The following is a 71,599-nucleotide window of genomic DNA, read 5'->3' on the forward strand; positions in this document are numbered from 1 at the left end:
GTTTCACGGAAAAGCAATGACTTGTAAATATTTATGTAGAAATAATTACTAGCGGTAGTTAAAAAATAAATCAACGGAAGATATCTTCATCATCAACCACAATCATTGCCTAATCATTTTCGTTATCATAATAATGTTTCTTATTAATTCATTTTTGTAAGCGATATAAGCGATTATTTTTAGAATAATATTTCAAATTTGTGATTTTTGGGGAAATAAACACAACCTATATATCCAGATAATTCATATTGATATATCCAACATTAACAGCTCCAGTGACGACAACAGGATGATCAGCCAATAAATATAGGTCTGCAGGGCACAAATGAGAAAAGAAAATAGCAATAATACAATGAAAGATGTCAAGTTTTGAAGCTTCGCATCAGAGACACGCACAAGACCATGACACCAACATTTACACGTATCCCATCTGATGTCTCGTGGGGAGAAGCTCGATCATTTTTGGGATCATTTTCGTGTACGCGTGGATGAGAGAGAGTAAGTTGAGAGAAGAGAGGAGGGTTGGATAGTGAGTTAACATGGAGATTAATCGCTGTCTCTAAGATGATTAAATACAATTTGACACATGGTATTTACCAATAAATTTAGCCCTTGAAGGAAATTAGATGTGGATTTACAAAAAGTGGAAGGAAAAATAACTTCCACCATATTTCTCTTTCCATCAACTACTATGACCCTGAAAGGAAATTAGACGTGAATTTGCAAAAAAAAAAATGGACGGAAAGAAACTTCCAATTCAGTGACTATTAACGGTTGGATTACTACATTACGAATATCAAATTATACATGTTATAAAGTTGTTTTATGGTGTTTTGGATGGATTTCCTCAAATTACTGGTGAATTTTTTATCTGGTGGTGATTAATATTACCGGATAAAGTTACTCCACACTTAAAGAAAATTCCAATTCGTTTTTCAAATCCGTGTTAGGACAAGGGTCCAGCTGACCTAGCATTGACCCAATTTTTGGAGTATTGGCCAAGTGCTTTATGAGAAAGAGAAGAAATTAGTCTAGCGTTTTGTCGGGTAAAGAGAAATCGAGTTACTGGGCCGACTCGCTTTTCCATCATCTTCACATTGCTTTTGCATTAGGGGTAAAGAGAAATCGAGTTACTGGGCCGACTCTCTTTTTCATCATCTTCACACTGCTTTTGCATTAAAGAAGCATAAGTTAAGTCGAGGTCTTGGCACTTACTCTCTATAATGAACATCCTTGTCAGAAAGGTAAAGCATTTCCCAGCTTTTATAGCAGGTGGCCAAGACGACTTGGGAGAAATTTGGGTCAAAGCTATAATGGACGTCCCTATCCAAAAGGTAAAGCATTTCACAACTTTTATTGCAAGTGACCAAAATGACTTGCTCAAATTATACGAGAGTCCCTACATGATGAAGCAGGCGTTCAAACATTCAACAAAATATAGGTTTGGTGAAAAAAATTAGAACATGATATAATGAATCCAACTGTATGTTCAACTTATGGATTTACAGGTTTTGGGTATTCTATGTGATTGATTTGTTCATTCTATTTCGATGTATTTGATTAAAAATTTAATGAAGTTATACAACATCTTTGGTTGGTAATTTTTATAGATCAAGCAATTATGCTAACAAGTAATGGGTTGCCGAGCAAAGTTGCAAACTCCCAAAATAACTATTCAAGCAGTAATAATTTGGAAGGTTAATTTTACTTACGAATCACTGTTAAACCGAAATCACGGCAAAGAATCCAATTGTATTTTGCAGACTTCACTAATTATTTCCTTGAGCCATAGAGGTGACACTAATCGAGACCCCATTTGAACATCCAGAGCAATGCCCATACGAAATGATCAAGACCTTAAGGAGAAAGCCATCATATCGTGCAACCCAATGGTTTTGCTTCTGTCTTGGCATGACGGTTAAAAATATTTTTATCTAATACTAGTAAAGTATCCGGGTGTTTAAGACTATGTTTTTTATAAACTATTAATCAATTTTGCATTCATCGATATTTCTAGTAATTATAAGTTATACCGAATGTAGGTCTGTATTGTCTCGATCGCTTTATCAAATTGATCAAAATTGCCTTATTTTTCGTTCAATGAGTCCAAACAAATACCGATTTATTTGATATTTCTTGGCAAAACAACACTTGCACCAAAAATTAACGACATCAAACCTTAGCTATTTCTCTCTCTTTTTGCGAAGTAATTCCTGGGCACCTTTTTTCCGTTGATTGGCTAATAATAATTTTTTCTCATTTTATAATCTCGATCTTTCTCTTTTGGAGAAGTTGTGGGTCAAGTTGACGACGATAATCACGTGTTTCGTGGAATTGGCCCCCGGCAGACTTGACTTTGCCCATGGTTGTTATGTGGAGTTGGTACAATCGTGGTAATCATGGAAACGTATTACCCACATATCATGAGCAAGTATTTTGTGAACGCAATACATATGTTAAATTGTATCTGGGCCATCCGATCTCATGGAATGCATTATCTTTAGCAGTCCAGATTCAATTTATATATATATACACACACACACTAAACTCATATAATAGTGTCTCATAATCCACAAAATATTACCAATAAAAAGTGGACTTGGGAGGTGTCCATATTGGGGGGAAGTGGAAACTGACGGGGTGCTTGGAAGAAAGACGCCTCGCTCAAGATTAAATCCACCTTATGTCGTGACACGATGTTTAAAAAGATTTTCATCAAATACTAACAAGTATTCGAGCGTTGCCCAAATTTAAGACTATATTCTTTTATATTAGTCTATACAATGATAATTAATTTATTTTGGGTTTATTCATGCTATAATTAATTATGAGATTTACCGAACGTTGATCTGCATTGTCTTGATCGCTTTATCAAATTCATGGAAATTGTCTTTTTTTTTCCCTTCAATAAGTCCAAGTAAGTACCCATTTATTCGATAGTTCTTAGAAAAATAACACTTGCTGAAAATTAACAACATCATCTATCTCGACTTTTTTTTTTCTTTTTGTGACGCGATATTAGGGCACATGTTTTTCTTTTATAGCTTTGATGAAATCAAATGGTAACTTTTTATCTTTTTTGATTTGCTAACAATCATTTTTATCATTTTGTAATATTCATTTTATAATCTTATCTTTCTCTTTTGGAGAAGTTCCGGGTCAAGTCACCGGCGATAATCACGTGTTCCGGGGAATTGGCCCTAGCAGACTCGACTTTGCCCACGGTTGTTTCGTGGAGTTGGCCCAACCGTGATGACCACTCAAAGGGGAAAGACTCTGCACATATAAATGAAGGAGATGACCCTCGTAAGTTTGCACAAGGTGAAGCAGAAGAAACAGATAAACGCACAAAACACCATATAGATAAACATGAAGTTTCTTTTACTGTGTACGTGGACTTGGGTGTTGCTGGTATCGATGGGGAGTGGAAGAAGCATGGGGTGCTTGGAAGAAGAGAGGAATGCACTGCTTGACATTGACGCCGCCCTCTCCCCCCCCAATGGGTCTTCTATTCTCTCGTGGCGCAACAACGATAGTGACTGTTGTCGCTGGAAAAGCGTGGAGTGCGATAACACCACTTTGCGAGTGACTGGACTATATCTGGGCGGATCACGCCGTTGGAAATGGAGAGTGTCGTACTGGGAACAGTCCGAAAGTAATTGGGAAGGGTCGAGCCAGAAAGAATGGTCTACCCGGTCCGAAAGTTATTGGGAAGGGTTGGGCCGGAAAAGAGAAGGGTCTCGTGGTTTGGTTATTGATGCCTCTTTATTCCTTCCTCTGGAGGAACTTCAAGTGTTGGATTTAAGTCAGCATTCTCTCTTAGGTGAATCTCTCTCTCTCACAGTAATTTGTTTGTTTTTTCCTTTTCTCTAAATATGTTCAAAATAATCGTTTACTCACCGTGTTTGAACTCTCAGGTGAATCTCTCTCTCTCTGTTATTTGTTTCATTTTTCTTCTTTCAATTATGTTTCTAAGTAATAGTTTGCTTTTGGACAACGAAAAAATGTCAGACTATGGTGCTATAAACTATAAAAGTGAATTAAGTGAATTAATGACAAACACATGATTGCACAAATGATGCAATTCTTAAAATAGTTGATTGCACATATCATGAATTAATTACGAGACTCATTTCCATGGCGATGATAAGTACGAAGAACGAAATTAGAATTAGCTCTATAAGCAATTATTTATCAAATTCCGACTTTTCTTTATCAAAAAAGGGGTGGACTTGCTAGAATTTTTCACTCCAACAATTTTGCACTTGTTTGGAAGTGGACCAAAATCTACTTAATATTGAGGAGCTTGTGACTTTCTCTCACGATTCAAAATAAGAAAAAGAAAATCAAGTTTATCATTCTACATATTAATAATTACATTTTTGTAAAGGTTTTGAGTGTTTTACGATAAATAAAAGTCAAATTACGAGTGCCATAAGGTTTGCAAAAAATAAAAAATCACGAAAAGTAGATTGGCAGAGGGGATTAATTTAGAGGGATGAGAAAGGATCTTAAAGGGAGTGTAATGGTAGGACAGAGGGAAAGAAACGGACCGGAAAAAAAAAGATTAGATCATATCAAGTGGAATTGTATGTGTAGCTATGTGTTTTTTAAATCCCCCATATAAAGGGATTTGGAGGGATTGAGGGGACTAATACTTTTATCAAACAATTGTTTTTTCTTTCTCACATTTACCTTTGATGTATTACAAATACATCAAATTATATATACATAAAAGTACAGTGACAATCATCATTTATTTTATTCTCTCTCCTGATCATTCCTTTCTCTAGTATCCAAATAATATTATAGCTTATTTCCTTTATTTCCTTTTTCTTCTTTTCTCTTATAATTATTTGCATTTCTTATTTTCTACTTTGGTTACATCTTCCGACATCTATATTTATCTGGATGCATGGTTCCAAAATCCCAAGCCGCTCTAACCACGCATCCAGACATGCAAGAAAATCAGAATACCCTTCAATGCTTTCCAAGTCAACCTTTAGTCTATTTAGATAGGGAAACTCACACATAAGGCGATTGATTAGATTTATGATCAATACATATACTTAAGAAGAGAAGCAAGAAATTTCATTATAAATCAAGTAATATAATTGAGATGAGATTAAAAGGATAGTGTTTTTTCTGCTCCCTTTTTTGCTAATACACTCCTTATAATGGTGGATGGATCATATTATCCTTGATGGATCCAACTTGTTTACAGATTATATACACACATAAATGATTAAAGTGGGGCCCAATTTTTCCACGCTCTCTGTGTCTCAGATTCTCTCTCTCATTCTTTTCACTTCGTTGCGCTTCTCTTGAATGTATCCAAATTTGAGAAGAAGAAAATAGAATCGAAGCATAATCGAAGCATAGGGGATGAAGTACTCCCAAATGAGTAAACAAGCACTCTCTCCCCAATCAGCTTTTCAAATTTTCATCACCACTAGGCGATGTGTCGTCATCGCCACCTACCGTTGCTTGCCCGCCTAACTTGGTTGATGAAGCCCTGCCTCTGTTCGAGCCACACGATGTCGGCGACCTAGCACTTGGCCTCTAAGCTCGACAAGGCCACCCCAGAGCCCTCCTTGCACCCAACCCCCACCTCTCTCTTCCACTTTCCCGTCATTATGGCAACTCCCCCGCCAGGGTTCAACGGTTGCTGTCGACCTAAAAACCTCAATTGCGGCTGTTGCTGGCCCCTTTTGACCTCAGATCAAGTCGAGCCTTAGATCTCAGATCTAGAGCTCGGTTGACCTCAGATCTAGAATGTGAGGCTCGATTGTGCCGCGATGGCTCTAGCGGAAGTCGGAGGCGAGGGTGTTGACCTAGAGTAGAGGTCTCTATCACCGTCCGCATCTGCCATTAATTCTTTCTAATCTACTCTGGAATTCATTGATGTCTTCGGAGAGCTCCCCAATCTCTTTATCCGTTCTCAAGATGGAGTTGTTATCATCTTGCAGCCAATTTCTGGGTCATCTTGTCCTCCGTCACCTGGATGATCCTTTCATCTTTAGATGCCACCGCAAGAGAATTGATCCACGGGATGTCGCCGGAAAGCTTCTTCCCAAACTCCGAGAACGCCTTGTCCAGGAATGGCAAATTCAAGACAGCTTCCACCGGCATTGTTTTGTCAGGCTAGCACCTTTATGGTTTCTTTTTTTTTGGGTCAAACCTTTATGGTTTCCACCACCCGCCTCTTGTGCACTTCCTCGAGCTCCGCTTTCTCTTTGTCGTCCATTGCATCGACCATACATCCTAAGTTCTTGACATGCTGCTTCGCCATCTCTTCGGCTTCAGAATGTCCTCTTTTTCCCCATCTTGCTTCGCTTATGTCGAGTATACTACTTCAATTTCTCTTACTTTTCCAGCATTATTGTTGGTGGTGACGTTATAACGCAAAAGACTCACCCTGAACAGACTCCCTCCGTCCCTCCCTTCTCCCCACCCCCTCTATGTATGTATCTTCTACCATCACACGAGCTCTGCGACCCTTAAGCTGCCGTCGCCCGCCCGACTCTCTCTCTCTCTCTCTCTCTCTCTCTCTCTCTCTCTCTCTCTCTCTCCGGGCGTGTGGCCAAATGGGGCCATGAAGAAAGCCGCAACCCCAAATCTGGGGTTGCTCGAGGCTGGGCCGCTGTTTTGCATGAGGTAGTGACCTCGCGCAAGCAAGCCCAATGTCTGCCATATTTTAACAAATTTTCACCTAGGCTCAATGTCTGCCATATTACAATCGCTTTGCTATTACCTAGACTTTTCGCTAATACCTGAAAAATTTTCTGCTACTCTCCCACATTCTTTATGGGCTCCTTGACCGCTACCGATGTCTTCCAAGTATAAGCTGCACTTGATTTTCTCCATTACCAGGAAGCTTATCAGAACATCAATTCTACTTGCACTTTTATCTATTCTACAAGAATTTCCATATTCAATCTCATCTATCACAGATAAAGCAAAAGCAATATTCATCCACACTTGTCAAAAGATTGAACTCATATCTAGCGGCAACTACATCAATTGTGTAACGACCCGGTCCGACGAGGGCGGGGAGTGGTCGCCGGGGCCAGAGGGCCTGGACAAGGAGCGGCTCCTGGCAGGCTTCTAGGATGGCAAGAGGGGCATGTCTCTTGTCCCACATCGCCTAGGGGGGGGAGTCCTGGGCTAGTTTATAAGGGCTTGGGAAGCCTTAACTTGCAAGAGGCCTTTTCTGGGGGTAGTATGGGCTGCCCTCGGAGGAACAAAACCGTGAGGACTTAGTGTCCAAAGCGGACAATATCTTGCGAGTGGGATCCAGGTCGTTACAAATGGTATCAGAGCCGACTCCCGACCGCGTGTGGGGCCACAGCGGGGACGTTGTGCCCAAAGGGGGGAGAATGTAATGACCCGGTCCGACGAGGGCGGGGAGTGGTCGCCGGGGCCAGAGGGCCTGGACAAGGAGCGTCTCCTGGCAGGCTTCTAGGATGGCAAGGGGGGCATGTCTCTTGTCCCACATCGCCTAGGGGGGGAGTCCTAGGCTAGTTTATAAGGGCTTGGGAAGCCTTAACTTGCAAGAGGCCTTTTCTGGGGGTAGTATGGGCTGCCCTCGGAGGAACAAAACCGTGAGGACTTAGTGTCCAAAGCGGACAATATCTTGCGAGTGGGACCCAGGTCGTTACAAATTGGCTCCGTAGGTTCTACCTCAATGGAAGCACCATTTAAGTCGATTATTGCACCAACACCTGCTATCTCAAGAGTTCTCGATGCAACTCCATTTTGAGCTTTACTGTCCATGTTCATATATGCATTACATATATGCATTACCAATAAAGCTCCTCATCACAAGCATATAGTTATTCTCAAAAAATTGAAGATGGTTGGAAATTTGATATCTGTAGATAATTTATTAACTATTGGGTATGCATGGATCTTTCCATAATCAGATTTAAATGAAACTCTACACCTGAAGCGATTGAAGAGGCTATATCTATCTTCTAATTATTTGGAACGAGTCCCCTCATGGGACAAGCAAACTTCAGTGGAGGCCCAAAATTTGTCTTCCATCCAGCTTGAAGGTACTTGTAAGATATAAAACCATGCCTTGATATTATATGGTTCAATTTTGAAAACCTTATGTCAATCACAAGTGTCAATCACAGGTGTGAATCTGGAGGTGCTGGATCTTTCGAATAACAAATTAGCCAATGATTCCCTTGCGGACATTACAAGGATGACATCTCTTAAGGCCTTATACATCAATGGTTGTGGATTGAATGCTTCAAAGTTTTTGGAAGGTAATTCTCTGAAAATGCTTTCAGTTATCACCTCTTCAAAATAAGATAAGGTGAGATAGTCTTGAACATAAAAGGCATGACTGCACTATATTCGATGTCCTCCAGAGATCATATTTTGGCCGCACAAATTCTTTAAATTACTAAGCGCCATGGACTTATATTTAGATAAGTGCTAATCACAAAAGCACATATAGCTGTTTGACCTATGCTTGAAGTTGGAAGGATTTAGTTAAATGCCTATGAAAGCCATAAGTAAATGTATGTCATGATTGTGGCATCCTTAAAAGTTGGATCAGTTTCAATTTAGTCCCTGCTCTTTGAAGATTGAAGTTTAGTCCCCATGCTTTTACTTTTACATAACTTTTTTTCTCGATCAATCTGAACAATAGTGTGATGCCATAACAGATACAAGGAGTTATTGCTAAAAAGATACAAATAGTCCAAAATAACAATATACTGTACGAGTTCAAAATTTGTCCAAGAATTACAATTATATGTAAAAGTTAATCTGGAATCAAAATCAAACAATATCTTAAGTTTACGGATTAGATTCAAATGGTGGTCAAACTTCTGCATGTGTCATTAGTAGAATTCATGCATTTCACAAATCTTTGATTTTTCATTTGTTGTAAAATTTTGTTTGATTGTCTTGATAGGAAAATATCCAAAATTAATTTTTTTTCCTTTAAAATATCCACTTAGAACGAATAATTTATGAAATTATTCTTTTAGTATGACAATTTTCATCTTTTACCCAGTTATGATTTTATATTTCTTCCTATTGAACTTGTCTCAAATTCCCGATTAGTATATTACACTGATATCAAGTTTTGCAATGGATTTTCCATGCGTCTCATTCATATATTAAAAGCATATATGCAAATCCAGTTTCTTCAACATTATCACTACCATCACTATGTATACGATTCATCAATAGTAGTGCCACATTTGTCTTGATATGTTTAGTATATTTTAGCTAGGGGAAACGATTGTCCTATTTAATGGTCGGGTTTGACTTACTACGTATATTACTTGTTTTGACATAGAGTGATCCTTGAATCCATCATCTGGTGCATCTAACCATTCTCTTAAATGCATGCAAAATATGATAACCAGAGATTATTTCGTAAATGGCTACTAGCTCCTCGTGGGAGTTTAATAGGGTTAGGCGGGAACAGAAGTGCCTTTCTCAAAACTCAAAAGAATAACTAATTGGTACATGAATACTACAACGTAAAAAAATTAAAGACACCATTTTCTTTTGAAAAAATGTTTTTAAATTATGTTTTTCCATGTATTGCTACCAATAAATGTCATATTTTCTCAATATTTGTTTAAATCAACTAAAAGTGCTATGTTTCTGGAAGAAGATGATGTAGGTATGATTTCTTAAATTATGCCAATCGGAGTAGATGTGAAATAAAAGAGGAGCTCACGTTTACTAAATTCTAATATTTATTTATTTAGTAAAATATCATAAATCAGGAGTTGAAAGACTCAGGAGTTGAAAGACTGATGAGGGGAAGAAAATGTTTCATAAGTTGTGGAAATATAGCAAAAAATTAAATTTCAAAAGACTTTTCCATTGATAATACTAAGCCGAGAACAAAGTTAATTAAATTCTATGGCATTTTTTCAGTATTTGTGAATTTTGCTTCCAATATTTTGGCTCAAGTTCTGTCTTCCAATCTATTGGATGCATCGATCAATAGACAAATAGAAAAACAAAAGCAAACTTAGTGATCTATGCAAAATCGTATCAAAGAAAGGAGGATGAAGATAAAAAGGAAAGCTGGGAACACAGCCCTTTCCTCTGAGGGACCAAAATGCCGTTTTCCTTTAACGGACTCAATTTACTGTATCTCCTTGCACCATTAAAGTTCTTCATTCGAAAAGAATGGACAAGATTTATGTTGAAAATATACACAATAATGTTGATGTCTGATTCTAGTATGCATCCCTTTCATTTGATGAAACGAGTACATTTTGTTTAGTTTAAACAAATTCAGCCATTTATCCATGAAAATACCTGCACCCTATACAAAAAGCTTCCATCTTCAACCTTTATATTACTTAATTAAATTAAAGTATGAGCTAGAGAGCATAACTCTTTATCAATTATTTAAAATTTTATTTGAATTGTGAGATAAAATGAAAAAGTTGTAGCACAACAAACTAATGCTCATGAACTATGTCATTATCAATATATTTGAAATTGTTTGATACCAAATTAAGTGAAAATTTTAAATTAGCTAAAAATTAAACACGATATTCCACAATAAGATTTAAATTTTAAAATATTTTATTCAGATATGTGTGTGTGTGCGGGTGTGTGTGTGTGTCTGTGTGTCTGTATACACACACACACATACACATGCACATATGCAAGTTTATATTACTATTAATTTTCCACACGCACATATGAATATTAACAAATAAAAAATCAACTGTTGCCAAATTAATTGAAAAGACTACCTATTATTATAAAAGGTCTATAGAATGAAAATGATATACGTTGTGAGGGTTTTATTACCCGTTTAGCCAAATATCATAAATGAATTACAGTAAGTGCATGATTATCGATGACTCTTTTGGTTAGAACATTACACCCGGTAAAAACAAACACTTGTATTTGGTATTATTCCTATAACCTTAAGTGGATAAGAACAAACCAAGTTGAATTAAGTATGGATACCGGTTTGATAAAGCACTTTTTCTATATTCAATAAATAAATGATATTAAAAGATCCATAAAATATAACCTGACTTTATAGCCCATATATAACAAACAAATGATTTAAAATGATCTAAATAAGATTGATAACACATATTTCAGATACAGATGAAATCATCAAATTAATAATGAACTATCTATTAATACAAACAGTTTATTGAAGAAAAAGTTGATTTCAAAGGGCTCTATTTAACATGATAGTGCATGTATATGAATTATGAAATATAGAGGATAATTACAAAAAATTGTATAACATGATACCTTTAATTGTGAAAGAGTTGAATAATATATAGATAGGTTATTACCACCAAAAACCCCCAAACTAGTACGCTCGTGCCACATTTTACCCCAAATTAATTTTTTTGTCACAAAACCTCGTAAACTAGTATAGTGCCACATTTACCCCAAACTAGTATACTCGCTTAACTTTTATCCTAAACTAATTTTTATGTCACAAAAATCTCTAAACTAATATCTCAGTGCCACGTTCACCCCAAACTAGGGCACTGTACCACATTTAGCCCTAAAAAATTCTGGTTTTAACACAATTTAAGGTAAATGTAGCATGGGTATAATTGTGACGGGAGTGTACCGGTTTTGGATTTTTTATGACACAAAAATTAGTTTTGCTTAAATGTGACACGGGTGTACCAAATTACGATTTTTGGTGGTATTACCGTATATAGATAGCCTCTTTCTATCCTCCATCCTCGACATTAACTATGATCTCGAGTGTAAGCACAATTTAGTGATGATCCTCATAGTTACAATGTCCACTTTAACAGGCTTATGCAGATTGAGGAACCTTGAAGAGTTAGATATTAGTCGTAATGGATTTTGGGGTCCTCTTCCTTCATGCTTGTGCAATATGACCTCGCTCCGTGTGCTTGATGTTCACAATAACAATTTTAGTGAGGCCATTCCATCATCTCTCTTCTATAATCTCAAGTCACTTGAATATATTGAGCTCTCTGGAAATGCTTTTGAAGGCTTACTTTTTCTTGCTTCCCTGGCTAATAATTCTAACCTTGAGGTATTCCGCCTCATCGACAACCATAAACGACTGGAAGTAAATACAGAGGAGCCCACTTGGTTTCCTTCATTTCAACTGAAGATGTTTGGTTTATCAAACTGTGTGATCAACAAAGACGCAAATGGCCTAATTCCCAGCTTTCTGAAAGAACAGCATGACCTGAGAGGTGTTCAACTCAACCACAATGGAATGACAGGAAATTTTCCAAATTGGCTATTGGACAACAATGTATTTCTAAAACAGTTCGAACTCACAGGCAATAATTTGTCAGGTCCATTTCATTTGCCTTCCAATTTGAATCTTCTCAGCATGTGGTGGTTCGATGTGTCTGCTAATATTATTGAAGGAGAGCTTCCATCTCGAATTGGTTCTATCCTCCCGGATTTGAGATATTTGAACCTATCAAACAACTTATTGCAAGGTAGAATCCCTCCCTCAATTGGCAATATGAAAAAACTGGATGCATTGGATTTGTCGAATAATGGCTTCACAGGAGAAATACCAAAGACACTGGCTAAAGGTTGTGCATTACTTTCTACATTGAAACTGTCCAACAACAATTTGCAAGGCCAAATGCTACCAAGGTATACTAACTTGACAAACTTGAGATATTTGCATCTGGATAATAATCTTTTCACAGGAGACATATCGCCTGATATATTAAATAGCTCCTCCTTGATCATTTTGGATGCAAGTCATAATTTCCTATCCGGAACACTTCCCAATTGGATTGGAGATATTAGTAGTCATGCGCTTATCTTGTCGAGTAATTTATTCGAAGGTCCTTTACCATTGAGCTTTTGCAAGTTACTGTATTTCGATTATTTGGACCTTTCAAGTAACAACCTTGGGCCAAATATACCCCCTTGTGTCAATTTTACACTTACTTTGAGGTTCTTGCATTTAACTAATGACACGCTTGCTGGGCAGTTTCCTAAGTTTCTTTCTAGAGCTTCAAATATGGTCACATTGGATCTTAGACACAATGCATTGTCAGGTGAGATCCCTAGCTGGATCGGTTCGCTTCACAAGTTGAAGGTTCTTCTATTGCAAGGAAACAATTTTGAAGGTTCAATCCCTTTGGATCTATGTCTATTGAAAAACATGAGCATATTAGATCTCTCCAATAATAATCTTTCTGGAAATATTCATTCTTGTTTGAACGATTTGACGTTCGGAAGCTTTGGGAATCCTATGTCCAGATCTTCTTACATGGTAAGCTGGGAAGAGGCATGGGAATCACACTACAAGGTCGATTACCGTTTATTGTATCTTCGAAAAGAAGATGACACATATACTTATACGAATGGATTAGAAGAAGTGAACTTCATGACAAAGAGAAGGTTGGAATCTTATATGGGCAATATTCTAAAACTCATGTCGGGAATGGATCTCTCGCAGAACAATTTGACGGGGTATATTCCTCCAGAAGTCGGCTACTTGAGTGAACTTCTCTCATTGAACCTGTCACACAATCATTTGACGGGACCGATCCCGGAAAAATTTTCCAATTTGAAGAATGTAGAGAGCTTGGACCTCTCCTACAACAACTTAACTGGTCCCATCCCTCCACAACTAATAGAGCTTTACGCGCTGTCAGATTTTAGTGTGGCTCACAATAACTTATCAGGCAAGACACCAGATCAAAAAAATCAATTTGGAACTTTTCGGGAAGCAAGTTATGAAGGTAATCCTCTTCTTTGTGGACCACCATTAACAAGTTGTCATGGCTCAAATCAGAAACGGGAGACACTGCCATCTTTTAATTATACCAGAGAGGACGATTCCTGGAGAGAAGCCTTCTTGTGGAGTTTTGCAGGATCATATGTAGTGGCGTTCTTTGGGGTGATTCTTTTTCTCCATCTAAACTCGCACTATTGGTACGTGCTATTCGGGCTCGTTCGTAAGTTTATCCCATCATTTTCCCAGTAGATAATGTTCTTCTAAGCATTTTGTGATGAAATAATACGATGAACGGTGGAGAACTTTTGTTTAATAGGATTGTAAGCATTTTGAGTCTCGATTATGCATTTTGAATGCTTGACTCCTATAGTGTTTGTATTGTATTCCTTGTCATGCTAATTTGAATATTAGGAGATTTGATCTGGTTGAGAATTCAGAAACGACAGTTTATTTACAACCAAAATCAATCCAGCATTCATAAATTTTTGTAAATGTTACGCCAAATGTGAATCATCTGATGGCTGCAACCGGCAACACCAAACCAACCAGGTTTTACTGTTTCAAGAATCCTACTAACATAAAGTATTGGGCACTGCAAATTTCTCCAATTTGAGGATAAAGGCATGGATTGTAGCTAGGATGACAGCAATATCCCAATTGCTGAACCACTGGTCTTCAACTTGAGCCCCACCTTTGTGATTTACTTGATGAAGAACTTGTCGCAATCCTCCCTCATGGCTCCCTTGAGGGGAGCGGGTTTAGTGATATGTCCAACGGGAACGAGCAGTCCCTCTATTCGAGGTGCTTGCTCTCGTTCAACGAGACTGCGTTTGATTGTCTAGATTTTTAATTAGTGTAGGACTAAATAAGACAGGATATGAAATTCAAGGAATTTGTTATATCCTATCTACTATTTAGTGAATTACTGTAATAAAGTTGGGTATTTTCATATCTTACGATGTACGTATTTTCAATGAATGTCATATCGGTATAAATGAACCTAAAAATTGCACAAACGGAGATAATAAAAATCTCTCATGACACTCTTATCCATTTAATTTTTATTTGCTTCTTTTTTATTATTTTTCCCTCTCTTTTATAATTCTTTCCTTTTTTATTTCTTTTTTCCCCTTCCATCATTTTCTAATAAATTTTTATTAAATAGTAAACTACACTAATATACCTAAAATATATAATAAATATAAATACTAAATGTATTTATTTATATAGATATGAAATTTTTATTAAACAAGATAGGACTGGATAAGATAGGATAAGAAATCTTGGGATTTGTTCATATCCTATCCACTGTTTGGTGGACTACGGATTTAAAGTCGGATAGGATAATTTTTTTTTTTTGCTATTCACGGGTCCGGAGGAGTCGGTGAAGGAAAAAAAGCCAAGAAATTTTTTTGGTGAAAGCGCACAAGGTGTGGGGATGAAGGTGATGGCGAGTGGAGCGTACGGTTTCTGAAAAAATAGGCATTAGAAATCCTATCCAGGTCTATCTCACTTCCTTCGGATTTTTTTATCCGGGCTATATCCGGTTTATATCCGACCTTATCCTATCCTGGACCACAACCAAATACAGGATAGGATAAAACATATCATATCCTGGCTTTTATCCGGTCGACCAAACGCAGCCTAAGAGTTCTCCAAAATCTTACGGTGCATGACGTTGGATGATTCAGTTTTGATTAAACGATGAGATCTTATCTAATTTGGAGTCCTCACTAGCCTATTTGAGCCAAATAGGAAAAAAGCTAGAAAAATCCAAGTTCGGTGACTTGATTATACTAACATTTAATTAGCGTTATTTTGGTACCTAACTCATTTTAATGCAAAAAACGTGAATTACGCGGTCTTTTCGTTTTAAGTCGCTAGGTATGTTCTATTTAAATGTCTTATGATGGTTATTGGCGAAAGCATTTTTCAATCAATCATACGAGTCAATAATCATAACAAACCAATCATAATAAAAGACACATGCCAAACGAGATAAAGCACAAAAGAATAGATTATGAAAGCAAAATGCGAAAAAACATACATGGACTTGTTATGAGCCCGGGGTTAAAAATTCCGCTAGCTAAACTTAAAACCTTATATTACTCAAACACATAAAGAACGACAAAATATAAAGCACAGTAAATGAACATGATATGCGTCGAGCAAATAATATAAATAACTTTGTCATTTGAGCTCCGGGATATGAACCCGTGAGCAAGTTCCGAAGTCCGAGTCAAAATCTTATTGTAGCTAAAGAAAAACTACCTTATAAAAGATAATCACCAAGCGAAACTCAAAAACGAAAATACAGAAGGCATGCTGCATGATTTTCGGAACAACGAACCAGAAAAGCCAAATCCGATTATAAGTGTACCTTTTATGCGTCCACCACCAAAAAACAGTAGAGAACTCAAACGAAGCTGGTTAATTAACGATATATCATCTTACAGAACTAACGAACCAGAAAATCCAAATCCAAACTCTCTTGAATGCTCCGATTCGCATTCACCTTCTCTCCCTTGCGAAACAAATCCGGTGTACATGAATTCGAGGCGAGAGGCGAGATGTCAACATGTACAGGAGCAAGCAGATGTTCAAAGCTTGACGCCAATATAGAGAATGACCGAGATTGGACTGGCCTCATGCGTGATGGTTCTCGACCAGCAAGCAACAAATCGGGAATCATATCTTAGGATCGATGCGTCAAATAATAACCATGAAAATCGCACTAGAATACTCTCAGATTGACTGATAACAGAAGCAAATCAATACTGGAAGTCAGTTGGGCAAAACATCGAACACCTGATGAACATGAAATTCGAAGTGCTCGGGACAGAACATTCAACAAACCATCGGTGAGGAGTATAAAGCGAGGTGTTCATTTAAACATTATCAGAGACAAAATCGACGAATCGGAGGACAGGCAATAAACGATCATGCAGTGAAACATGCTCAGCTGAAGCCAAAACAGAGCATAGAAGAGGGATACGTTGCCAGAGCCGTCTCTGGTCGAGATTGATGATCGCCTGAAGGAAAGAGATCGGAATGGACAGTAACGCCGGGACCTAGAACCGTCAGAGGGAGGAATAGACCTAGATTGAATACTTCGGCAGCAGCGATGATTTTGAAAAAGGAGCGAACGGAGCCTCTTCACGGCGGCGAAACTGGTGGCGATCAGGCGGCTACCGGTGGTTGTGAGTGACGCTACCGGGAAGGAATGAAGATGCAGAATCTTTTGGAAACCGATTCTGCGAGAGAGAATTTTAACTTTTTATTATATATTTCTTCTGAAAGGAAATAATTTTTTTTTGAAGGTTATATGCCTCCGCAAATATGTCAACTCCAAGATATGACCATACTGGATCTCTCGAATAATTATTTTTTTGGAGAAATTTCATCTTATTTGGAAGAGCTTGACATTCGGAAGTTATGAGATGCTGGGGAGGCGGTCCCATGATGAGAGCCAAACCCCAGATACAATTTCTTTAAATTGGTCAGGTGCGAGACATCCGGAAACGTGTCCTTTTGCAACTTAGACAGCCCTAATTCGATAAGACTTTCAGGAAGCCTTGATATTGAGCATATTTTCGCTGACGTCAACCTCAAGATCCTCAAGCGGTTGCAATTGCCGATGTTCACATGGACTTCACAAGAGCTTGTACATGCGGCAACTACTTCTTCGAGCGTGTCCATCGTCCAGAGGACATCGGGTATTTTGCTCATCGTACCCATATCCACTTTTTTCAAATTTCCCAACTTTCCAATTGAATTAGGTAATTCTTTGATCGCCCTGCTAGATATATCCAACTTGACCAGTGATGTCAAACCTTCGAATGAATCCGGAAGCCTCTCCAACCTATCGCACGATGCTAGAGATAAGTATTCCAGGCTTTCAAGATGTCTACCCAGGTCGTCTGGAAGCCTTTGAAGATTCGGACAATGCCCTAGGTCTAAGGAAACTAGGCGATTCAACCGACAAATCGACCCATCGATTTCAACTAATCTTCGACAGTAACGTAGGCTCAAACGTTCTAAATTCGCAAGAGCAGAGAAATTGGGGGTTCTCTCCAAATTATCGCAACCTGATAGATTTAGAATTTTCAAATTCCTCATCACCTGAAAAGGAAAAATCATGCAAAGATTACTTTCAAGTTTAATAAAAAGAAATAACAAGCGTTGTCTAGCATATAACATACCTCCATGGAGCTCCACCCCTTCTAATCATGCGTAATTTCGCTATAGGATAGATCAAGAATGACCACATCCTCCATAGAGAAATGTGTAATATTAAAATTTGTGGGAATATTATGCCAGGAGAGCCATCGTAATTTTGTAAGGAGAGATGAATTCTCTAGAAAATCATGAGTTTGAAGAACATTTGATGACAATTCGAGCCAAAGAAGCCTCTCGTCTGCAAGGAACATTTGATTTGATTGTCCCGTAGAGCCTTCATAGGTCAAATGTTCCTGCCCCCCACCGTCAAACCGGTTACGTAGCCCTGAAGGATCAATCTTAAGAGCTTCTTTTGCACGAAAATTGTTCTTGGAACCTTTCACTTCAAGGAACCTCAGATTTGATAGGTTCTCAAAGCCCTCATAGGTAATAGGATACCGCGGCTGATGCTGTAAGTTGAGACGCAGAACTTCCGCTTCTTTTGGTCCCTGCCCGAAGGAAAAGTTTAAAAACAAGAAAGTGGGAATCGCATTTACTCAAGTCCACTATTGGAAGAGGTTGAGCGATGTACTATTATTCCTCTAATCTTAAAAGAGCAAAAATATAGGTTGAGGAAGTCATGGACTCATAATGGTGCCAGACAACGCAAAAAGTAACTTTTGACAACAAAAAGAAATGCATAAATACTGGGAATATATATTGAGGGGGATTTTACCTTATATTTAGTCAGCAAATCCAATCCTTGCTTAGGATCCCACGCCCTAGTTTGCTTCTCTATTTTCTCTTCACTTTTGTCTAAAACCATTTTTCTTCCAAGGTTTCTGAGCTGATCATGCATCCACACTTCGTTATCCTCATTAATCTTTATCAAACACATGTTCCGCAAAACTTTCAAGTTTACTTCCGTTGGATATTCATGTTCATTCCAGAAATGAACTAGAATATCTGTGTCATATCCACTGAAAAAACAAGCTATATCGAGAAATATATCCTTTTGTTTTGGACTTAATCGATCATAACTTATTTTCAACTTACCCATAAGCTCATCATTGGGAACACTTTCTAGCATCTTCAACGTGCCATCCCACTCTTTCTTATCAATTCCAAATAAAAGTCCACCAACGACCTCAAGAGCGAGCGGAAGACCTCCAGCAATTTCTATTGCCCTTTCTGAAAACTTGATATCTTTGTTTAAAGGTGAATCTCTTCTGAAGGCATGTTTGCTAAAAAGTTGAAGAGATTGATCCCCATCCATGTATGGAAGGTCATACCTCCAGTCCACTTCCGAAAAATTGAGAACGCCTTCCATTCTGGTAGTAATAATAATTTTGCTCCCTCTGCCTAACCAATCACGGTCACTTGCAAGTGCAAGTGCATTAATATGATCCGTTTGCTCCACATCATCGAGGAGGAGGAGGACTCTTTCCTGAGACAACTTCTGTCTAATCATTTGAGCTCCTTTTTTGTCGTCTCTTATATCGTATTCCGTTTTGACGATGTCAGAGATGAGCTGCTTCTGCAAGCATTGAATGCCATTATTTTTTGATGTTTCTTGAATATTGCCAAGAAAGCAACACTTCTCAAAGTCGCACAATAACTTATTGAAGATGATTTTCGCAACAGTCGTCTTTCCGATGCCACTCATCCCGTAAATTCCTATAATCCTCGTTTCACTTGTCCCGACATCTATATTTTTCATGATTTCATCCACACGGTTGTCAACAGGGACGAAGTAGTCTGATACTTCCAGAGAAGCGTTTTCCAACTCCTTGCAAATCTCCCGCGTGAATTTTTTCACGAACTCACCTTCTCGCCTAGTGCATGTTGGTCGTGGGAAAGTACAATGAGTTAGAAAACTGAGTTGAAACAAACTATGTTCTCACAAGACCACATTGAAAACTACAGACCTATTCTATACGTGTTCTTCAACGATTTATTCCAATTAGAGGAAGTAGCAGTGGAACGTAGGTTTAATGAATGACCTGAACTAACGAAAAAATGTTGCTGGGAATGAAATGAAAAAAAATTGGGATTGTGCCATCATCTAGTGTGATTTTGCGGTATAACTTCAATTGCATACAATTCGATTTCCACAAGACTAACGCAAATCTAGAAAAGAAACCAATTCAAATGCATCGAGTTTAATGATACAAGGCACAAGAGACGGAATGCTAAAAGCAGTCACCTGTTGACCACGTTTTGTAGGCTGTGTCCGTTTATATCCGCCACTGCTTTGAGAGCATCCCTCCACCCTCCGATGGTCTTTTGGTCAAATCGCTGCTTTTTTTCGTGTTCAAGAAAGGCCTCTTTATAATCCCCTCTTTGGTGCCTAACGTCTGCAGGCTCCACATGATAAAAAATAGGGATGATCTTTTGTCCCCGATTCTTCTTGCCCTCAACCATCTTGGCTACCTCCTTGAGACACCATGGGCTAGAGGCATAATTTTTGGAGAAGATAGGTATTAAAATCTTCGACTGCTCAATTGCTTGGAGAAGATTTAAGGCAAACTCTTCCCCTTTGCGGAGACATTCATCGTCCTTAAATGTGTGGACTTTTGCTTGCAAAAGTTCCTGGTAAAGGTGGTCGGTAAAATTGTCTCGAGTATCTAGTCCTCTGAAGCTCAAGAATACTTCATGGTCAATTTTTGACGGAGTATCCATTTCAGGTACTCCAGTTGAAGTGTGACTATCGGGATCGCCACTTGCAATTCCATCGTTTGCAGCTGCATCCCTATTTGCTCCTGATGAAGAAGCCATTTCACGTACTCCTGATGAAGTGTGAGTACCAGAATCCCCTCCTGCTGTTCCATGGCTTGCAGGTGCATCCATAGCTGGTCCTGATGAAGTAGCCATTTCTGGTACTCCTGTTGAAGTGCGAGTACCAGGATCGCCTCTTGTTGTTCCATCGTTTGTAGCTGCATCCTTATTCGCTCCTGATGGAGTAGCCACTTCAGCTACTCCGGTTGAAGTGTGAGCAGAAGAAGCGCATCCTGCTGTTCCATCGTTTGCAGCTGCATCCATAGCTGGTCCTGATGAAGTAGCCATTTCAGGAACTACTGTTGAAGGGCGAGTTCCAGAATGGCCTCTTGCTGTTCCATCGTTTGCAGCCGCATCCATATTTGCTTCTGATGAAGAAGCCATTTCACGTACTTCCGATGAAGTGTGAGTACCAGAATTGCCTCCTGCAGTTCCATGGCTTGCAGCTGCATCCATAGCTGGTCCTGATGAAGTATCCATTTCAGGAACTACTGTTGAAGTGCGAGTTCCAGAATGGCCTCTTGCTGTTCCATCGTTTGCAGTCGCATCCGTATTTGCTCCTGATGAAGAAGCCATTTCACGTACTGCCGATGAAGTGTGAGTACCAGAATTGCCTCCTGCAGTTCCATGGCTTGCAGCTGCATCCATAGCTGGTCCTGATGAAGTATCCATTTCAGGTACTCCTGTTGAAGTGCGAGTACCAGAATCGCCTCCTGTTGTTCCGTTGCTTGCAGCTGCATCCTTATTTGCTCCTGATGGAGTAGGCACTTCAGGTACTCCTGTTGAAGTGTGAGTAGAAGAAGCGCCTCCTGCTGTTCCATCGTTTGCAGCTGCATTGTCATTTGCCTCCCGTCCATTGATCTCCCTTGATCTTCTTCTCTTCAAGAAAAAATGGAATAGCACAGCAGCAAGAGCAGTGGTAGCAAGAGATGGAACAAGTTTGGGAGCCATGATTACAAGTGTATGAGCACGAGAATTACAAATGGAGATGATCTCTGTGGGTTATTAAACGTACAAGACAGGATTTGGCTAAATTTGCAGAGAGTGGAGGGCCAGTTTGCTAGAATTGGTCAACAAGATTGATCTAGTATAGCCTGTCAAAGTTGAAAAAGGCAGTGTTTTTAACACCAACAGTGGCCCCTGCCCACTCAAATTCTTCTCTTGTATCTCCACCAGTAATAACCCAATCGGCAAAAAAAGATAAATACAATTGCGGGGTAAATAAACTAGTGGAATTCAGAAAAGATGGGAGCAATTGACTACTTTCGGGTAAAAAAAATCATCAGTTAAATTTTCTGACAACACCACGTCGCTATGAATGTCCACGCGCTTGCCCGCAACGCGCCTTTTGCTTGTACATAATTGTAATGTCACTTTCGGGGTTGGGGTGTCGAGTCGGGGCCATTTTGGGGAAAATAGCCCCTTGTCTGGTCATATGAGTTGTTGTTCATCAATTCGATGTCTATTTTGCTGCTGTCGAATTACTCCAATGCCTCCATAGTAGGAAGATCTTTTTGTTTTAATTAATGTCAAGTTGGTCGAGCGTGTAATTTATAATTTATGACATAAATTTTGATTGATGACATGTGATGTAATCGTAATTTATTATAAAAAAATAAGGCTAGTAGCGGTTTGCTTTATTCTTCCTTTGCCTTTTTTCGAGAAACTCTTTTGCCTCATCAAAATATTAGAATAGGTCTATATCTACATCATCAGGAACTTCTTAAAAAGATGGCCAGCAACCGTTGCCGGTGTTTTCATGATAGTAATTTACTCAAGGCATAGTTAAAAATTTCAAAGGAGTTGGTACTTCATTGGAACGTGGGTAAATACTTTATAGCATTCAAATTATTAGAATGCTGGTAAATTACTGATAGTGGTAATAATCAACTTATTACATTGGCACAATTCGAGAGGAGTTGCTAATTTACTATTTCATTAAATGTTGCTAAATTTTGAACAAAAATGGTGATAGTGCCTCTTCGCTTATTAATCATTTCTATTTTTGGGAAGTATCACGGTCAATCCAATAACGGCGATTTTTATTCCTGATAATGGTGGTAAATTATTTAGTGAATTGCTATTTCATTGGACTTTGATAAGTTCTTAATATTGCTAGTAATTTACTTATGGTAATGATAAAATTTCACGGGGGTTGGTAATCTACTACTTCATCGGAATGTAGACAAAATTCTAAAAGTTTCAGTAATGCATCATGGGAATTTTTCCCACTTTTTTAGTGTGTAGAATTTGGCCCTACTCAGAGCATGGGTTTCACCGCTTCAAATTTTATACAAGAAACAATTTACAAGGATCTTGAATAAATCACCACTTAGTAAAATTGGAAATTGCAAACCTATGTGAAATGAGTTTCCTACTTACTAAATAATCCAATTCAGTTATGAGATGAATTAGCCTTTGTATCGAGTGTTGATAAAATTAAGATCAAACTGTGCTGAGTCTTACTTCAATAGAAAAAACCGAAGGCACTCTCTATAGATAATTAAACTTAGAAGGCAGAATTGGCTAAGCATGTGGAGAATCGTGGGCCAGTTTGCTACGATTCATTGCAACATCACTCCAGCCTATGAAAGTTAACAAGTGCACTTTCTTTAGCACCTAAAGCATAAAATAAGAATTGTCACTAAAATAATAAGGTTGGATTCTGCCAAATTATTAAACGCTTAATGCATAACATAAAGTTCATCATGGATTCCAAGATGCTTCCTTAAATGATGGAGAGCGAGTGCTTACAAAATAAACGTGCGCATCTTCTTCTTCTTCTTCTTTTTTAACAAGATTGAAAAGAGTATCCACATATTGCTAGCTATTAAGATAAAAAGTGTCATCAAGTAAAATCTGTTATGTGAAACGGTGAAAGTATGTTATTTTACAAGTGCTCACAATGTCAACGCGCACATCACAGGCTTGATGACTAGAAGCACAAAAACATTTCTTGGAGACCTGAACCGCCATTCCCGGCGAAACTCTTGCTTTTAGCGTGCTTCTGGGTTGTCGGCAAGACTTTAGTCAAAGGAAGCCCCGCAAGGGAAAAAGAAAACAGGAGGATGCATTTCGGTGCCAAGAAAACATTCATGATTGCTCCTTTCGGATTAGCCCCTTCTTTTTCCAAACTCTTTTCATAGTTGAATTCTTTAAAAATCCTCGTTGAGATTTTAATATAACTGTTACTATTTTCACTTTTATTTTGGGTTACAATCACCCTAGAAAAAAAAAGGCCTGATACCGATAAACCTCACATTTTAGCTAATATCTCGATTTTACCTTTTATCTCGTAAAAATCCTCTAACTTTAAGTCTAGCCCTAATTTCATCATGAACTTCTTTTTATCTCATAACAAAAATAAAGATCGCAAAAATTTACTGAATGTTTAGTATAGCTAGCTAGTATTAGTTGTCCCATAAAAATCAAAATAAAAACAAAAACTAATGATCGCAAAAAATTTCGTTAGATCTGGAGGAGCAAAAATGTTCCCCTTATGAAAATCATAAATCCATAGATCTTTCAAGACGATCCGAGTTTGACGAGAAAATTTTTGCGTTAAAGTTATTAATCAGGATGACTTGATGAAAAGACCTTCGTCAAGGATCAAATTCTTTGAGTTGAGACAAATAAAAGATCAAATTTATCTTCCAATTACTTTAGCTTTGATCGTACTTCACTTAACTTTTGTTTTAGTAATTGAAAGTCTGAAAATCTCGTTGCAGATTTTTGAAATCATACGTCTTCCATTTGAATTGAAATTGAGCTTCCTTCGTTAGCTAATGGCTAGTTAGTAGCACGATCTGGTTCACAACTTCCACATACATCTTCAATTATGTTGGCGCATATAGTGGCCAAAACAAAAACAATGCTTTCCGTCTTTGCCTGTTAGACAAATAGATAACATTTAGGACGTCAATAGAACTTCTTTCAACCATAGAAGTTTTAGAATTCTAATTCCACAGCATTTGCCAATGCTTCTTCCCTATCTGTATAATACCGATAATCACCTAATTAGTCTTTTAGATTACTATCATTCTAAAAACTACTTTTATTTCAAATATATTGTGTTTATCTCTACATTTTGAATTCAATAATTTTAAGTTTTACTTGTATTATCTATATTTTATAGGATGAGTGTGGCAATAGTAACTAGTAAGGGTGTTCATACTAGGGAAGTCTCGTCCCTTCAAAGAAAAAGCTGTGCTCGGAGCTATATTGGTATGGGGCAGAAAGGGAAAAAAAAATCTTGCTAATGTTGATAAGAAGAGCTCATTGTTTTAAGGATGACAAGTCTTTCTTTAATGGCTTGATTTATTGAATTAATCCAGCTAGCAACCAGAACCGCACCCAATAATTCAAACTTATAAAGCTAAGATATAATTAGTCCTTATCTTTTGTCAGAGAGTGGTTGGAGGTCTTTGTCAGTTTAATTATTGATGTCTTTGAATCTGTCGAAGTCTGTTGTCTTATGTACTTCCTAACGCCTTTATAAAGGCCGTGTATCATTCAGTTTGAAATAAGAGGGAAGTTCAGAAAAATCTCTCTATCGTTCATCTTTTCTCTTCCAAACCATTTTTATCTTCACAAGACTAATATATCATCCTCTAAGAAAAGCAGCTCGATAGGTAAAAAAATACTGAACCCTCATGGTAATTTATTTGTTTCTATATTCCGAACTAAATCTCTGGGTAGCTTGGAGGCTAAAAAGCAATCCCTTTTAGGGCTTGAACAAGAGGTTCGTCCACCATGGGATAGCATACCTGCTCTCCAAATTGACCTGGTCCTCACTGGTTCCGAACATAGCCACACATAATATATCATATTAAAATTTTTGGTGGTATTAATCCTTTCATAACTCTATATATTCACTTGCTAAATGTTAAATTAAGATTGGGTCATTTAGCATACTGATTAAAATTACTCGTTAATAAGCTGGATTCCTTTGTCAAACTTCAAATAATGGAGAGCGCACACGTCTTTTTAAATAAATCTGGAAAAAAAAAAATCCATCACTATTAGCATAAAACCATTTCTTGGGAGGTCAACCATCATTCACGGCGAAACTGACCCCAAGGATTCGAGGGAAAAATCTCGTCGAAAGTAAAGTGATAATGGAAAAGGTCTATAGCAATAAAGCAAAGAAAAAAAAAGACGGGATCCCGCCAATGTGGAAAAGTAGAGCCACCAATGCTTTAGCGTACACGTTTTGTGCTGTCCACGAGATTTTTAGTCAAAAGATAATAAATAAATAAATAAATAAAAAGCATGAGGATACATTTTTTTTTTTTTGGATCATATGAGGATACATTTCGGTGGCAAGAAAAAAAGTTCCTTATCTGCTCCTTCCTAGAAATTTCTAAAGTTACTGTCACTATCTTCACTTTTTTATCCTAACTACAGTCACCCAGCGGAAAGAAAAAAAGAAAAGTTGGCCCTAGGCCAGTGCCCAGGCATTGGCTCAACTCCTTATTGCTAATAGGCCTAGTCTGATACGACCCGTCACGGGCTCGAGCCCAAGAGGGCCGGTCTGTGCTTGGTCTGGGCCGGCATAGCCCAATTACCATTCTTAGGGTAGGGATTTGTCGATGTGCATGTTAAGGAGAAGGAAAATTCTGAAGTTCAAGTCTGTTGCAAACTTTGTTCGAAGCCAAAGAATGCAATGCATGAGTATAATGAGTCGAATTCAGATTTTGAGGGAAGAACAAAACTTCAATGTGCAATTGCTGGTGTAGTATAAATGCTAATAACGGTCTTGATAACGAATCGATAATATGTGATGTGATGTAAGACATCGAAGAAAAGAAAAAGATTTCCTAAAATTTGGAGTAGAATTAAGAATGTCATTATTGATTTTGTTTCTTTGGCAAGAGAAGAATGTTAGTTCACCGTTGTCATGAATGCAATATCTCCGAATGCCAAAAACTTCTCTTTTTGTTTAAGTATTTATTATCAGAAATAGAGAAAAATAACCGAGCTTATAGTTTTAAATTGACTGATCAGACTTATTGTTCCTCAAAGCTTATAAAGTATTATTTCTCTTTCATAAAAAAGAGTTCTTTTTGTTCCCCTCCATGTTTCTCTCTAGTCAATGCTTTCGTGTGTACTAAAAATAAGGTTCCTTTCTAGTAATACAAGCAAAAAGCGTACCCGTGCTGCGTGTATAAGAAAAAAAAATATTATTTACAAGATTTGGGACAATTCCCTCATTACGAAAATATTTGAACTACTAAATCAGTCGAAAGATATTGTTCGTAATAGTATGAAGAAAATTGCATACATGTGAATGTGGAAAGATAAAACTTTTAGAGGATTTTAATTGTTTTGCAAAGATTATTTATAATTATAAGATAGAAAAGATTCAACTTTAAAATTGAAATGCATTGACTTGAATTTCTATAAAATTATTAATTGAAAATATTTAATGGAAAAGAAGGATTGTGTTTCCGAAAGAGTATGGAAACTAATCTTGAATGAGCTAATTAAAGAGTTTCAATTATCATCAACTGATATAAGTTTTTCTCAAAACCATACAAGGCATACAAATATTATGTTTTAGAACCAAGGTGCTAGGTCTACTTGCAAGTAATATGCCGAAAAAATAAATTTAAAAAGAAAAAAAAATACTATGTTTATTGCGGTTGGTTTACCAAAAAGGTGGTGCTATTTTTGCATCTTCTTCGATTTAAAACGCCCTTTTTTTGTTAACTCACCAAAATGTCCTTCATCGTTTTATCCGCACTCGCGTATATCTTCTTCCTATTTTTGTCTTTAAATCAAGGAGAATATTATAGCTTCACGGGCGTTGACATGGCACTCCGAGCATCATAGCGATGACGACCCCAATCACAAACAATCCTCACTCGTGAACTCCCATGATGGTGTAACTCCCTATATATGCTAAACCCAAATACGTCGACCACATGACCCGACTCAAGGGTTGCTTAGATTTGGTAGAGTCACAGTGTAATTTTCAGACACTCCGCATTCCGGGGCTAAAAACACAACCTAAAAAAGGGGATTGAAAATGTAGTACGTGGATCATGAAAAACTTTCGCAGGACACGAGATTAACTCTAGTACCTCCAAGCCACCATGAATTACTCGTCGTATTTGCACTTGCTCTCCTAAGTGGCATTATGTGGTTCCTCGTCTTGCTGATATCACAGAAATCATTGACATTTACGTAATTTTCACGGCATTTGAACTTATCATGATCGATATTAGTATCGAGAATAGTTTTGGAATCACCAAAATTCCGTAATCACGGCCACCAAACATGATGACCTCCACTGCGAGTAGTTTTCTTTCATTTACACTTCTTCCAATTTTTATTTAGGTTCAGTTAGTTGGACAGAATAGCAGAAACCACAATGGTAGCAATTGTGCCCGCACAGGGCAAACTCAAGTGGTCAATCATTTTGAACTAGTACAGTACAAGTTGTCAATCTCAGCAGAAACTGTTGAAATATATACGCGAAAATAGCCCGGATTACAAATATATTAATGCGAAAATACCAAAAAATAAAACAAGAAATAATAAAGATACTAGAGATTTACATGGTTTGGTCCGAATATATATTTCAACAATTGGTATCATAACTTGGGGTCAGATTCTTTCTGGATTTTGATTTGAGGCTTTTGCTTGTTTGATTATTGTTTGGAACGAAAGTAGAGATTGAGAAGTGTAATGCGAGGAATAACTTTGGGTTATGGAGCGTAAAAATACGTGCGCGTATGACAACCCAAGGATTGGCTAAGCTTGTGCATACAAAAGTTGTGGGCCGTGTGGCTTCAAAATCTGTATATCCGATCCGCTAGGCTGCACAAAATGACCTTATCACATGGTCTCCAGATTCGGCACAACTGGACCAACAACCATGGGCTGAGGTTGCTCAACCGAAGGCGGAAAGACATTTGATTAAGGCAACGGTTGATTTTGTTGTCTATTTTGTGGCATAATGTTACCACCCTGACCCATTGGTGCCATCATCGTCGAGATTTGAGGTTGAACTTCAGTAACTAGCACTACCCCAAACGTTGCAATATCCCAAATGGTGGTGAAGGTGCATCGATTTGCATCTAAGCTGAAGAGCTCGACGCATCTAAATACCTCTTTGAGATCTCATGTATTATATTGGTTACTGAGGTCTTGATCACATCTACTACCTATTTCATCATATTATCACCAAGCGAAACTCAAAAACGAAAATACAGAAGGCATGCTGCATGATTTTCGGAACAACGAACCAGAAAAGCCAAATCCGATTATAAGTGTACCTTTTATGCGTCCACCACCAAAAAACAGTAGAGAACTCAAACGAAGCTAGTTAATTAATGATATATCATCTTTCAGAACAACGAACCAGAAAATCCAAATCCAAACTCTCTTGAATGCTCCGATTCGCATTCACCTTCTCTCCCTTGCGAAACAAATCCGGTGTACATGAATTCGAGGCGAGAGGCAAGATGTCAACATGTACAGGAGCAAGCAGATGTTCAAAGCTTGACGCCAATATAGAGAATGACCGAGATTGGACTGGCCTCATGCGTGATGGTTCTCGACCAGTAAGCAAGAAATCAGGAATCATCTATTAGGATCGAAAAAGGAGCGAACGGAGCCTCTTCACGGTGGCGTAACTGGTGGCGATCAGGCGGCTACCGGTGGTTGTGAGTGACGCTACCGAGAGGGAATGAAGATGGAGAATCATCCGGAAACCGATTCTGCGAGAGAGAATTTTCTACCCCGAGCTCCCCTTGTGCCTGTGCTCTGTCCTTTGCGTACGTGCTCTCTGTGATGACTGCGTGCGTCTGGTGGCCGGCGATGGACGATCGGCGGTGGCTACCGGTGGCCTGAGGGCGATGGGGAGGGAAGCGCCACGAGAAGCTGCATAACCCCGAGAGAATTGGAGTGACTTAATGGGCCTCTGATGGGCTTGGTATGGCCTGGGCTGCTCTTATGGATCAGGTCTGGGCTACGAGATTTACACAAGGCCCTTTCAATTATGACAGAATTGGAGCTTTTTTTGATTATTTTATTTATTTATTATTTAATTGTTATTTAATTTATTTATTATATATTTCTTCTGAAAGGAAATAATTTTTTTTTGAAGGTTCAATCCGTCCACAAATATGTCACCTCCAGATATGACCACAGTGGATCTCTAGTATAATTATCTTTCTAGAAAAATTTCATCTTGTTTGAAAGAATTTAATAGTCATAAGTCATAGGATACCTAGAAGCATATTTGATACTGCATTTTGAGATAGAAGAAGATTGGCTGCCATACTTGTATAGGAGCAAATTCACCGCGACACTTGAATATGGCGATGGTGTTCAAGTTGCTTGGATGGATGAACCCGAAGACATGAAGTTCATCTCATATATGAATTGGTACTTGGAAGAGATATTGTTGAGCAATATGTGAGTACTAGTTTATATTTTATATCAAATAACCATTTGAATGATTATATAATAAAATAAAGTTTTGCGGAGCTTTGATTTTTTATATTCTTTTAATGGGGAAAATTACCAATTAAATTAATTGCAATCGTGTCAATTCGATCGTAAATATTTTTTTTGCCAATTCAGTTCTAAACTTTTTGTATTTGCATCAATTTAATCCATTCGGCCAATTTTGACCGATCGGCGCTGACATGGATGCCGGCCAATACTGACGTGGCAATGTTTTTAAATATATATATTTCCTTTTTTTTCTTTTCTCTTTCTTTGTTTTTCCTTTACTTCCTCCCCTGGCTGGTCAGGCCTAGGGCCGACTCCAGTGACAGCGAGCCTTGCCATGGCTGGGCGAGCACGACCTTGACAGTGGCCAGCGAGGACGAGCTCGCCAGCCCTAGCTTCTGGCTGGTTCGGCGATCGGCCAAGGGAAGAAGGAAAGGAAAAAAAAATAAAGAGAAAGAAAAAAAGGAAAAAAAAAACAAAAAATAAAAGATTCGAAAAAAATATTTAAAAAATTGTCACGTCAGTGTTGGCCGAATGATTGGTGCCGGCCGGTGTCCACGTCAGCTCTGGCCAGCCAAAATTGGCCGGATGGACTGAATTAGCACAAGGTTTAGGATTGAATTGGCACAATTGCAATATATTTAGAATTGTTTTGGTAATTCTCCCTCTTTTAATGCTTGTTAGCATGATTATGTACATAAGATATAAACATAAATTTTAAAAAATAAGTTTTAAGATTAATATGGTGTGTAGGATATGATGATTAACTACTGTAACTAAACTCTGCAGCATGACTTTTCTCTTTTCATGCTGTTCGTGGACTTTGGACATTCCTTGCATTCACCCCACCGTTTTATTTACTTTGGACAATATTATCTTAATCACTTACACTACAGTTTTGGCCATTAATGACCATTATAATTTGAAAGCTAAATTCTATATCAAAATATCAAATTACATTTTTCCTGCAATAATATACAATTAATTGACCTATTTAATGCAGAAAAAGAAGTCAACGTGGTCTAAGACTGCCGAGGACCTTCCATCTTCAATTCAGTCCCCTCGTTTACAATTTTACATGGTATTTTGTCTTTTCTTTTCTTTTTTTCCTTTTACGCGATTATTTTCCCTGTACAATGACTTTTGATTTTCTGAATAATAGTGACAATTCATCGACTACCATATAACACACTTTCGTGCTTTAATAAAATAAAATCATAAGGCACCTATATATTCAGGTGGATACGCACCTATGCTTCTATATATTAGTTGAGTGCTGCCTTTCCTTCTTCTATTACGCTATTATATAGCTCATAATTTCTAAAATAACGTGATGGTCAATTTTACGAAAACTCGCTTTGACTTTTGTCATTCTCTTTATCAATAATAACTTATAAAATTGCCAAACTGCTAATTGAGTTCTCAAGTCTATACGTAATGAGTCTACACATAACAAATCTTAAATCTCTCGTCAATTAAAAACACAAAGTTTCCAATTTTATACCCTCAAACCGCCTCAAAAGAAATTTTAGAAAATATAAAGATAAATAAATTATATAACTCGAAAAACAGTTGGTACTGTATACTAATTGTAATAATCTTTAAAAAATTATTAACCCATTGATACTGATAAATGTACAATCCATGAAATTGAGAGAACATGATTGTTACTCGGACTTAGCCTTTAGTAAAATAAACCACATAAAAAGGGTAAAGGTCCTCAATGGCCAAAAAGAGAAAAACATCAATGTTTTTTTTTTTTTCACAAAGAATCAATGATTTGTAAACATTTTTCTAAAAATAGTTATTTGTATTGGTTAGAATTTTCATCATCAACAATAATCTTTGTCCGAATGTTTTTGTTAATGATAAAGTATTTCTCATTAATTAATTTTTGCAAGCGATAGAAGTGAATGTTTTTAGAGAAATATTTCAAATTAGTGATTTATGAAATATGTGCATATAAAAATTAAAGGTTTTTACCAAATTGGTGATTTTTTGCGGAGGGTTTTTCCTTTCATCACCCTTTTCGAATGATAATACCATATAGCAATTCTAGTACTTTTCCAGGATTTCTCAAGGGAAATAATTAGAAAAGATGGTTGTATGGTTTTAAGAAAGAAGTATAAAAAGTAAGTGAAAAAAGACTGAAAAATATAGTGCAACCTTTCTGGAGAAGTTATTCCCGAATAGATACGTTCTCAAAAGACATTGAAAATTCGGATTAAAAAAAATAATTTTTTTTATAATTCCGAATTTCATACTTCCGAAAATTACAACCTTCAAGGAGAAAAAGCTTTGTCTGAATAGACACAAAAAAATTCATTATGATCTGCAAATGCGCAAAGTGCTAAATGTGCCTAATAATTGCGCACCCGCATATGGATATTATGAGGTCTAGCCCACAGCCCATCGTCTTCATTTGAACAAGTTATAAGACATCCACACTTATATAGTGACTCATACACTTTCAACTTTCCTATGTGGCCCAAGGAAAAGCACTATTTTGTTTGTTACAACATATTCAACTGAATTTTCCCCCAAGTGAGAGACAAAATAGAATTCAGCAGGGACTAAAACAAGAAAGCAGACAAAGAAAACTCGCATGTGAGTGATTTTGTTCGATTGGATGGACGGCTTAACTTAGGCACCCACAAGAGAGATAAGTCGATGGCCTTTTGGAATTTAACGCTCTCCCTTGTCCCCTTATAGTCGGCCAAGGTACAAAAGAATCTAATGGAAATCCATTCTTTTCAAACTTAGAATTATTCTTGGATTTACCGGCTAAGCAATGTCTTCGTGATTTTGAGTACAGTGAGATATAAAGATGCTGCTCTGCAGGCCGAATGAGTTCAATTATTTAGCATTGTCCGCAAGGCACAATATTAGAGCAAACTCTGTCGAGTCTTGTTATAAGAGAAACTTAACGAATAACCACCCTTAGAATAGCAAGTCCAAATTAATGGGGGTTTAAGCCTTAATGTAAAATACATAGATGTTTAAATATACAGCAAATGGGCCTAAAGAGTGCTCTCAAAACAGCCAAAAACCCAGGAAAGAAGTGGGTTCTTCATTGATTATAATGAGATTATATTTGTAGTCTCCATAACTCCAGCCAAGCTCTTTCTTGTCAGTTACCTTTCATATTCACATAATGAGACGATCGGATGAAATAAAAAAAGACTCTCTTAAAGACTAGTCATAATGAAATCTCTATTACATTCCCTAATGCGGAAATTTAAGAGAAAATTAACTAATTGACATAAAGAATAACAACAACAACAAGAAAAGTGGAAAAGTACCAAAAAATTCATAAACCTATTGCATTGGTATCAATTAAGTCATAAACTTTTCAATTGGACCAATTTAGTCCTAAACATTTTTGCATTGGTACCAATTCAGTCCATCCGACCAATTTAGGCTGAAAATTACTGACGTGGACTCCGGCGGTCCTACGTGGTACGATCGGCGCTAACATGGGCAAAATTTATATTTTTTAAATATTTTTTCAGAATTTTTTTTTATTTTTTCTCTTTTCTTTTCTTTCTTTTTTTGCACACTGTTGGCCGGCCGACCATTGCCGGCCATGGGTGAGCGCATCGGGCCCTCGTCCAGATCCAAGCGAGGGTTGAAGTCGGCAAGGGCGGCGACGCCCTCGCCCAGACCAGGCGAGGGCATCGCGGGCCTCGCCCACCACGAGTGAGGGCCGTCAAGCCCTTGCCGGCCATGGGAGAGAGCTGCCGCGCCCTCGCTAGACCAGGTGAGGGCATGACGGCCCTCGTCCGCCACGAGTGAGGGCCGCCACTCCCTCGCCTGGTCTTGGCAAGGGCATCACCGCCCTCGCTGGCCAACAGGCGAGGGTTTCGGCCTTTGCCCAGACCAACCTGTGGCCGGCGATGGTTGGCCGGCGACCTTGCCGACTGGTCACTAGCCAACGGTGTGCAGAAAAAGAAAAAAGAAAGAAAAGAAAAGAGAATAAAAGAAAAATAAAAAAAATTATGAAAAAATATTAAAAAATTATAAATTTTGTCAACGTCAGCGCCGATCGTGCCACGTAGGACCGCCGGTGTTCACGTTAGCAATTTCCGGCCTCAATTTGTCAGATGGACTGAATTGGTACCAATGCGAAAATGTTTAGAACTAAATTGATCCAATTGAAAGATTTAAGACTGAATTGATACAAATGCAATAGGTTTATGACTTTTTTGGTACTTTTCCCACAAGAAAAGAGAGCTGGAAGTAAATTCACAGCCTCCATCTTTCAGCCAAATCAAAAAGTCCCAACACCAAACCCAACTTCTCGATTTTGATCATTCAGAAAGGAAGAAAGGACTTACGATTCTTGTAATAATCGATAGTGCTTCAATCAAACACGGGAAGCAGTGAAAGCACTCGAAGGCAGAGAATCAGAATGGGATAGTAATAATATCGTTTCTCTTTTTTCTCTGAAAATTGGAGGAAATACATGGAATTACGTTTGTAGCCCGGAAAGAGCTTTATCGGTTCCTTTGTACCTTAAAAAACGAACCGACCTAGAAGTAACATTAGGTCTTTTTTTTTTTATAACCGAGGTATTCGCGCGGCCGGCGAGCTAGGGCTCAAACCAGCGGTGATGCCCGACTAGTCCTCGGGGGGGGGGGCTAGCGCAGCATCCCACCGCCACGACCCCCCACTTAAATCACCGATGGGCGAGTTTTGAACCCATGACCTCTCGTGAAAGGAACTGAGCGCAAATCAACGCGGCCACCGATGGGTGGGTGAAGTAACATTAGGTCTTTCATCTTCAATTTAGCTAAAAAAGTTCTCTTGACGATAGAGCTTGATGAAGCTTTCGCGGCCACGGTCACAAGCTCGATGAAACTTTCATGGCCATCTCATGAAGCTCGATTGGCTATGGCTGTGAGCTTGAACTACCCCTAGAAGCCGAAGTGCTCTATGAATCTAAAGTGGCCATGGCCGCAAGCTCGTCGAAACTCGAATGGCTGGGGGAAATTATCAAAAAAGTCATAAACCTATTATACTTGTGCCAATTTAGTCCTAAAAATTTGGACGATCTGCCAATTTGGTCCTTTCGACTAATTTTGATCGGAAATCACTGATGTGTATGCCGGGCGTCCTATGTGGCATAGTCGGTATTGACTTAGACAAATTTTTAAAAAAAATTCTGAATTTTTATATAATATTTTATTTTTTCTTCTTTTTTTTCTTCTTCTTTCTTTCTTTTCCTTTTTTTTTCTTTTAAGCCTGGCAAAGGCCGGCCGACCCTCACCCATATCTAGTGCTAGGACCCTCGCCCGTGACTGGCGAGGGCTTTGTGGACCTCACCCAATGGCTGGCGAGGGTCAGCTGGCCCTCGTGTGTGATTGCGTGGCACTGCCGGTGTCCACGTTAGCGATTCTGGTCAATTTGGTTGAAAGGACTAAATTAGCAAATCGTTAAAAGGTTTATGACTTAATTGGCATAAATACAATAAGTTTAAAACTTTTTTGGTAATTTTTCCCGAATGGCCATGGCTGCAAGCTTGAAGAAGCCTAGAAGCTGAAGCGGCAATGGTTTGCAAGCTCAACGAAACTCAAGCAGCCATGGCCCAAAGCTTGAAGAAGCCTGGAAGTTGGTAGTCATGGCCGAGCTTAACAAAACTCGAGCGGCAAGGCTTTGCCCTTTTTTTTTTATACTTGAATTTTGACTTTTTTATTTTTTTAATTCTTATCCTTTTTCCTTTTATCCTTTTTTTTAAATCTCTTAATCCTTTTTTCTTTTTAATTTGTAAGTTTTTCTGATGAGGAGCTTGGTAGATGCCATATCGGCGCCACATGTCTTAAGAAATTAATAGGAAAAAAGTCACGTCCGCATTTTCCATTACTTAAATTGGATGGAGTTAAGTAAGGGCTTTAATTGCACCAACATAACAAATTTTAAAAATTGATCGCATTTTTTGAAAGTTTAGGAACATAAATGGACTTTTGTGATAAGTGTAAGATTTCTATTGCACATTTCCAATAAATTTTTTGCACATGGACCTGGATCATATAGAATCATTGCCTTATGACTAATAGATCAGATGAGTCTACATAGGATCCACACAATATATTGGATTGCATACATTGAGCGTATGTGGTCCGGGACATTTATTGAACATTGAATTTCCACGAAGAAGTTGATTGGTTTTATGTCACAGTGATTGAATCAGCTGTGGTGTCTGCCTTCTTCTCTATCAGTATCATGTCTTTAATTCTCAACTAACTTGAAATGGTTTGCATACTTTTCCTTGGAAAATTTATAGGTCATGACAAGCTTTAACGACCGCGTGAGAGGATAAGACGTGCCGCATCTTCGACTTGAAGAGGCCCCCAGCGGAAAATTAAGTGTCCTCCATTAGTACTGAACAAATGCATGTGGACTTGGGTGGCGTTGATGTTGGAGGGAAGGGGAAGCTGAAGTGGAAGTTGTTTAAATCTGCCTTAAACAACCCAAATGGGTCTACCTCTGTTCTGGCATGGCGGTTAAAAAGATTCTTATAACACTAACAAGATATCCGTCAATCGCACGAGATGCAGGCTATAAGTTTTATATCATTCTAAATAGTGATAATTGAACGTAGTTGTCTTATTGTTTCTTCAACGAGTCAAACAAATACCAATTATGTGATATTTATTGGCAAAACAACACCTATACAACATCAAATCTTAGTTATTTATCTCATTTGTTTAATGAAAAACGATACTTGAAGAAAGTATTTTTCATTTATAACTTTGGTAAGTCATTGGTAACTTTTTTTTTTGGTTGAATTGCTAGTAATAATAGAGAAGAATATTAAAAGTGCAAAAACTTGTATACGGCGCTCACTTTAGCACTAAAAGTTTTCGCTGGATCACTTAAGTGCCAAATCGGAGAAAAAATGATACTTAAGTGCCAACAGCGAGAAATTCCTGCCAAATTAATACGTGGTTTTTATAATTAAAATTTAAATCTGAGTTGGGTTTTTTTTTTTAAATTAGTCTATGTGGCATTTCCATGTGTATATTTCAATTTTTAAAATATTTTTTTTTCTTTTTCTCTTTTCTTTCTTCTTCTTCTACCTTTGGCTGGTGACCGGACACAGGCCATGGCCGACCGCCTGGCCTCGCCCAGATGAGGCTGCCGTTGCCTGCCACAGGCGAGGCCCGGCCGACCCTCGCCTAGGCGAGGGCGGGCGAGCCCCTGCGAGGGTCGGCCTTGCCTCGCCAAATCTAGGCTGGGCGAGGCCGGCCCTCGCCTAGGCCACGGCGGCCTCGCTGGGCGTCGACTTCCCTCGGGCGATGCCCTGCGAGATAACCGTGGCCTGGGCGAGGGCCAATCTCGCCGAATATGGCGAGGGGAGCCCTCGTCGGGGCTCACCCTTACCCAGGCGAGGCAAGGCCTCGCCTGTGGCGAGCAATGGCGGCCTCATCCAGGCAAGGCCAGGTGGCCGGCGAGACTCGCCGCCCAGGTAAGGCCGGCCCTCGCCTATGGCTTTCAAGGGTAGCCTCGCCCAGGGAGAGGGTCGCCTCGCCCAGATCTGCCGAGGCCATCCCTCGCTAGCAGCGAGCGAGACCGGCCTCAACCATGGCCGGCGAGGGGCGACCTCACCTGTTGCCGGCAAGGGTGGCCCTAGCTACATCGGGCGAGGGCGACCCTCGCCCAGCCCTTCCCGGGCTTCGCCGGTGGGCGGCCCAGCCACTGACCACCGGCAAAACAAAGAGAAGATCAGAAAAGGAAAAAAAGAAAAGAAAGGAAAAAAGAAAGAAAAGGAAAAAAAAAGAAAGGAAAGGAAAAAAGAAAAAAAAATTAAATTAATCTGAAATAGGGTGAATAGGCTAAACTACGCCGTTTTGAAGTGTACATGCTGACTAAACCTCCGACGAGCCACATCAGCTTCAAAAATTAATAAAAAAATGCAATGTCAGATTTCCGGCCAAACTGATCGGAGTTGGCACTTAAGTTATCGTTTTTCAAAAAATTTGGCACTTAAGTGATCCGGCGGAAACTTTTGGCATTAAAGTGAGCGTTGTACACAAGTTTGGACACTTCTATTATTCTTCCCCCATTTTTCTATCAATTTGTAATATTCATCTTTCTCTTTAGGAGAAGTTCTAGGTCAAGTCAATGGTGATAATTACGTGTTCTGTGGAATTGGCCCCAGCTGACTTGACTTTGCCCCTGGCTGTTTCGTGGAGTTGGCCCAACTGTGATAATCAATGAAAAGGACAATTCTTGGAGAGCGGCAGAAGGAAATCGACTCGAGGAGCAGTTAGGAGATGATGCTCCAAATTCCTAACATGATAACGACCATGAGAAGATTGCTCGAAGAATAGTAAAATGATATGGCTAATTACATCGTGAGCCACATATCAAATGTGATCAAACCAATAGTCATCAATACTATGGATGACGCTTTGTTGAGGCTAGGATCATCAAATCAACTACCAACATTCCAAGTCAATTCAGCGCTATCAAGGTATGTTCCTAGTTCTTCTGCTTTTAATAATGGAAACAATGTTCGTAAAAATAATCTAGTTGGTAATAACAAATCGACAAACCTAATTGGTCGATAGGCCGGTCAAATGTCAGAAGTTGTAAATGTTACCACCAAATGCCAACATCCCTGTCATGCCTAACATACTGATTAATCCCAATGTGGATAATCATGTTAGACCACCGTCTTCGCCTAGGAGGCAAGATGGTCAACCTTATCGACAATGGATTGAGCATGCGGCCAATGTGGTATTGCAACACTTAGGAGACAATAGAGGGGACTGTTAGCCCCATTTATAGGAAATCACATCCGGATTGGGTCGATGGTATACCCTATCCTAGAAGATTTAAGACTACTGAGTTTGTTGTCTTTACTAGCAAAGATGAATAATCGACCATCGAACATGTTAGTGGATTTATAGCCTAATGCGGAGAAGCAAGAACGAATGAATTTTTAAGACTTAGGTTATTTCCTTTGTGACATTCTGAAATTTTACTCACTTGGGATTTATGAAATGGATGATTTTATGAACGTACTTGTAGTTAGATCTCGCCCGGAACTGATCATTCCTGGGATACTAACCGTTAGGGAAAGGCTAATTGGGGATTTGAATTCGCGAGACCAAAGAAACTCGATCGTGAATTGACTTTCGACTATAGAATTGTCGAGGTGACATTTTGAACCAATGTAGGCCGATCCAAGGATAGTTAGGGATCAATTCGCCGCTGTCATATTAGTGGATCGCGGGTGATTCCGCTTGACCACGAGATGAACTGACGAAAGACCCTAAACCTATACCAAATGATCGCGCCCGTCGGAACTAGCGATCGATCCTCGCGATTAAGTGACGACCGAGGTCGTTGCGATCCGAGTGAACTTGAACGTGGCTTGATTCAGTATCGGTCATGGGTTGAATATGCGAATTTTCCCCAAAAGCCACCCGTTAGTCTGAGATACGCTTAAGTTACGTTATTTAAAATTTAGTCATTAATTAGAAACCAAGTTGGGCATTGGAAATTTAGAAAGTCACGACAGAACATTTGGACGACGTTGTTATTAGCATGATCAGCCTTAGAATAGTCCGAATCCTTCAGAAAAATTGAATTTTGGCGAGAAATGGAAAATGACCGTTTTACCCTTGAAACTTTGTTAAGGCCAAGTGTAAATGGGGAAGGGCAATTTGGTCATTTCACCCTCACTTTAGAAATGATAATTTTTGGACAATTTTGCCCTTGGACTTTTTGTGAAATTCCCATTTTACCCTTGGATATTTTGGAAACGATTCGATCTCGGCCATTGATCTCAAAATAAGAATGAATCGTGGCCGTCGATTGAAAAGTAGAGAGAGGGGCAAGATGGTCATTTTGCCAAAAGGGGGACAATTATTGGAGTATATAAACCATTTTCTCTCTCTCCCCCTCTCATTTCTCCCCCCTCTCACGGCTCACTCTCTCTCTCCCCTCCCCCACCGGCCGATCGTCCCCTCTCTCCTTGGCCGTACCGCCGCCGTCCCCGGCCATCGTCCGCCCATCCGGTCACCGAGCCGTGCCCTCACCACCCTCACACCACCGCCGTCTCTCTCTCTCTCTCTCTCTCTCTCTCTCTCTCTCTCTCTCTCTCTCTCTCTCTCTCTCTCTCTCGACGATCTCTCTCTCCCTCCTGTGGCCATGACTAGCCGGCCAAGCAAGCCACCGCCGCCGTCGCCCGATTGCCGCCGTTCAGCCAGACCACCGTAGCCGCCGCGTTCCAGCCGCCTTGTCGCCGTTGGATAGGTTGTGCTTGCTTGGAAATTTCAAGTAAGTTACAATCTAAACCCTATTTAGGATATCGGGTATTAACGGACTCATTTAGACACGGTTTAGTTGGTTTTAGGGGCTGATTTGGATGAGGGGCCTTAGGGATGAAATTGTGGTATTTTGGTGGAAAATTAGAGGCCAAATAAGGGCTGTGATTGATTAGTTTGAATGCTGAAAAATTCTGTTTGGCGCGTGGAATGGATAATTTGATTCGGCAATTAATTGCGTGAAATTGCCGTGTAATGCCGTGATTGTTGTGCTATGGTTTTTGTGGTGAAAAATGGCGTGCTATATGATGGTTGTATGTATGTATGTGGGTTGAATTGTGACGGTCGGATTTGATGCATTTGAGTGCGTTTGATTGATGCCGAGTATGTGCAAGTGTGAGATTTGAGGCGTGCGATGTGCGTGTGATCACTAAAAAGCCCTGAGGCGTGTTTACGCGGGGTACAGATAAAATACGGCGTGTTGGTATGTTCATGTGATCACTAAATCCCTGAGGCGTGTTTACGCGGGGAATTGAACCGGCTTGAGGCGTGTTTACGCGGGTCGTGATACGAATGTGGGGCCTGAGGTGTGTTTACGCGGGCCGTGGAAAGAGATTGAAAGTGAAAAGTGTGACGTGGCAAGTGAGAATGTGATCGGGCCTGAGGCGTGTTTACGCGGGTCGCGATAGGAATGTGTGATGTGGCAAGTGGAAAGTGTGATCGGGCCTTAGGCGTGTTTACGCGGGTCGCGATAGGAATGTGTGATGTGGCAAGTGGAAAGTGAGATCGGGCCTGAGGCGTGTTTACGCGGGTCGCGATAGGAATGTGGGGCCTGATGCGTGTTTACGCGGGCCGAGGAAAGAGGTGGAAAATGAAAATAGTGTGTTAGTGCATGAATGAGTGTGAAATGTGGGGTTCGGAATTGTTGTGTGTACGACATGTGCTTTTGGGCATGAGAATGGCTTGGAATGTGCATGTGGTTTGAAGTTCGTGTATTTGATACTAATGTGCAGGTCGAGCCCAGGTAAGTCCATTTGTATGTGATATGTATGTATTAAGTGATCATGTGTTTGGACCTGTCTGGAGATACGTCGTAGCTTAAGTGGGGTTTAGGCTGTCAACTTATTGAGAGTTGTCTCATGGTTGTTTAACCAAATTATTTCAGAACCCCGCCCTGAGTCATGAATCTACCACCGCCGCTGCCGCAGCGTTTTGGTATACCAATACACACCGAGCATTCAGTTGTAGAGTATCCGGTAGACGAAAATTTGGCTTGGATCAAACATACGACCGTAGTCTAGGTAGATTTAGGGGTAGAGCCAGAGGAAGAACCAGGGGAGGAGCATAAGGAAAATTTGCAGGAAGAGTCTGCATCCGAGGAACGGATTGAGGTGCCATTAGAGTCGGGGGATGAGGATAACCCGATGGAGATCAAGGCAGACTCTGAGTCTTCAGAGGAGCACGTGCCCGAGGAGGATTCAGATTCTGATTCTGGGGAGACCGAATCGGAATGGACGCCATCTACAGGGCGTAGGGGCTAGACTAAGGGTAGCCAAGCCTTTTGAAGTGTCCTATTTTTGGAAATAGAATATATCCAGACTACTAATCTTTTTGGAGTTGTTGATGTGATCCTTGGAAGCCAGTTTTTATGTGTATTATAGGTTGATGAAATTTTGGCGAGTGCTCGACGTGACTAATGGTTGTGTAATGGACGAGAATGGATATTGTATATATATCGAGGTGTAATGTTATGTTTGGTGGTTTGGCGAATTATCTCTCCCTATTACTCCATGATTTTATTGTCAGGTTTAATGTTCTTGTTTTTGTCGTGTGCAAACTCTGATGTGATCGTTTGAGGTCGGCGACGTTTCCTGGGTCGTCGCATTAATTCGACCAAAGAGGGATGTCGCGAGCTCGATAGGGTTCGGGGCGTGACATTTCCTTTGTCTTTGTCGAAAACTGCTTTCACTTGGTACATCAACTTATCACCCAATTCTATTGGTAATTGGTCTAAGATGAAAAGACAATTCTATTCTCTAATTAATCAGTTTATTGCTCAATTTAAGAAGGCTAGAAATATATGCCTCACTTCGCTTTCGAAAAAAGAATTCACGAATCTAGATTTCAATGGATTGAAATTTAATTTTAGAGAAAAATTCACTGATTTATTTCAATTGGCAACGAAAGTGTCAAAATATAAGCAATTACTTAAAGATAGATAAAGGGTCACATGAATACTTTACACAAAAGCCGGCTTTGATGGAAACTTATGAGTCAGAGGATGAATCTGACTAGCTGACCTGGAATTTTTCGCAAGCTTAAATAAGGAGAAATCTGGACGTTTTCGGTGCTACGGCATAGGACCATGTCAGATCAATTTTGGGGCATCCATATCTGGTCTTTTCCAACAATGAACTTAAACTCGGGGAATGAAGAAAGGATGATTCGCTGTTGAAAAGGAATTACAACCAACAAAAGGTCAATTACAAGAGACAAAAGTAGCTGCACAAGATTTATGAGCTGAACTAAAAAAATAATTAAATAAAAGCGTTGTAAACAACCATCATGGAAATTGTCGGTATCTAATTGCGCTTGAGTGGTGGTATCACAAGATCTGAATGAGATTTCACCAGAAGTTGCTCGTACCATTTTGATACGCTAGCAATAAAATGAGGATCCTAGAAGGTGGAGGCAGCGGAGGTCTCGGTCAGAATAGAAAAAGAGCAAAAAGAAAAGACGAGCAGAGTTCATTTGGGCGGATGCGGGGTGCTCCAATCGCTCAGCGATCTCAAGCGCCGCGTCGATCGCTCGCATCGCGACATCTCCAAGGACGTCAAAACCTCTCGCTCCCACCACCACAATCGCTTTAAGATCCAATGGAGATGAGGGCCTTAGCGGCTCCGACAACAACGGAGGCGGGTATTCTCGGTGCAGCACGTTTCAGACTGTGTCCCTGTGGCTCGATTCTTTCGGCATCTCGTGGCATCCCTACGATCTGTCCGTCACCCACTTGACTCCTACTTGTATAGGGAAAGGACATGACCGTCCTTCTACTTGAAGGACACAGTCCCAATGTAACCAACATTAGCCTCTAATTCAGATATACACATCCATATTTATATATTTATTTGATAAAACAGTAAGTTGGTTACAAGATCAAAATTTCTAAAATCCATAAAAAAGAATAAATACATCACATCTGTTAAACTCAACAACTGTCATCGGAGATACATACAACTATCTCAAACCTTATTTACAATGTAACTGCCAAAAGTTTCCTCCTTTGATAGCGCTCTCACGACTTGCTGCCAACTAAAGGACCTAAAAAAGATGATGAATGGTGTGAGCAATCTTTTCTAAACAGATCGAACACTCATAATGCATATTTAGAAAATAATAATGGAAAATCCAACGATAAGCTTGGAGATTGATTCTCTTGGGAAAGTCTAACCTAAACACCGGAAGCTACTCAAGTCGACGAACTTGTAATCCTATCAATTAAGCGAGAAACGATATCAAAATCAAGTAAGATGCTACCTTAATTACGGCTTGACTAAACTAAGCTTATTTGTCTACAAACTACTCCTATGTGCCAACGAAAAGCTCATATTCGTTGCTGCCTACTAAGTGAGCTTGCGCACAAAACTATAAAATTTTGTTTTGATCAAATCGTAAGTCCAAATCAAATTTTGTAAAATCTCACGGCTTCATGACACTCTAAACTTATATTTCCATTTAATTTCACAACTTAACAGACTCTAGAATGAAGCCAGAAAACTAAAATCTATATAACTCCGAATTTACAGCTTGGGTTCGAAACTTCCTCCGGTCAGATGAACAAGGGTAAGTGCCATCTCGCAGGAGGGACCATTTGCGCTCGCTTGGCAATTCATCAAACTCCCTTGGGTTCACCTTGGGAGGGTCACGGCTTTATAATATAATTTCTTTTAATATCGAAGATGAAGAAACATGGCATCTTTACTATAACTTGAGTCTCAATTGTAAAATACATTTTTTTAGGAACATCAATCTTAAATAAGTAATTGAGATTTTTTATCTAATTAATGTAAAAGTTAATGGCTTGTAAGTGGAACGAAAGGAAATGGAAGGAAATAGAGTTTTGTGATGATATGAGCATTAATTTTTTTTTTGGTTGGGAACTGAAGAGGAAAGTTTAGAGCTCTAAGGGACCAAAGGGGGATGATAGCCCCTGTTTTCCCCTTCCCAACTCCATGGCTGAATAAAATGTGTTCACGAGCGATTAATTATGGGTTAGTACTCACTTAAACACTATCACATTAAACATAATACATACGTAAAAAAACCAAGTTAAATAATGTCGATATTTAAAACAGAAAAAAATAAAAAGTGAAGATGCTTCGTTAAGGGTGCGTTTGTTTGGGAAAAAATGTTTTTCGGGAATTGATTTTCCAGACTTTCACTGTTGGGTTTGCGAAAAATGACTAGTCAACCGAAAACACTTTCCAGTCAATGAAAATATTCCTACATAAATTTAGAAAGTGAATTCCGATATGTAAGAAGGTGAAAGATGTGACATTCCGAATTTTGGCCCATTTTTGGGATTTATAAAACGGGTATTTCGTCAGTGCGCTTATAGTAAAAATCTCGCCCGGGAACTGATCACTCCCGGTTATTATTTTTAAATCTTGAGATTTCGCTAGAATCGCACTTGATCGAAGGTGGCCGTTATTTAGACCCCAAACTTGGCGATCGATTTTCGGGAGTTTTGGGAAGAATTTAATTGGATAGTGTCGATATTATTGTGGCCAGCCTCGAGATTGTCAGGAACAATGGAAAAATAGGAGTTTTTGACCGGGTGCGAATTTGGACTAGTAGACCTCCCTCGCTATAGTTTGATTTAATTAATTCGGCCTTTGTCCCTTTTTATATGCGAGGCTTATTTTGGACCGGTAGATCGCTTTCGGTTTTGAATTTGGGTCATCGGATTGCATTTAATATTTGAATCGTGACCGTTAAATCGATATTTAGTTTGAACCGTGTCCGTTGATTCGCGCTCGAGGATAAATATTAACTTTTTCTCTCTTTCTCTCTCCTCTGCCGCGCCGCCCGTCCCCTCCCCCGCGCACGTTTCTCTCTCTCTCTCTCTCTCTCTCTCTCTCTCTCTCCTTTCTTTTTCTTCTGGCCGCACGTCTCCTCTGCATGAGTCCCGTCCACGCCCACTCCCCAAGCAGACCAACCCCTTTCCCCCCTTCTGACACTCTCTCTCTCTCCTCTCTCCTCTTCCTTTCTCTTCTTCTTTCTCTTCTTCTTCTTCTTCTTCTTCCTTTTCGGCCCGATTTGTCTCCGTCCAGTTCCGGTTCTACTCGCCGACCGCCGCTCGAGCCGCCCGTCGCATCGTGCCGCCACACGCCGTCGCCCGCAAGCTCACTTCGCCGTCGCGCCGTTCGCCGGCCGCCCGATCGCCCCTCGCCGGCTTGCCCGCGAGGTGCGCAGCAGCCGCGCAGCGAGCTTGCCGCCGCTACTCGTCACCCCGAGGCGCTGCCCGGCTCGCCGCGCGTCGCCCGGCCACCGCCTCCTCCCCGTCGACGCCGCGAGACCAGCCGCCAACCCCCACTTGCTTCTCCTCCCCCCGGTCTCCTCCTGTGCACGGTTACGGCCGAGCCGAGCCAGCTCCGCCGCCGCCGCTCCGCCAGTGCAACTAGCCGGCCAATCGCCGCCGCCGCCGGTCAGTGCCTCCCCTCGGCCTCTGTCTCCCTCTCCTCCTCTTCCTCTCCTTCCTCTCGTTCTCTGTCTCTCTTTCTCTCACCCGGCGCCTCTCCTCCCAGCCACGTTGCCGCCACGCCCGGCGTCGCCGCCGCTGTCACCGCCGCCCCGGTCGCCGCCCGGCCAGCCCGGCTAGCCCCCGGCCCAGCCAGCTCGGACCTTGACCAAGCTGCGTGCCCACACCCGCGCCCGTTGCCCACGCCCCGTGCCCGTGCCCGCTGCCGCGCCCGTGCCGTGCCCGTTGCCGCGCCCGTTGCCCGCGCCCGTGCCCGTGCCCGGCTGCCGCGCCTCGTGCCCGTGCCCATTGCCGCGCCCGTGCCGTGCCTTGCCGTGCCCGTGCCCGTGCCGCGCCTTGTGCCGTGGCCGAGGCGGTGCCCATGGCCGAGCGCCATGGCCGAGCCCGCGCCGTCGCGCCCTTGCCCGTCTTGCGAGTGAGAGACAGCCATTCACCGGGCCATTTTAGGCCCGAGCCGATTTTCTCCAGGCCAAAACCAAGTAAGTAACTTCCTAAACCCTACCTAGTACTTTGGGTATTTTTAGACTTGTTTAGGATGTGTTTAGTACCGGCTTAGGACTTTAATTAGGCGTGGGCTAATTAGACTGATTGTGCTTAATTGGTGAATTATTGTGGCGATAATTGTGCGGCTAATTTAGTGATTGACTGAGATAAATATGCCTGACTGAATTGTCGTGGCGCTTGTGGGTGAATTGGATTAATTGAATGTGCCGACATGAATGTCGGGTCAGTGGACCGATGTGGGGAGCATGAATTGAGTTGACTGATGTGGCGTGCGAGATTGACATTAGTGAAAGGGTGGTGATTGAAATTGATTTATATGACTAAGAGCATGGTGAATTTTGTATTATGGTGCATGTGCATGAGAAAAGCCCGGATCGATCGGAGGGCTGCCAACCTGAGGGGTGTTGACCCGGGTTGTGAGAAAGGACCTGTGGGGTGTTGACCCGGGTCGTGTGAAAGTAAGAAAGGTCCTGTGGGGTGTTGACCCGGGACAGAGCCCGGATTGATCGGAGGGCGACTGTGGGTGTTGACCCGGGTCGTGTGAAAGTAAGAAAGGTCACGTGGGGTGTTGACCGGGGACAGAGCCGGATTGATCGGAGGCGACACGTGGGGTGTTGACCGGGTCGTGTGAAAGTAAGAAAGGTCTGTGGGGTGTTGACCGGGACGAGCCGGATTGATCGGAGGGCGGCACGTGGGGTGTTGACCGGGTCATGTGAAAGCTTGTTTTTGAAAGGTCACGTGGGGTGTTGACCGGGGTGAGCCGGATTGATCGGAGGGCGGACATGCAGGGGTGTTGACCCGGGTCGTGTGAAAGTTGGATGGATGCGCATGTGAAATGTGTTTGGGTTGAATTGGATGAACGTACGTGTGTATGGCGCTCAAATGATTTTGATGTGTCATTGACTATTATTGCATTATTACGATTTGACTAATGTGCAGTGTGGGCATGTGGTTGGATGGCGAGGTAAGTCCATTTATGTGAATTATATATATGTAATCGGGTAGATTGCATGTACGACTTGTCTGGGTACGCATTGGCCTATGTGGGGTATAGGGGGTTGCTTATTGAGACTCGTTCTCACGGTTATTATATAACCATTTTCAGATCTGCGACCGTGATTGATTGGAGACGACACCAGGGTATCTCGGGGATGGAGGACGGGTCAAGTTACCCCATATTTTGTGTGCCCCTCTTTTGTATAGCGAAGTAGGATACCCCACCACTATTCCCTTTTGATGTTGTGTATTTGGAATTATTGTTTTGTGCTATCCCTTTGTCATATTTTATTGTGTGGGTTGTTTTAATTTCGCTTCCGCTTGCCTTTATCGTTGGGTGTTTCGTTTGGGTTGGCGACGCGTCCTGGGACGTCGCGTTCAATGATTGACCATCGAGGGGTGTCGCGAGCCCGTTGGGGTTCGGGGCGTGACATCCCTGTTGATTTGGTATCAGAGCAAGGTCAGCTCGATCCAAGTTGGTCGAAGCCTGGAGTGATAAGGAGCGATGACTTTGGGGTAGTCAGTTAAGGAGTCTTGTGTGCCATGCGTACCCCAGACCGTGTGATTGTGATTGCTAAGTGATTATATGCAATGACATGTGAAATGCAGGTGCGTCGGGACTTGAGGTAAGTGCGTGAAACCTGTTGGTTGTGATTGAGTGATGTTGGTGATTTCTTGTGCTTTGTGAATTGTGGTTGTGATTTGGTGTCATGGATGATTGGTACTGCTAAGTGAATTATTGTTGTGATTCACTGCCTAGGGCTTTAGACTGATATAGTTGGCCTAGGTCTTTAATTCCCGAGGGGAATTATAGCAGGTAAGTGAGTGGTGTGACATTGTGAGTTTAAGCGGTTGAGGTCGAGGTCGAGGTCGAGGTCATGTAGGTCCGCAAGCTAGAGTTGCGAGAGGATTCCGGATGGGATGAGATTTTGAGGGCACTCGAGGGAGTTGGAATTTTAATGGGAAGGCAAACTAAGGAGCGAAATGCTACTTTGTTGCTACTAATGCCAGCGATCTTGAGGCCATTATTATCGCCGTTAATGGAAATGTTGGGAATCAAGGTCAAGGGCAAGTTAATGCAGTCAGATAGATGCGTCACTGGTTGGAAAATATTTGAAATTGAAACCTCACGAAGTTCGATGGTAAAGGTGACCCCGAGGCTACATTGCTTTGGAGGTATTCGGGTGCACCGGCGAGGAGAAAGTGACCCGGCTATATATCAACTTTAAGGAAATGTAAATGATTGGTAAGAGGGCCCCCAAAGTGGGATATTTCAGAGGGCATATTTCTAAGCTGGGGTGTCGTTATCGAGGCCTTCAATGGGAGGTACTTTCAGAGAGCGCGTGAGGACAGAAAATGACAGAGTTTCTTCGGCTTCACTAAAATTGAATGTTAGTCGATCAGTACGAGGTAGAGTTGGTAAGGTTATTTAAGTACGCACCAAGGATAGTTAATGATTGTGTGGATAGGACAAGGAGGTTCCGGGATGGACTGAAACCGAACCTCCGCAGTCAGTTGATGTTAATGAACTTAAGGGATTGTAATGAGCTGTATGACAAGGCTTAAACGGTTGAAAGGGATATGAATGAGAGGGTTACCGTATAGGGATTGCGGTACACGCCAGCTAGGGACAATAGGAACTTTGGAATGAAGTCTATGACAGAGAATCGGAGATTTGTCCCTCTAGTAAGAAAGGACTTTGGGAAGTCGAGTTACCACTCCAATACCGCATGTCGGTCTTGTGGAAAGAGGCATAGGAATGACTATTGCCAAGGTAGAAGTGGAGCATGTTGTGGATGTGGACAGTAAGGTCACCAAGTGAGAAATTGTTGAACCGATAGGTTGGGTTACTAATGCAATCGCAGCGACCGCAGGTAGGACATTAAGCGAGAGCTGCCTCGCAGATTTATCAGAATCGACAAAGGACGTAAGGAAAAGTGTATGTTGTGGCTGAGAAGGAAGTGAATGATGCGCCTTGAAAGTCTAAATGCGTTATGAGATGGTATTGGGTACAATAGAAGATGATTTTGAAGTTATCGCTTGAGTGGTCATGTAAGACTTATAATCAATCTTATGGTAAATAGGCGCAATCAGTTACGGGTTTCTGAATTATTGATGATATTCTTGGACGGGTTGGGAATGATAAGTGTGGTTTGGAAATTTCGGATTTTGTAAGGAACCGGGGTGATTTAATTTGGGAGACTGTTGGATTGAAATTGGAGGGATTAAGCCTCGTCTTTGAGGTGTGGAAAGATAACTATCTTGTGATTAACTCGTTGGTTAAGGAGTCAAGGCTAGAGGACATAGCCGAAGTGTATAATCTTCCTGATGTCTTTCCTCAGGAATTGCCGGAATTGCCACCTGATAGAGAAGTGGAGTTTGTGGGTGAATTAGCCCCAAGGATAGAACCGATCTTGAAAGTGCCCTATAGGATGTCACTGTTGGAATTGAAGGAATTGAAGGTCCAAACGCAGGAGTTATGGGATAAAGGTTTTATTCGCCGAGTGCGTCTCCATGGGGAGCGCCAGTGTTGTTCGTGAGGAAAAAGGATGGATCCTTGAGGTTGTGCATTGACTACAGACAATTGAACCAGGTGACCATTAAGAATAAGTATCCGTTGCCAAGGATTGATGACCTATTTGATCAGTTGCAAGGGGCGTCGGTGTTTTCAAAAATCGATCTGAGGACTGGCTATCACCAATTGAGGATCAAGAAGGAGGACGTGCCGAAGTCGGCATTTAGGACGAGGTACGGACACTATGAGTTTACGGTAATGCCGTTTGGAATGACGAACGCCCCTGCAGCCTTTAAGGATTTAATGAATCGGGTATTTAAGGAATTTCTGGATTAGTTTGTAATCGTGTTCATAGACGATATCTTGGTATACTCCCAGAGTCCCGCTAAGCATAAGTTACATTTGGAAAAGAGATCTATGGACTTTAAGGGAACACGCACTCTATTCTAAGTTTAATAAGTGCGAATTCTGGCTTCATTGAGTGGCGTTCTTAGGACATGCGATACTGGGGAAGGGATTGTAGTGGATTCGACAAAGATTGAAGCCGTCACGAATTGGCCGAGGCCGACGTCAGTAACCGAGGTTCGGAGCTCTTGGGTCTAGCAGGCTATTATAGGCGCTTCATGGAAGGGTTTTCGGCACTAGCTACGTCGTTGGCATGGTTGTTAAAGAAGGAGACGAGGTTTGAATAGACGGATGAGTGCAAAAGGTGCTTCCAAGAATTGAAACAGAGGTTGACGACCGCGCCAGTGTTAGCGATCTCGTCAAGTCCGGGAGGATTTGAGAATTACAGTGACGCGTCGTTAGGAGGATCGGGATGCGTGCTAATGCAACATGGGAAAGTGGTGGTATATGCATCGCGTCAATTGAGACCGTATGAGCTGAACTATCCGATGCATGACTTGGAATTGACCGTAATTATATTTGTCCTTAAGATTTGGAGGCATTACTCGTGTAGGGAGAAATTTTAGATTTATACAGATTATCAAGTTTAAAGGTATCGGTTTTCTCAAAAAGAACTTAGCCTGAGACAGCGTCCTTGGATGGAACTCTTTAAAGACTACGACTGCGATATTTTATATCACCCCGGAAAGGCTAATAAGGTAGCGGATGCACTGAGTTGGAAATCGAGCATTGCGTATATGATGGTCAAAGAATGGACCTTGTTGGAATGAGTCCGAGATTCAGAGTTTAAGTTTGAAGTGAGCCATGTTTTCAAGTCTACTTGTCGTATTGAGGATTGAACAGGAGATCCAAACTAAGATTAATGCTTTACAGTCGACGGACCCAGAGATTCAAAAGATTCTGAGTAAGGATGCCACAAAAAGGAAATTGGATTTTCAGGTGTCCGAGGATGGAATACTGAAGTTCCGTAGACGGTTGAGTGTACCCTGTGATGCCGAGCTTAAGGAGGGGATTTTGTCAAAAGCTCACCATAGTAATTACAGTATTTACCCGGGTAGCGCGAAAATGTATCAGGACCTATGGTAGCATTATTGATGGAAGGCATGAAAGTAGATGTAGCCAAGCACGTGACCGAGTATCTAACATGCCAACAAGTGAAGTCACAACATTGCAAGCCGGGTGGAATGTTGCAGCCATTGGAAATTTCCGAGTGGAAATGGGAACACATCACGATGAACTTTGTATTGGGATTACCGAGAAGTCAAAGGGGTCATGATTCGATTTGAATAGTAGTCGACCAATCGACAAAGTTAGCGCATTTTCTGCCAGTACGAAAGAACTTCGCCTTGGAAAAGTATGCCGAGATTCACGTGCGACAAATAGTCCGTCTGCACGGAGTGCCAGCGGCAATCACTTCAAACCGGGATCCTAAATTCATTGCCGCTTTTGGATAAGTCTTTGTATGGCATTAGGAACAAAGTTGCAAATTAGCTTGGCCTATCATCCTTAGACATATGGCCAGTCTGAAAGGACAATTCATACTTCGGAGGGCATGCTACGGGTATGCATATTGGATTTTAAAGGTAGCTGGGAGGAATAGTTGTTCTTGGTTGAGTTTGCCTATAACAATAGCTATCAGCAGAGTTTTAGAATGGCACCGTTAGGGGCATGGTATGGCAGGGTTTGCAGAACACCGGTTTGTTGGGATGAGTGGGTGAAAGGAGCATCACGGGTCCCAAGTTGGTTCAGCAGTCAATTGAAACAGTCAGGGTGATTTGGGAACACCATGGAACCAAAGATGCGATGTGGGAAAGTGAAGAGTTGATGCGACACCAGTATCCTCATTTGTTTGAATAGTTGGGTTGAATTGTAAATTTCGAGGACGAAATTTTTGTAAGGGGGGAAGAGTTGTGACATTCCGAATTTTGGCCCATTTTTGGGATTTATAAAACGGGTATTTCGTCAGTGCGCTTATAGTAAAAATCTCGCCCGGGAACTGATCACTCCCGGTTATTATTTTTAAATCTTGAGATTTCGCTAGAATCGCACTTGATCGAATTTGGCCGTTATTTAGACCCCAAACTTGGCAGTCGATTTTCGGGAGTTTTGGGAAGAATTTAATTGGATAGTGTCGATATTATTGTGGCCAGCCTCGAGATTGTCAGGAACAATGGAAAAATAGGAGTTTTTGACCGGGTGCGAATTTGGACTAGTAGACCTCCCTCGCTATAGTTTGATTTAATTAATTCGGCCTTTGTCCCTTTTTATATGCGAGGCTTATTTTGGACCGGTAGATCGCTTTCGGTTTTGAATTTGGGTCATCGGATTGCATTTAATATTTGAATCGTGACCGTTAAATCGATATTTAGTTTGAACCGTGTCCGTTGATTCGCGCTCGAGGATAAATATTAACTTTTTCTCTCTTTCTCTCTCCTCTGCCGCGCCGCCCGTCCCCTCCCCCGCGCACGTTTTCTCTCTCTCTCTCTCTCTCTCTCTCTCTCTCTCTCTCTCTCTCTCCTTTCTTTTCTTGGCCGCAGCGTCTCCCTGCATGAGTCCCGTCCACGCCCACTCCCCAGCGAGACCAACCCCTTTCCCCCCCTTCGACACTCTCTCTCTCTCCTCTCTCCTCTTCCTTTCTCTTCTTCTTTCTCTTCTTCTTCTTCTTCTTCTTCCTTTTCGGCCCGACTGTCTCCGTCCGTTCCGGTTCTACTCGCCGACCGCCGCTCGAGCCCGCCGTCGCATCGTGCCGCCCTGCCACCGTCGCCCGCAAGCTCCGCCGCCGTCGCGCCGTTCGCCGCCGCCCCGATCGCCCCTCGCCGGCTTGCCGCGAGGTGCGCCCAGCAGCTAGGCAGCGACGAGCTTGCCGCCGCTACTCGTCACCCCCGGCGCCCGCCCAGCTCGCCGCGGCGTCGCCCAGGCCACCGCCTCCTCCCGTCGACGCCGCGAGACCAGCCCGCTAACCCCTTGCTTCTCCCTCCCCCGGTCTCCTCCCCCTGTGCGGGATTCGCCCGAGCCGAGCCGGCTCGCCGCCGCCCGCTCCGCCGTGCAACTAGCCGGCCGTCGCCGCCGCCGCCTCGGTCCAGCTGCCTCCCCTCGGCCCTCTGTCTCCCTCTCCTCCTCTTCCTCTCCTTCCTCTCGTTCTCTCGTCTCTCTTTCTCTCACCCGACTGGCCTCTCCTCCGGCCAGCCTTATTGCCGCCACGCCGGCCGTCGCGCCGCGTCACCGCCGCCGGCTGGTCGCCGCCCGACCAGCCCGCCTAGCCCGGCCAGAGCCAGCTCGGACCTTGACAAGTTACATGCGTGCCCACACCCGCGCCCGTTGCCCACGCCCGTGCCCTGTGCCATTGCCGCGCCCGTGCCCGTGCCCTGCCGCGCCCAGTTGCCGCGCCCGTGCCCGTGCCCTTGCGCCCGTGCCGTGCGTGCTCCGCGCCGCGCCCGTGCCCGTGCCATTGCCGTGCCGGTGCCCGTGCCGCGCCTTGTGCCCGTGGCCGAGGGCGGTGCCCATGGCCGAGCGCCATGGCCGAGCCCCGCGCCCGTCGCGCCCTTGCCCGTGCCGAGTGAGACACTTGTTCACCCGGGCCATTTTAGGCCCGAGCCGATTTTCTCCGGGCCAAAACCAAGTAAGTAACTTCCTAAACCCTACCTAGTACTTTGGGTATTTTTAGACTTGTTTAGGATGTGTTTAGTACCGGCTTAGGACTTTAATTAGGCGTGGGCTAATTAGGCGATTGTGCTTAATTGGTGAATTATTGTGGCGATAATTGTGCGGCTAATTTAGTGATTGACTGAGGTAAATAGCATGACTGAATTGTCGTGGCGCTTGTGGGTGAATTGGATTAATTGAATGTGCCGACATGAATGTCGGGTCAGTGGACCGATGTGGGGAGCATGAATTGAGTTGACTGATGTGGCGTGCGAGATTGACATTAGTGAAAGGGTGGTGATTGAAATTGATTTATATGACTAAGAGCATGGTGAATTTTGTATTATGGTGCATGTGCATGAGAAAAGCCCGGATCGATCGGAGGGCTGCCAACCTGAGGGGTGTTGACCCGGGTTGTGAGAAAGGACCTGTGGGGTGTTGACCCGGGTCGTGTGAAAGTAAGAAAGGTCCTGTGGGGTGTTGACCCGGGACAGAGCCCGGATTGATCGGAGGGCTGACACTGTGGGGGTGTTGACCGGGTCGTGTGAAAGTAAGAAAGGTCCTGTGGGTGTTGACCGGGACGAGCCCGGATTGATCGGAGGGCGGCACGTGGGGTGTTGACCCGGTCGTGTGAAAGTAAGAAAGGTCTGTGCAGGTGTTGACCCGGGACAGAGCCGGATTGATCGGAGGGGCGACTGTGGGGTGTTGACCCGGGTCATGTGAAAGCTTGTTTTTGAAAGGTCACGTGGGGTGTTGACCGGGGACAGAGCCGGATTGATCGGAGGGCTGACCTGTGGGGTGTTGACCCGGGTCGTGTGAAAGTTGGATGGATGCGCATGTGAAATGTGTTTGGGTTGAATTGGATGAACGTACGTGTGTATGGCGCTCAAATGATTTTGATGTGTCATTGACTATTATTGCATTATTACGATTTGACTAATGTGCAGTGTGGGCATGTGGTTGGATGGCGAGGTAAGTCCATTTATGTGAATTATATATATGTAATCGGGTAGATTGCATGTACGACTTGTCTGGGTACGCATTGGCCTATGTGGGGTATAGGGGGTTGCTTATTGAGACTCGTTCTCACGGTTATTATATAACCATTTTCAGATCTGCGACAAGTGATTGATTGGAGACGACACCGGGGTATCTCGGGGATGGAGGACGGGTCAAGTTACCCCATATTTTGTGTGCCCCTCTTTTGTATAGCGAAGTAGGATACCCCACCACTATTCCCTTTTGATGTTGTGTATTTGGAATTATTGTTTTGTGCTATCCCTTTGTCATATTTTATTGTCTGGGTTGTTTTAATTTCGCTTCCGCTTGCCTTTATCGTTGGGTGTTTCGTTTGGGTTGGCGACGCGTCCTGGGACGTCGCGTTCAATGATTGACCATCGAGGGGTGTCGCGAGCCCGTTGGGGTTCGGGGCGTGACAAAAGAACTTTCCAAAATTGCTCTCTTGAATTTTTTAAATATTTTATTTTTCTTTTCTTTTCTTTTCTTTTTTCTTTTCTTTCTTTTTCTTTTTTTCTTTTCCTTCTTCCTCCTCCACTGGTCGCCGGCCTCGATGACGGCCGGAGACAGGCTACAGGCGACCTTGCCGGCTTCGGGTGAGGCCCGACCTCACCATGTCTGGCTGAGCTTGAGCCTCGCCTAGATCTGGCGAGGCGAGGCTCGAGCTTAGCCGAGGTCGGCAAGCTCGCGCCTCGACCTTGCCTAGAGCTTGTGCGCCCTGCGACCTAGCCCTCGACCTCGCACCTCGACCTCGCCTCGAGCTCGTGCCTCTACCTTGCCGGGATTTGGCGAGCTCACCTGTGACCGTTGCCAGCCAGTCGCAGTAGAGGAAGGAGGAAAAAAAAGGAAAGAAAGGAAAAAAGACAAAGCAAAGAGAAAAAATAAAAATAATAAAAAATTCGAATTTTTTAAATTAAAAAAAAATCGATTTTTTTTTCTTGAGATAAAGTCACGAGATTGAAATCATTTTCCAAATAAGATCCAAATCCCAAAAAAATATTTTCAATCACATATCATCAAATAAAGGAAAACAGTATATTTTCCATGAAACAAATGCACCCTAATTTAACCTTTCATGCCTTTGGACTTCCCAATTGGTTGCTCATTTGTATTACTTCTCACTTTCGAGAAATAGATGGTTCATGAAGTAATCGATTTCTTTAAGATTGATAATTCACTTATCTAAAGTAAACGCCGGCAAAAAATCTACTAATCTTGTCAACAAAGTAAAAAACGAGCTAAAATCCGTACATCTGACCCAAACATGAGATTGTTTACACGTGCTGACATGGGGAATCAAGCTAGTATAATGCACCTAAATCACACATCTATTTGTTACTTAATTACTACTAGAACCATTACTCAAAATTGCAGTGCAAAATTTGAAAAATACTTAGAATTTCATCTACAAACATATACTATTCTTCTTTGAGTTAATACCACGAAAAACCCCAAACTGGTATACCTGTGACAAATATTTCCCAAACTATTTTTTTGACTACAAAAAACCCTAAATTGGTACACTTGTGACAATTTTACCCCGAACTAATTTTTTGACCACCAAAAACTCCAAACTGGTACAACTGTGACAAATTTACCCTCCGTTAGTTTCCGTTAAATTTTACTGTCAAATTGCTAAGTTTAATTGCACGTGGTAATTGACAGGTGTACCGGTTTGGGGTTTTATCCTTTTGTTTGTCACAAGTTTATTAATTTGGAATTTTTCATGATATTAATCCAATTTAACAGACATTAACAGAAGGTAAATTTGTCACAAATATACCAATTTGAGATTTTTAGTGGTCAAAAAATTAGTTCGGGGTAAAATTGTCATAAGTGTACCAGTTTGGAGTTTTTGGTGGTAAAAAAAATAGTCCGAGATAAATTTAATACAGGTATATTAGTTTGGGGCTTTTTATGATCAAAAAAATAGTTCAGGGTGAAATTATCACATGTGTACCAATTTTAGATTTTTCGTGGTATTAACCCTTCTTCTTTCAATGAAGAAGTGTAGATAACAACTATGTCGGGTCGTCGCTTACATTGCATATAATAACTTCCAAGCGACAAATGCACTTAGAAATGATTGGTATTAAGGGCTAATAATATCCATGCCACATTTAGTCTAAACAAATTTTCGCATCACAAAAATCCTCAAACTGTTATACTTGTGCCATATTTATCCTAAATTAATATTTGTGTCACAAAGAATTTCAAACTGGTACACTCGTATCACATTTACCCTCAAATGGTACAGTCATACTACATTTACCTCAAATTGTAGTGAATTTGGGATTTTTGGAGTGTATGTAGCACGGGTTTATCAGTTTGAAAATTTTTGTGACACAAAAATTAGTTTAGGGTAAATGTGACATATATATACTAGTTTGAAAGTTTTGGTGATATTAACCTTGATAATAATAATGAAGTTACAAGAGTGATAATTGTTGCTTTGGCGTTGATGGGGTTCAACTTAATCAGGTCGTGAACTGTGATCACATGAGTCCTTATCATATCCACTGTCGAGATGTTATTTTCATTGTAATTGTTCCATTGCATCAAATTTCGGATAGAAAAGGAAATGACAAAAAACAAATCATATTTCAAATGTTATTTTCGTTGTAATGGTTTCATTGCATGTATCGAGGAAATAATAGTAAGTTGGTTGTCAGTCAATTTTAAAAAATTTAATTGGTGCATCCACTGAACATAGACTTCGTTGCCTAAGGAATATCACCGCATTGGAAATTTTTGAAGAGTATGTACTTGTAGATCACATGCCGTGTCCATAGAGAAAGGGGACGATGATAGATTAAAATATAAACATGAAAAAGAAGAAAAAGGACGGCGTCCTTTCGTTTTGAATTGTCCATATTAAATTGCCTGCCGTAACACCTAAGATGGTCGGACCGGCGATGACTGGACCGCTATGTTGGCATTTTCAGTCAAGAATTGACCTCGAGGACTTGATTGCATTTTCACTCAAGGTTTAGATTACATTGGTTCAATTGAAAAGATTAAATTTGAGTTCAAATTTATATGATATGCTTTGAACTGAAAATGCAATTTTTCAGGGAAAAGTGCTATAAAAGTCCTAAACCTTTTGCATTAGTGCCAATTTAGTCCTAAACCTTTTTTTGGTGCCGATTTAGTCCTAAACCTTTTTGGCGACTGGGCGAGGTTCGACCTCGCCGCGGCCTCCGGCGAGGGCTCGAGCCTCGCCATTGTCGGGCGAGGCCCGACCTCGCCGGATCTGGCGAGGCTCGGCCTCGCTGGGCGAGGCTGCCCTCCCCAGTGGCCGGCGAGGTCGAGCTCGCCGGCCTCTGGCCTTTGGCCGGTCGCCGGACCGGCGATCGGCCAGAGGAGGGAGAAACCCAAAAAAAAAAAAGTGGGAAAAAAAAAAGAAAAAAAGGAAAAAAATAAAAATTCAAAAAAATATTAAAATATTATTAAAGTTGTCCACGTCGGCGCCGGTGACCGGCCGCCGGCCGGCAGGCGTCCACGTAGGCAAATTCCGGTCAAAATTGGCCGGAAGGACTAAATTGGCACAAAAACAAAAGGTTTAGGACTGAATTGGCACCAATTTAAAAGGATTAGGACTGAATTGACACCAAAAAAAGGTTTAGGACTAAACTGGCACCAATGCAAAATGTTTAGGACTGAATTGGCACCAAAAAAAGGTTTAGGACTAAATTGGTACGAATGCAAAAAGTTTAGGACTTTTATGACACTTTTCCCCAATTTTTCACCATACAAAACTTTTGCGCAAGGATATGAAACATGTAAAATCAAATATTTTTTTGCTAGTAAATCAAGTGAGTCCTTTGACTTAAAAAAATAAAAATTAGGTGAGTCCACATAGGACTCACACACACAATGCAACAAATAACATCCATTAAGAGCATGTGATTCGAAAACCACGCAATAAAGATAATAGATTTTCAAGTGTGTTTTGGCATCTAATTATTGAACATTCAATTTCTTCCAGGAAGAACTTGATTGGTTCTATTATAGTGATTGAATCAACCGTAGTGTCTGCCTTCTTCTCTATCATTTTCATGTCCTTCATTGTCAACAGAATTGAAATGGTTTGCATACTTTTCTCGGAAAAATTCTGGGTCACGGCAAAACTTAAGGACCACAAGGGATGAAAAGATGCGTCGCATCTTTACAAAAAGTGGAAGGAAAAAGAACTCCGTCATATCTATCTTCCCATCAACTCAATGTAAACCTTAAAGGAAATTAAACGTGAATTTGCCAAAAAGAAAAAGGGGCGAAAGAAACTTCCAACCATATCTCCCGTCTCTCTTTCCCTCAACTCATGGAATGACCACCAAGGAGGGAAAGAATCATTCGGTGACTCATAAAGGGCAGTAATGCCCAATTAAATTAATGGATAAATTATGAAATTACGAAAATCCAAATTTGTATTACAGAAATTGCTGTAAAAGTGATTGCACATCATTAATACATGACAGCCTTCTATATAGACATCTATCAGTATTCAAATTATTTTAGAAAAACTCAGTATCAGCCTAATATATTCCAAACCGAACCTTTTTTCATATATATATATGTCGAATATATATATATTCGACCAAAAAAATATATTCCAAACCTTTTTTCAGATATATAAGGTAATATATATTGCAAACCTTTTAATCGATGCATTAGACCATGTCGTAATAAAATCACTATTACATTCCCTAATGCGGATAAAAGATAAAAATTAATTAAAGCATAACTTTGCATAAATAAATTAAAATGACGGTTAAATTTAATTCGTTTTGAGTTGACAAAAAGAAGAACAACAAGAAGAAGAGAGCAGGAAGTAAATTCACAGCCTCTATCTTTCAGCCAAATGAAAATGTCCCAACACCTAGCCCAGCTTATCGATTTTGATCAATCAAAAAATAAATAAAAAAATAAGTGAAGCAGACTGCAGTGAAAGCACTCAAAGGCAATAATATCAATTTTCTTTTTCTTTTTTTCCTGAAAATTGGAGGAAATATGTGGAATTATGTTTGTAGCCCGGAAAGAGCTTTATCGGTTCCTTCGTGCCTTACACAAATATCGAACCAACCTAGAATTATTAACACGAAGTCTTTTTTTTTTTTTTTTTGGTAACCCAGGGAACCCACGCACGGCCGACAGCCGGAGGGTAAACCCTGGGGGCGACACGTGCTAGCCACCACACACGTGCCACCGGTTAAGTCACCCTGCGGCGTCCGGGATTCGAACGCTCAACCTTTTGCGAGAGGAAGAGCGCCCATTCCAGCGACGCCACCCAGGCGGGTGGTATTAACACGAAGTCTTTTTTTTTTTTTTTGGTAACCCAGGGAACCCCCGCACGGCCGACAGCCGGGGAGTAAATCTTGGGGGCGACACGTGCTAGCTACCACACACGTGCCACCGGTTAAGTCACCCTGTGGCGCCCGGGATTCGAACACTCAACCTTTTGCGAGAGGAAGAGTACGCGCTCCAGCAGCGCCACCCAGGCGGGTGGTGTATTAACACGAAGTCTTTCATCTTCAGTTTAGCTAAAAAAATTGTCTCAACGGTCGAGCTCGACGAAGCTCTTCGTGGCCATGGCTGCAAGCTCGATGAAGCTTTCACGGCCATGGTGAAGCTCGATTGGCCATGACTGTGAGCTTGAAAAACCTTGAAGCCGGAGTGCCCATGGTCGAGCTTGACAAAACTCGAGCAAGCTATGGCCCATGGCTAAGATCTAGCTCAAAGAAGCTTGAGTGGCCATGGCTGCGAGCTCAACGAAACTCCAATGGCCATGGTCGCCAACTTGAAGAAGCCTATAAGCTGAAGTGACAATGGTTGCAAGCTCGACGAAACTCGAGTAGCGATGGCCCAAAGCTTGAAGAAGTCTGAGAGTTGGTAGTTATGGCCGAGCACCATGAAGCTCGGGTGACAAGGTTTTGCCTTTTTTTCACCCTTAAATTCTTATTTTTTTATTTTTTAAATTTTTATCCCTTTTCGTTTTATCCTATTTTAATTTTTTTAAAAAATCTTTGTTATCAGTTTTTCTATTAAATTTTCAATTTTTTTTAATGTAACTCTTGGTGGAAGCCATATCGACGCTATTTGTCTTAAAAAAGTAATAGAACACGTCCACACATTTTCCGTTAGTTAAATTAGATAGAGTTAATTGAACGATTTGATTGCACAAATTTAACAAATTTTAAAATTTAATTGTATATTTTGAAAGTTTAGAGACTCGATTGCACTTTATAGTGCAATTATTCCTATTTGCTGATTAGATTTCCAAATACTTTTGCACATGGACCCGACATATATAAAATCAATGCCTTCTAACTAATAAATCAAGTGATTCAATAAGGACCCACACAATGTAACGGATCACATCCATTGAGCGGATGTCCACACAATAAACCAAATAAATTTCCACATACGTTCCCGCGGTCCATCGTTATCATTGAACATTCAATTTCCACGAAAAACTTGATTGGTTTTATGTCACGGTGATTGAATCAGCTGTGGTGTTTGCCTTCTTCTCTTTCACTATCACGTCTTTAATTCTCAAGCGAGGTTTACGACAAGATGATCCATTGTCTACTCATCCGTTTGTTCTAGTTGCAGATTCCCTATCAATCTTAATCATAGGTTGGCTCAGAGCAATAAAATTAACCTCGCATTGCCCTGTTTTGTCCCATTTATTGTTTGCCAATTGCTTGATCTTCTTCCTTGAGAGATCTATAAGAGAATGTTAAGAGCTATTGCACATTTTGAATCAATATTGTTATGCATCTGCACAAGCAATCTGGGGTTCTCTTGAGTAAGGCTTGTCCAGAGAGTCATCAGATAAATGCTGCAGAAACTCTCAGAGTGCCGCTTTTACAAGGTGTAGGAAGTTATTTAGGAGCGCCATCCCAAGTTAAGCTGTGTTTTGTTACAAAATACCAATATCTGTCTATGGAATGATGGAAAAGAAGATTGCGAATTACTGGTGGTCCTCTGCAGAAGGCATAAATGGAGTCCATTGGAGAAGCTGGAAAGTTATGATGCATTCTCTGAGCATTTTCCTGAACACGTTGCCCACAAGATTTTGGCAATTTCTTTATGTTCGAATGCAATTGAAGATAGCCAAATTTGGCCCTTGAATTGAATAGGAAAATTCAGTGTAAAAAGTGAGGAAAATGACATAAATGATCAATTAGCTTTGGCCCAAGGTGCAGTGCCATCCCTAAATTTTTAATTTGTTCAATGTGGTCCTTTAACTTTGGCCTAATGTGCAATATCATTTTTTAACTTTTAATTTGTTTAATGTGATCCCAAATTTTTTTTTATAAATGTTCAATCTAATCTCTAAATTTTATGAAAACATATAATTTTATCCTTCCATTAATTCAAATTTACGGAATTTACTGATTTAGCTTCTAATTCGGTATGTTTGAACTATAAAAAAAAAGAAAATCATATGTGATTATTCACGTAAGATAATCAACTTAAATTATAATATAATGATCTTTTTAATTTGTTCAATTTGATGACGTAGATTATTAAATCTTGATTTGAGTTGAATATCTTATGTTGATAATTCATGTGTAACTTTATTTTTTTGCGCACCGTTTGAACTTGCCGGATTGGAAACCAAATGAACAAATTCCGTTAACTTGAATTAATAGAAGGATAAAATTGGATGTTTTCGTATAATTTATGGATTAGATTGAACATTTACCAAAAGTTAGGGACCGCATTGAACAATTTAAAAATTTAGAGATGACATTGCATATTGGGTTAAAGTTTATGGACCATTTGTGTCATTTTTCCTAAAAGAAGGCTATGGATCAAGAAATTTTGGAGTGTTTTATGGTGGGGCAACTCAAGACACAACCAAAGATTAAGTTTTTCCTACAAACTCTATTTTAGAACGCGTCGCCAACGGAAGAGATTTACTGTTGAATGATGTTGCCAATCTGAACTCTTCCATTTAGTCAACGAAAGCTAAGAGTATAGAAAAAAAAAAGCTCTTCCAAACTTGTAAAATCTTGTGTCAATGCTACCGTCCCTCATTTCGTGTTTATTATACATTCATAGATTTTGGGAGATAAAAGAGGATTTTGATAGATGTCGAATATCACTGTGAGTGTTCTGAGTGAGTAAGAACGAATTATCTTATTTCAGAAAGAGAGAGAGATTCGACATGATCCATGTAGTGCTAGATTCGAGTACAGCAAAGAGATAGAGAGTGTGTGTGCTTGCGACGGGCGAAGGCGACTGTGACAGCGCTAGGGATGGCACTGCTGAGGCCGCGACTATAGCTTCCAGGTGTCCCACCTACGTGTTCCTCCCTCTCTCTATTTCACTTGAGGCGCAAATGATAATCGTTCTATTTTTTTATTTTTTTATTTTTTTGTTCCCCTGAACTAGTTTGGAATAGAAATCTGTTTGGTAAAATAATTTCATTTTTGTTTATTTTTGAAACAAATTTTGACCCAGAAATAGATTTGGATCATAAATAGAAATAATAACTCTCTCTTATTGCTCACTCTTGCCACCCACTTGCCATTGCCCACCCGCCGCCGCCGTCCGTTGCTGCTTGCCGGCTGTCCCCCGTTGCCGCTGCTCGTCCACCACCGTCGGCCGCCCGCTTGCTAACCGTTCGCCGCCCTTCCGTCGCCGCTCCCGGCCATTCGCTGTCACCCGCCTACGGGCCATCCGCCGTCGCCACTCGCCGGTCTTTTGTCCGCCGCTGTGCCCCCGACGCCGCTCGTCGGCCGTCTGCCACCCGTTTGCCATCGCTCCTGGCTGTCCGACGCCACTCTCGACCATCTACTAGTGCCCGTCCGCCGCCGCTTGTTGCCAGCCCGTCGGCAGGTGGGCATTCGCCACCGCTTGTCGCCCGCCGACCGTCTGCTGACGCCTGCTCGTCGGTCGCCACCCGCAGCCCGTCCGCCACTCGCATCCTGTCCGCCACCGCTCGCTGCCCGCCCATTGTTGCCACTTACCGGCCGGCCACCGGAAACAGAAATTTAAGAATAAGAATTTTTATTCTGGGAACAAAATTTTTGTGTCGTTATCAAACCCTAGTTTTTGTTAGAAAGTCTGGAAAAGGGAAATGGATTGTTCTATTTCTAGCCAAAATAGGGTCGGGGACAAGAAATGTTGTGATTCGCACCCTTGTCCTATTCCTTTCTATTTCTCCGGATTCCCTGTTTTTTTATTTTGATAGAAGCAATAAGTTTTGTTCTATGATACTTTTTTGAGAGCTTATTTCCACGTCGGACGTCACATGGATGTCATCGGGGGGCCACGGACCAACTTGAACAAATGAGAGAGGAGAGAGAGAGCGAGACTATCTATACGTATAGATCGAGGACTCGATTACAACCTCGATCACAAAGGGAAATATCTCAAAAGATTTGACTTTGCCAAACAAGAGGCGATCAGGGCAAATCCCAGAGCGCTTGCCATCCTCCTCGTTCTGATCCTTGCAATGAAGAAGGCGGAGGAGTACTCAGCAGATGCAGCAGCAGCGATGGGCGGAGACGCCGCCTCGTATACGTACTGCTACGATGTGTTCCTGAGTTTCAGAAGGATCTACACTGGCTATTCTCCCGGCGAATTCTTGCACCGGAGCTTGGTTGATGCCGGGATCCGCGTCTTCGGAGACGACGATGAATCTCGAAACGGTGAAGAAATTGGCAAGGAGATTCTGAGAGCGATCGACGGGGCCAAGATCTGCATACCCATCTTCTCCCAATACTACGCTTGCAGCCCGTGCTGTCTCCGGGACCTTGCGGCAATGGTGGAAAGCAAGGCCAAATCGGGTGGTGGGAAAACGATCATCCCCATATTCTGCGACGTGGAACCTCGTGATGTTAGGCTTGAAACCCCTCTGTACCGCGATGACCTAATGATGCGCAAGCTCGAAAATATATATGGGTCCGAGGAAGTAAAAGCGTGGGAAGATGCTCTTACAGAGGTCGGTTCATTACCTGGATGGGAAACGCGATCTGGCAGGTAAAAGGCCCAGACTTTGTTACAGGAGGGTTTGCAACTCATAGATCGTTTTCTAGGATAGCAATGCTAAACTCCAAATAGAAACTTTACCTTACCAAAAAAAAAAAAAAACTCCATATAGAAACAACTGATCACTTCGTTTTTGGATGTTGCGCTTTAAGTAGAAATAAACTTCAAATAGTTGTTCCGCAGTTCAATAGGAGTGGTTATTGCTTTGTCATATAGTATCAGCCCTACTGTTAAACTCGTGCCCTTTCTTTTCTAACTGAAACGGTTTACTTCTGTGGCAGCTCGATTGACGACATGAGAAAACTCGTTGAAGCAATCACGGTCAAGCTGAAGGTAAACCGTGTGCATGTGAATAAACTCATGTGTGACTCTCATTTCTACTTATCAGTAGTTGATAACAGAAACTGCTTGAATATATTTCCTTCCTAGAGTTCACCTTAAGTATGAGATGTAAGACTCTACATGCTAGTCTTATATATAGTAGTGTGCATGGCATGGCAAACAACCTCACCTTAGAGGTCCAGTTGTGGAAGTAATCAGCCATCGTTTTTTATGAATTTTGTATCTCTAGAGAGATTGGGACATTATTGCAAATGGAGTATAATCATCCGAAGGTTGATTACCTTCCAATTAATGCTATATCCTAACTTGTTGAACAGTTGAAGTGTTGTTTGTATCAACATAGGTGGGATCAGTTACTTGGATATGATTGGTGAGTTTTCTGTGTTGTTTCTGAAGTGCAGCAAGAAATAAAAGGAAAATTAAATCCAATTGTTACACCTTTTCATTTCCCGCAGCAGCTTTCTTGTTTACGATTTATTTGCTCTTGTAGGAGGTTCTAAAGAAAGATGAAGCAAAAGAACTAGTGGGAATTGACAAACAAGTGGAGGACATGATGGACTTACTTGATTTAGAAGTCAGTGATGTACGAATAGTTGGAATCTTGGGGAAGGCTGGGGTCGGCAAGACGACTCTTGCCAAGCTCATTTATGAGCAAATTTCCTCTTGTTTCGACAGTTGTAGTTTCCTTGCAGATATTGGGGCAACAGTGAAACAACTTGGAGGTGTTCGGCTTTTGCAAAGCAAGTTGATGTCTGATATCCTAAACCGCGAATACGAGGTTGATCAAGTTGCGAAGGGAATCGACTTTTTTAAAGGAATATTACGGAATATGAAAGTCCTAATTGTTCTTGATGATGTGGAGGTACGGTCGCATCTCCACGAAATTGTTGGAGAGAAGCTTGATTGGTTTGGTTATGGATCTAGGATAATTGTCACCAGTAGTATCAAATCTGTTCTTCCAGAGTCCATATCTCGAGGGTTGGCTCATGTTTTCAGTATCAACGTGATGAATAATGATCAAGCTCTTGAGCTTTTCACAAAGCATGCACTGCAAAGAAATTTTCCAAATCCATATTTTGGTAAAATTGCAAAAGGTATAATCAACTCTGCAAATGGGATCCCATTACTTGTTGAAGTAATTGGTTCACTCTGGTATGGAAAAGGAGTAGAAGAACGGGCTGCACTTGGGAAGCTAATTTTGAAATTTGGCCTGGATATTAAAAAGATTTTGATGGTTAGTTATGAAGAATTGAGGAAAGAGCAAAGAGAGATATTTCTTGATATTGCATGCCTCCCCGCTAACGTGGATTATCGAATTGCTTCATTTATGTGGCATAATCCCAATTTTCCCCTCTCCGATGGAATTGATGCACTCCGTGTCATGTCCCTGGTAAAAATTGGAAAAAATAATGAACTAGGGATGCACAGGCTGTTAAGGGAGTTTGCCCAACAAATCATACGTAAAGAGGATGATCTAGATCCAGGAACGCGAGGCAGGTTATGCAATTTGGAATTGGCCCGGAAAAAGAAGAAGATGGAGGTACAGTATCTGGTGTAATTCTATAGCGGATTGCGTGCCTTACCCTGTTCTCGAGCCTTGGAGTGTTGAGAAACTGCCCTTTTTCTTTAACGTTGACTTATCTAGCTCTTTCTCTTTTTTTCTCCACTTAATACTTTTTCCATTATAGGGGACAGACCACCTCAACTTTGTCGCGGGAGATTTTAAGAGCATGCCAAACATAAGGTTTCTTATCTTGGATTGTGCAAAAGTCGTTGGTGATTTTGCCAATGTTTTTCTAAATTTAAAGTGGCTTCAATGGCAAGGATGCACCAGAGATTTTGAAGCTACTAATTTTCATGTCCGGAAATTAGTCATTCTTGATCTTTCATGGAGCAAAGTCACTGAAGACTGGGGAGGTTGGAGAGAAATCAAGGTAGATTAAGCTTTGTTTATTTCATTAAACTGTTTCCCTGATGAGTAAGTTTTCACCAGAAAGATTTTTATGAAGACTTATTTAAGATATGACACTTTCCGGCATATGGCACGTGCAGAACTGAATATTACTCTTGAAATACTTAAGGAAATAATTGGTTGCCTGCCAACAACAATTAGAGGGTTTGTGGATGATGGTGGTGGTGGTGGAAATCTTAGGTTGAGTGAGTAAGGGGAATGATTTTCTGTGTGTCGAAAGGGTAAGTCATTCTTTAGAATCTGAATAAGCATCTTCTTTGACTATGAAAACATTTTCCATCAGAAATCTTCCTAAACTATGCCAGGATTGTAAGATTGGAAAACATATTTTCAAACATTGTTTTTCTTCAAAACAAGCAAAGCCTTAGTCTTTATTTCCTCTAAAGATTTGTTCAGTGTACGAATTAATGTTTCTGTGTTATTTTTGCAGATGCCACTGTTGAAAGTCTTGAATCTTACTGGTTGTGCTGACCTATTGATAAGCCCTGACTTGTCCTCTTTCCCAGACTTGGAGATATTGATTCTCGAACGATGTTCTCGACTAATGAAGTTAGATCCTTCCATCCGTCATCTAAAATGCTTAACTACCTTAAATTTGAGGTTCTGCGATGAACTCAACATGCTGCCAATTGAACTGGGTCACATGAAAGCTCTTAAGGAGCTCCTTATCGATGGGACTTCGGTACAAGAAATTCCCGTGTCAATGGGTTACATGGAGAAACTTGAGATTTTTAGTGCCTCCAACTGTCTCCAGTTAAGTCACCTGCCTGATTCAGTTCGTGGCTTGACAGCTCTTTCAGTACTCTCACTGGAAAATGCAAAAATTACTCGAATCCCTGCCTCAGTTGAAAAGCTGGTGAAACTTCGGATCCTGTCTCTAAAGGATTGTCGTTGGATAGGAAGACTTCCGGATTCAATTTGCAATTTGGGAAACTCATTAGAGGAGTTGGATATAACAGGGACAGGCATATCTGAATTGCCCAATTCAATTATTCGCTTGGGGCATTTAAAAGTGTTAAAAATGGATTCTTGCTTCATTAGAGAATTGCCTAGAGAAATTGGAAATTTGGTCAACCTTGAAGAATTACATGCTTCCCATTGTAGGAGTTTGAAGGGAGCCATTCCAACTGCTATTAAGTATCTAAATCGTCTGAGGATACTGAGATTGGGACATTCCAGTATTTCTGGCATTCCTTCGGAAATCGGAAGTCTTTCTTGTCTTCAGACTCTTGATTTACTTCGGTGCAATGAGATTCAAGCTGTGCCAGAGCTTCCCTCCAGTTTAACTTGTCTACGTGTAAGTTCTGAAAGGATGAAGACCTTGCCAGATCTTAAGGATTTATTGAAGTTGGAAGAGATATGCCTGGGTGATAAAGATCCTAAGGAGCTCATATGTCCCTCAACACAGATGACGCCAATATCCAGTTCAAGAGATCTCTTAGTTGTGCCCATAGCACTTCAAAAAATGAAGATGTTAGAGTTGTCTCATTCTCGAATCAGTAAACTGCAACTTGGGCATGGTTCCCTCTCATGTATACATCTTAAGAAGCTAGTTCTATCTGGTGTGAATCTTGAATATGTGCTGGAACTTCCCTCGTCATTGTCCATTTTATCTATTCGATGTTGTTCGTCTTTGAGACAATTGCCAGCAGTTCACCATCTGAGCAAACTATCAGAGCTAAATCTCATCCAATCTGCGGTAGAAGAGATTAAGGGGCTTCAAGGACTAATTGCTCTGGAAATCTTGAATATAATGCACTGTGAAATACGTAATCTCAATGGGCTTGGCCAATTAACAGAATTACGAAGTTTGATATTGTCAGACTGTGATTCACTTGGTGGATTGCCCGATATATCAAACTTGAAGATGTTGAATGTCCTAGTAGTCCAAAGATGCAAGATGATCCCTAATATTGAAGGACTTTGGCGTTAACCTCCTTGGAAGTGCTGCATGTTAATGATAGGGTCCTGATGGAATCTATAATAGATAGTTGATGTCCTGTGCGCCTGGACTGGACATTCAGTGATTTACACGGCTCTTCGGACAGAATCAGAACCATGCAGCTGTTGAGGGCGACATCATTGAAGTCCACTGTGAAATTAAGTTGGCAAACTAGCACCAAAAATTGCTGGAGCTGCAATTTGAAATTGGGCACCAAAAGTTTTTTGAGTCCTTCATCTATCAAAAGTGGAACCAAGTGCCATAAGCAAGCACCCTTGCACTGACCTCACAGTTCGTCAGATCCTTCATATTCCTCTCACCCTCACCAATCCATCTTTCTGTCCAGTCTCTCTCATCAACTGGCGACTTATCGTTTCCTGTAAATTGGGGATGATCTGGAGGCACTGCAAGGAATTTTCTTGTCTCAAAGGCATCTCCGATTGTTAGATGGTATATATAAGCACAATTAGGGGCAAAGTTGGTAGCTCTCACATGTGAACGAACCCCCCATACAGCTGGTTGTCTGGCATGTCATGCAGGAGATGTAGATACAATTATTGCATTTAGTGAAAGACATGCTTGGGCCAGGTAATAATACCAAATGATTTTCTCCAGAGTTTTATCATAATAAACAGGTGTCTATGGTACCCAAATTTACAATTCATTTGACTGTAAGAAGTGCACCTCTTTTGCTCAAGTTCAGTGGGTAGTTAAGAAAGGCACCTATTTTCCAATGATCTTTTACTCATCACCCATGGAGAAAAGACTTATGAGCCTTGTATGTTTCATACAGACTCTTCTTCATGGAATGATGTTGTTTCTTGGGTTCAGATTAATCTGAGAGGCAACACTATACGGATGTTAGTCTTTAAACTAGCCCAGGATGCACTAGTTTATTTCAGTTGGAGAACTCGAAATTATCAGTTCCATTGTCCTGGGACTCACATTTGTATTGGGAACATTTCAATTGTTTTCTTGCTGATGTAATGCGTAAGACACACCCCAGATGACATGGATGGCCGTCTACTCAAATGAAAGCATCCTCACAATAAGTACCAAGAGCGACATTTATCTCAAAACACGGATGGCAGAGAGGGCGAGCTGGTTAGAAAGGATCTAGTAATCATTGTAAGTGGTTATTGATTATGGCATCTTACCTCATCTTGGTTTAGGATCACAAATAGGTTGTTTTAGGTAACTTTTGTTCAGCTTGAGCCTTTTGCGTTGGTATGGGACATCGGTGCACAATTCTGTTGATCCTAGGTCAACTTCTCAATTTTAACCTGATATGGCTTATCCCAATCCAATTATTTCTGAGTGCTCGCTGGTTTTGGCAAAATATTTTGTAATTTGACTCCGTGAGTAAATGTGAGCGGGGAGTATGAATGGAGAGCAGGGAATTCTAGTGTCCAGGTTCAGAGCGGGAAGCGTGAGTTGAGCCTGTGAGGGAAAGGTATTAAATGAAAGGAAAGAGCTTGCCGGGTTAACTTGGCTTGTGGCTACAGTGAATTCAGAACAGATGAAATCTGAATGAAAGTCGGTGACTGGAAGATCTCTTTGGTTTGTGCTGGGGGGACAAGAGTAAACATGTCATCATCAGCAGCTTCTCGCCTGTTATTAGGGAAGAAGCTTCAGTATTATGTAGCAGCCTAGGGGCACACGGTGGAACTGGCGTTTTAGGTCAATGGTTTATGTAATACCACGTGGAGATGGAACTTTCGGGTAATGGTTTCACTGGCCAGTGGGCAGAGAGAGAGAGAGAGAGAGAGAGAGAGAGAGAGAGAGAGAGAGAGAGAGACCATAGAATATGACTAATATAATGAAAAATTTGGTCCTTGAAGTTCCTCCCAAGCTTTCGAATTATAGTAGAAATACACAAATTTTGGATTTCTTTGACAAATATGGTATCAGCTTATATACCATTTCAAAATCCATACTTGATGCGGAGAGTTTCATATCATTGAAGGGCTTGTTTGGTTATCGGGAGTAAAAGCAGCTGAGTGAAATTAGGATCATGAATGTCTTTCTTGCCAATGTTTGGTGAATTAGAATGAGACTGAATGGAAGTGAAATTTGAGAAAGAAAATTGTTGCA

General features: G+C 41.1%; 4 protein-coding genes across 5 annotated transcripts; 3 read left to right on the forward strand and 1 right to left on the reverse strand.

The window, feature by feature from the left end:
- Positions 1 to 3,417: 3,417 nt before the first annotated feature.
- On the forward strand, positions 3,418 to 14,012 carry LOC130136129 (receptor-like protein 15). Its single transcript, XM_056306205.1, has 4 exons — positions 3,418 to 3,823; positions 7,926 to 8,057; positions 8,142 to 8,276; positions 11,796 to 14,012. The coding sequence occupies exons 1-4, from the start codon at positions 3,418 to 3,420 to the stop codon at positions 13,973 to 13,975; spliced, it is 2,853 nt and encodes a 950-aa protein (XP_056162180.1). The 3' UTR covers positions 13,976 to 14,012.
- Positions 14,013 to 17,740: 3,728 nt separating this feature from the next.
- LOC115666550 (disease resistance protein L6-like) lies at positions 17,741 to 21,728 on the reverse strand. Of its 2 annotated transcripts, XM_056306181.1 has the most exons (4): positions 20,091 to 21,728; positions 18,621 to 19,719; positions 17,929 to 18,393; positions 17,741 to 17,848 (listed from the first exon to the last, which is right to left on the reverse strand). In XM_056306181.1, exons 1-3 carry the CDS (start codon positions 21,611 to 21,613, stop codon positions 17,950 to 17,952), a joined length of 3,066 nt encoding a protein of 1,021 aa, XP_056162156.1. In that variant the 5' UTR covers positions 21,614 to 21,728; the 3' UTR covers positions 17,741 to 17,848; positions 17,929 to 17,949. The 2 variants fall into 2 exon arrangements, with proteins under 2 accessions (XP_056162156.1, XP_056162157.1); XM_056306182.1 differs by lacking the exon at positions 17,741 to 17,848 and having other exon boundaries at positions 18,186 to 18,393; positions 18,941 to 19,719.
- A 42,985-nt stretch (positions 21,729 to 64,713) lies between these two features.
- Positions 64,714 to 65,244, forward strand: LOC130136130 (disease resistance protein L6-like). Its single transcript, XM_056306206.1, has one exon. The coding sequence runs from the start codon at positions 64,714 to 64,716 to the stop codon at positions 65,242 to 65,244; it is 531 nt and encodes a 176-aa protein (XP_056162181.1).
- Positions 65,245 to 65,383: 139 nt separating this feature from the next.
- On the forward strand, positions 65,384 to 69,496 carry LOC115694140 (disease resistance protein RPV1-like). The gene is made up of 4 exons (XM_030621263.2): positions 65,384 to 65,582; positions 66,082 to 67,131; positions 67,280 to 67,525; positions 67,994 to 69,496. The coding sequence occupies exons 1-4, from the start codon at positions 65,544 to 65,546 to the stop codon at positions 69,494 to 69,496; spliced, it is 2,838 nt and encodes a 945-aa protein (XP_030477123.1). The 5' UTR covers positions 65,384 to 65,543.
- Positions 69,497 to 71,599: the final 2,103 nt, after the last annotated feature.

Source organism: Syzygium oleosum, unplaced genomic scaffold (genome assembly GCF_021117445.2).
Source record: "Syzygium oleosum isolate NSW1041296 unplaced genomic scaffold, Sole_v2.1 Sole_v2.42, whole genome shotgun sequence".
In the NCBI taxonomy this organism is placed as follows: domain Eukaryota; kingdom Viridiplantae; phylum Streptophyta; class Magnoliopsida; order Myrtales; family Myrtaceae; genus Syzygium; species Syzygium oleosum.

Excerpts from the sequence above, each read along its gene's own strand:
- LOC115666550 (XM_056306181.1), bottom strand. The coding sequence starts at position 21,613 with ATGGCTCCCAAACTTGTTCCATCTCTTGCTACCACTGCTCTTGCTGCT. Across the intron at positions 19,720-20,090 it reads CTACAAAACGTGGTCAACAG|GCGAGAAGGTGAGTTCGTGA; the intron begins GTGACTGCTTTT and ends AACATGCACTAG. Across the intron at positions 18,394-18,620 it reads ATTTGCTGACTAAATATAAG|GGACCAAAAGAAGCGGAAGT; the intron begins GTAAAATCCCCC and ends TCCTTCGGGCAG.
- LOC130136130 (XM_056306206.1), top strand. The coding sequence starts at position 64,714 with ATGAAGAAGGCGGAGGAGTACTCAGCAGATGCAGCAGCAGCGATGGGC.
- LOC130136129 (XM_056306205.1), top strand. The coding sequence starts at position 3,418 with ATGGGGAGTGGAAGAAGCATGGGGTGCTTGGAAGAAGAGAGGAATGCA. Across the intron at positions 3,824-7,925 it reads AAGTCAGCATTCTCTCTTAG|ATTTAAATGAAACTCTACAC; the intron begins GTGAATCTCTCT and ends TTCCATAATCAG. Across the intron at positions 8,277-11,795 it reads TGCTTCAAAGTTTTTGGAAG|GCTTATGCAGATTGAGGAAC; the intron begins GTAATTCTCTGA and ends CCACTTTAACAG.
- LOC115694140 (XM_030621263.2), top strand. The coding sequence starts at position 65,544 with ATGAGAAAACTCGTTGAAGCAATCACGGTCAAGCTGAAG. Across the intron at positions 65,583-66,081 it reads CAATCACGGTCAAGCTGAAG|GAGGTTCTAAAGAAAGATGA; the intron begins GTAAACCGTGTG and ends TTGCTCTTGTAG. Across the intron at positions 67,526-67,993 it reads GAGGTTGGAGAGAAATCAAG|ATGCCACTGTTGAAAGTCTT; the intron begins GTAGATTAAGCT and ends TTATTTTTGCAG.